The 71,628-nt window shown below is 41.2% G+C and overlaps 2 protein-coding genes across 2 annotated transcripts; one reads left to right on the forward strand and one right to left on the reverse strand.

Annotated features, from left to right (window-relative positions):
• Positions 1-10,655: 10,655 nt before the first annotated feature.
• On the reverse strand, positions 10,656-15,224 carry SIX6 (SIX homeobox 6). The gene is made up of 2 exons (XM_062630865.1): positions 12,644-15,224; positions 10,656-10,886 (listed from the first exon to the last, which is right to left on the reverse strand). Exons 1-2 carry the CDS (start codon positions 13,627-13,629, stop codon positions 10,718-10,720), a joined length of 1,155 nt encoding a protein of 384 aa, XP_062486849.1. The 5' UTR covers positions 13,630-15,224; the 3' UTR covers positions 10,656-10,717.
• Positions 15,225-23,980: 8,756 nt separating this feature from the next.
• CUNH14orf39 (chromosome unknown C14orf39 homolog) lies at positions 23,981-57,213 on the forward strand. Its single transcript, XM_062630772.1, has 17 exons — positions 23,981-24,404; positions 24,752-24,808; positions 27,804-27,930; positions 35,018-35,107; positions 39,567-39,754; positions 40,231-40,273; positions 40,660-40,780; positions 41,959-42,044; positions 47,184-47,323; positions 47,812-47,891; positions 49,928-50,013; positions 50,100-50,164; positions 51,256-51,323; positions 52,989-53,146; positions 53,680-53,815; positions 55,287-55,344; positions 56,542-57,213. The coding sequence occupies exons 1-17, from the start codon at positions 24,356-24,358 to the stop codon at positions 56,742-56,744; spliced, it is 1,755 nt and encodes a 584-aa protein (XP_062486756.1). The 5' UTR covers positions 23,981-24,355; the 3' UTR covers positions 56,745-57,213.
• The last annotated feature ends 14,415 nt before the right edge of the window (positions 57,214-71,628 follow it).

Raw genomic sequence — 71,628 nt, forward strand, 5'->3', positions numbered from 1 at the left:
GGAGATGCCAGCTGGCTATAATTGGTCCTGACTTGTATGAACAGCACCCATTGAAGGGGTCTCCTTGTGAGCAAACGTTTGCAAGACAAAAAAATTCAGGTAGCAATTTTTTTCTAAGATCAGTTACTGAATCTTCTTTGAGGCAGAAATGAAAGACAAGAATATGGCCACAGACCACCCTCAGGTGTGTACTTTTTCCATCATTCAAGAAGACGTTGGCAGTTGAAAATGTTCTGTGCTGGTTTTGGCTGAGGTTGAGTTGATTTTCTTCATAGTAGCTAGTACAGGGCTATAGTCTGGATTTGCACTGGAAACAGTGTTGATAATTCAGGGCTGCTTTTGTTATTGCTGAGCAGCACTTACGCAGAGCCAAGGCCTTTTCTACTTCTCACACCACCCCACCAGTGAGCAGGCTGGGGGTGCACAAGAAGTTAGGAGGGGACACAGACAGGACCACTGACCCCAAAGGGATATTCCATACCATATGGCATTATGCTCACCATATGAACCTGGGAGGAGAAATAGGAATGGGGGACATCCATGTGATGAAGCCCTGCTTTCCCAGAGACAGCTGAACACCTGCATTCTGATGGGAAGTAGTGAATTCCTTGTCTTGCTTTGCTTGGTGTGCTTTTTTGCTTTACCTTTTAAATTGTCTTTATCTCAACCAACGGGTTTTCTCACTTTTACTCTTCAGAATTTCTTTCCCGTCCCGCTCAGGAGGAGTAAGTGAATGGCTCCATGGTGCTTAGTTACTGGGTGAAGCTAAATCACAACATATTCCCAAACTTCTGCTTGACAGCTAACTATCTTTTGACTTACATGCCACTCAGACTGAGAAATATGAGTCAACATCTTTCCTTTTGACGTGGCTAAAGTCCTATCTGTTTTGATACCCATCACGAGACAGTTTCCTTCTACCACCGGTAGGAAAGCTGTAGCCTGTTTCACCAAGCTTGAAGGCAGTGAGGTACTCTCAGGATTTTCTTAATGTCTGGCAGCACAGCCTCTTGTGAAGTCAGAATGCAGAGCTGCAAGGGTGGAAAGATTTCACTTAGCCTCCATAGTGCGGCTTTTCACAAAAGTTTTAATGTCCTTCTGAAAAATGCAGTTTTGTGTCATTGTAGCAGGACCCAATCTAATGGCCACTGAAGTCAACAGGAACCTGTCTGCTAATTTTAAGATGTGTTTGAATCTGGCATGAATTAACAGTGACAGGCAATGTAGAACTAGGCATTAGTTCTGAAAAAAAGAGTGTTTATTTATGCAGCAAATAATTAGTACCGTTCTACTGAAGAAATTAAAGGTGCATTTCATTAATTACACACACTTCACAATGTAATGGAGGAGTCTGTCTGCTTCGATGCCCTTTGTGCCTCCTGGTATCTTCCTGGTGCTCCCAGGCATTTCACATCTTCTCTGAGCCTTGCCTCCCTTGTGTAAATAAATATATGCAATAAGTGCAAACAAGATGAGCAATACCACGTGAGTGGCTGGGCCAAGGCACAGTGCTCTCACCCCTGTGTACTTGGAAGGTGAAACTTAGAAACTTCGTAATGACTGAGTCATCTGGTAACGCAAACAAACCTGAACAGCCAAAATGCATACCTACATATGTACAGTGACATGTAGAGGAGACATGTGAACAGCAAGTTCTAATGCCTGGAAGGCCATGAGATCCTCGGCAAGGTGACTTATTCCTTACAAAGCACTGGAAACTGTTAAAAGTAATAGAGATAACGAATGAAAATCATGCTGCAACACTGCTAAGAACAGCTTTTCTTCTCTCACCTTGTCTTGTACAATGCGGATGTGACCCCATAGCCCCTCGATGCTTCTTGGCTCAAATACCCCATTGACTTTAGTGGGAGCTGGGGAAGGCTGAGGACTGCTACTCATGAAGGTACCAGTTTGCAGGGTCAGGGTAGCACATGGTGACAGCTCAGTCCTACTTCTGTGGTGCAGGAGAGGAGGAAAAAAAAGGGCATTTTTGATTAAATCATTGAAGCAGTGGGGATTTACTGAACCAGTGTTACACTGCCCATGCAGCTTGCTCAGTTTGCTGTTGCCAGCAGTTCAGATATTGTCCAGGCTGTCCTGCTCATCAGTGCATGAACTCTGAAAACACTTAGCCACTACCAGCTCTGTGCATTATTTCAGCTGAAAGAACCATGTAGGTAAAGTAACGATGATGGATCTAAACGATAATAAAGTCTCCCTGTTGAAAATTTAAAGTGCTATACAACTATTTTTAGTGACCTCTCCAGCTGAGATAATGCAGAAAGCTAACTAGATGTGAACATCCATCTTAGGTGAATTGATTCTTACAGTTTGCAAACCAAGGTGAATTGTAGGATGTTAATGTTCATGCTTCAGTACAAGGATATCAGCTATATAAAAAGATGTATACTGCACCTGTAAAGAAATAACCTATTAAATGCCTAACCTGGATGCAATGTTGTGGTTCTTTTTTTTTTTTTTTTATTTGAGCACATTTATTTCCTTAATGGACATTTAGTTCACATAGAACACTAAGGGCTCTGTCCCTCATATCCTCCTCCCTCTCCTCCCTTTATGCGTGTATGTGTGTGACGTGTGGGGGCATGAGAAAGGGAGAAGACTTTTGTCTTTGATTCAGGAAACATTGAGACAAAGTGCTCAAATTTGATCTTCCAAAATCAAAGACATTCAGAAAATGTTTTTAAATGGATTTTTTTCCTCCCTTCAAGCATGCCACAAACTTGAGTTCATGGGCCAGCATTTTCAAACTGAGGACTTTAAAATGAAGCAGCTATTTTTTGCGGCTTTCTAAATAGAATAACTGAGCACCTCTCTGCAAGGAGATGCAGAGCACTTCATGCTTTTATAAAATGCAGCACATATTTCAGGGCTGCCCCAGCAAATTCTTTACTTCTCAGAGCTCGTTTATCTTGGAAGGGCTCCATATCCAGCAATGCAGCATGCTCCCATTCCTGTTCAAACCCTCAGATGGCAATTAGCAACATCAATAAGTAATAGAACAAATACTTGTCTCTAAAAAACACAAGCCACAGACAGAGCAGCTCATTCAGTTTACTCTGAGGCTGCGTTCTAAAACTTATTTTTTTATATTTTGTCTGTTTTAAGCCCCAGTCCTACAAACACTTAGTTTTGAGATGGGGTACTTGAAAGTCAGTGGTTGATGAAGGGTGAGTGAAAGGCAAGGCCTAACGCTGCAGGGGTCCAGGGTGAAGAATCATATCCATCAAGTCCCACGCACACCAAGAATGCCCCCATAAAGAAGTTTTTTTAGTTTAGTTGCTGCAGCTCAGCTCTGTAGCAAAGAGTTTTTGGAACAGAGAAATGAGTCTGTTGACCACTCAGCTCCTGGAAACAGTGAGTTTCCAGCAGAAGCAAAGCCAAAAGAAGTGACAGAGACCAACTAAAATACTGTAATAGGAATGTTTATTGACATTGCATAGGAATAAAATGAAATATTGCTGGGAAAAACAGCTTTCAAGAATTGAAAATGGGTGAGCAGGTCCACCAAGGGGTCATGAACTATGTGCTCATAAGTACCAATAGGATTCTAGTATTGCCTCAAGAACTATTTCCTACAGGAGACATCCCACCACTGAAACTGAAGTACTTCTGACCCACCAGTGACCTGCCAAGCAAGTCTGCTGGGAAACACTCCGGCAGTTTAAACTTAACGAACAAATTGGTTAGCATTGCTCCTTCAGCGCTTGCGGATGTCAGGGGATAAAAAGGATCACTGACTGAGTGGGAACAATACTCACAGAAACTCAGCTTCGGCCTTGGGACTCTCATCTACCCCTGTGGTCAAGAGGCAGAGACAAGCTTTCACAGACGGTGGACTTGATTAGAGAGCTGATCTTGGTTAAAACTGCCTGGATCTTCTCCCTGCTAATAATGGAAAGGAAGGAGGGTGGGACTGTCTCTCTGGGCAACAGAGACAGATTGACTGTGCTGGATTACTGCTAGAGTGGGATTAGGTGCTCTGAGTCACCAGCCTGAGAACTCCTCTCTCCCACTGACCCTGCCGGCAACCTGCAGAGATCAATCTCCTTCACACCAGTTCTGGGGACTTCCATCCCCACAACAGCTCCAGGGACCAGCTGCCAGCCTGCATGGGAGCAGGCACATGAGAAAGTGATTGCAAGCCAAGGTAATTTTGAAGAACAACCCACAAAACCTTCAGATTGACTTAAGAAACAACCTGGCCTGAAGAGCAGTATCCGATATAAGTGTCCTGATAGAGACATTTATGAGAAGATGCTTTTCCCAGCAAGGCACAGCAGTTTTCTCCCTGAAGAGAATTTGTGGTTTTTTGAAATGCCTGAAAAACACTGGACCTGTGTATCCCTATTTGTGTCTTCTTCGCTGCACATTTAATGGGGAATGATGTTCCAGAAAAGATGTCATTCCATCTATGGCTACCTTGTATTACAGCTATGCAGTATGAAATCATTTCAAGAATTGCTTCTGAAGAAGCACATATATTTCAGTAAGTGAAATTAGGAGGAATAGGTTGTTATTTGTTCAAAATGGAGCCACTAATAGTTATTGAAAGAACATTCAATACAGCATAAGTCTTCCAGCTGAAAAAAATCATGTCCTGCTCTCCCACTGTAGAGCTCTCTGTTGAAATCAACTTATCTTGAAAAAGAGAATGTAGTGCTAGAATAAAACTTCCCACTTGTTCTAGTGAAGCCTCAGACGGTGTGTCATTGTGGGTTACTATGGAGTTATTGAATAAAGATTGAGGAGCTTGTTCTGCTGATCAATACCTGTGTGTGTGGATGCAGATGCAGATCTCCTGGAGGCTGCCCTCCAAAACCTGCTTTCAGCTTGTGTGAAGTTTTCTAAGGGATTTAACTTCTGAGAGTAGTGCAAATAAGGCATGGGTGCTCAGGATGAATAGATATTCCTGTTCTGCTCCTACCACTAGATTATGACAACCTCTCTTTTCATATATTCACTTTGTATCAGACTGCTAACAACACACCTCCCCCAAAAAATAAACTTACAAAAAATAAAAATCAAGAGGAGCAGCTTTAAATGGAAATTAAGAGATGTGTCTAAATCTTTTAGGCCGTTTGGGGTGTCTCGTGTGATTTAGTCTGGCTGCATTTGTACATTAAAACATATGAGGGCACTAAGGTTCATCACATGGCCTATTAAAACATTAGAAGTGTCCCTGTCACAGGGCTGCCTCAGACTAGGCAGAGCTGCCTGCATGGTCCTGGGAACAGCTCAATAGTCAGCACGGGATGCAGAGCCTTTCCCATCAGCAGTATGGACACAACCATCCTATGTGGAGGGTGCGGGAGCTGCAAAGCAGCAGGAAGCAGAGCCAGGACATGGCATTTAATAGTGCAAGTATAGCCAAGTAGCTGCCTGCTCAATGACAGATCTCTACTGTGACAATGAAGAGCTAAAATCTTGCCAGCAGTTTTCCAGTCAGGAATCTGTGCTGGAACCTCGTCTCCATTTGGACACACTGCCAGCAAGGCTGTCCTGGTTACCTGAAGGTGAGCTGCAAATCCAGATCTTGGGGATAGCAAGCTCCCAGTTTTGTCTGACACCATCTCCATCTTGGCTTGGGATAGGCACAGTAGGGAAAAAGCCCTGGAGGTTCCATAAAACCCCTCCTTGGGCATTGCTGTAGAGGGGACACTTTTTCCTGTGGAGGGAGCAGATCCCACCCCACATGTGCCATGTGTTTGGGTCAGAGTGGGGAAGGCCACAGAGGTGGGTTTAGCTCAGCACTATGGGTCAATTCCAAGATGAAAGAAAAGCCCGTTGGGTTATGTAGTTTGAGAAGAGCCTGGGAGGGGAGAGCACTGAGTGATTGGCACCATTTTTAGGCTTTCCGGGACCAAAACAGTGGAAGTGGTGGTGAGGGCTGGTGCCCCAGGGATGCCACTCCTAGGATGGAGTAGCACCAGCTCTGCTACATGTAAGGAGACAACCAAGTGTGGAGGGTTTTGGGGCAGCAGTGCTTCTCCCCAGCCTCTGTGAGGAGCAGAAGGAACAAATATGTGAACCTACTCTGTATTTATAAGGTTTGAAGCTGTAAACTTCCCTCCAAGCCACATTTCTTGAAGGGGAAGATGTGTGCTATAGAGGCCAATGTCACGGACCAGAAGACAACAGGGCTACAATGGGCTTTTTAGGGAATTCTGCATTTTGGGAGGGCTTAGACTGAGCATAGCAAGTGATGAAGGAAGAGAAGCCATTTCCTGGCCTTTTGCTGAAGGTCTTGCAGCCTGTCCTGAAACAGAAGGGAACAGAAATCCAAGGGCTTTATCTATCACTCCAGTGCAGAGAATAAATGCTGAGAGAGTGAGAAGTGCTGTATCCCTCAGGGCATTGAAGATGACATACTCCTTCCCTTGATTCCCAGCTAGATCTCACCTTCCAGGCCCCCTCGGTGTGGGAGCACACCAAGGTCAGCCCAGGGTTTGGGCCCCATTGCAGGTGCTGGGGCTGCGGGGTGGCCTTGGGGAGGGCACAACTCAAAATCTGGCAATTTCTGCACCACACTGCACCCTTTCCCTTTGGCCTCCCACACCTCCAACCTCCCCTCCAGCAAACACATTTGTATCTTCTGGAAAAGAAAGAAATAACACAAATACAATAAAGTCAGTGCCAGGCAGGTACAGACATTGTTGGGGAGTATTATGCACTCTCTCAGGGTATTACCCCTGCATTGGCCAGGGGTAACTGGATCTGCAATAGAATTTGATCCTCCCAAGCCTTTAATTGGATGCATGAAAGGTCTAAAATGCAGCCTGCTTTCATGCTTCCCCAGCTATGAAATACACGGTCTTCTTGTCACACAAGAGTACTTCCCAATGAACCCACACCTCCTGGTGAACACAGTCTCCTTTCTAACCTCTGATACCACCCAGCTCCCAGGCCAGCAAGTCAAAGCAGACCCAAGCCCTACCAGCCAAAGAGGGTGCTGGTGGCGGCAAAATACTCAAGAGCTTTCACACAGCCACTACTTTTTCTGTCTGCAAAGAAAATGCTGTAGTTGGACAAGGGGCAGAGGTGGTGGCAGAACAATTAGGACACAGTTGCTCCCTTCTGTGGGATCGGGGTGTGGGATGGGGCTGCGGGATGGGGCTGCGATGAGTGCTCTGCAAGGCTTGTGCAAACTGGAGCGCAAAGACTGGGGTGGGAGCACCCATGTGCGCTAAGCAGCAGCTGGGGCAGAGCTCCCAGCCTGGAAAGGCCGGTGTGGCTTTTCCAAGGCTCCTGCATCCCCTAGCCCTCCTTCCACACCGGTTTGTACCGCAAACAGCAGCAGCCCTCCTCTGCAGTGCCGGGGTTGGGACAATGTGTGCCGGATAAGTGGGTCTACTGTCCCCAGCTGCACCGGGGCCCGGCTTTGCCCAACCTGCAAGCCTTTTGCTTTCCTTTCTTTTTTTTTTTTTTTTCTTTTTTTTTTTTTCTTTTTCTCTTGCAAAATCAATTTGAGGACAGCGCACTCATTTTTTCCCCTTGCAAACTTATTAGCTATTCAGCCCCGGCAAGCACTCGTAAGCATCCTTTGTCCCAGGGAGGCCTGGAGACCCCTTCATTAGCAGTGATTACTCTGAGCAGTTTGACAGCCTCCCAGCCCGCTTACAAGACTTTCCCATTCAGCCCTGCCCGGGGCTGCCCCACTTCTCAAAAGAAACGGAAATATTCAAACATTTCTCCTCCTCCCCCCCTTCCCCCCCCCCCCCCCCACAAGCTGAAGAGAGGAAAAGCTGTTTCTCTTATCCACCCTCTCCATTCACTTCACTTTTGATAGAGAGAGAAGGGTCAAGGCAGACTTTTTAGAGACCCTTTTTCTGAGCGTTTTGTTTAATGTAAATACAAGGTCCCCACCCCTTTCTCGATTATAATTGTTATTATTTTTAAAACAGCCGAAGACTGGGCAGAGCGATGGCTTGGGCCGATCTTCGGGAAAAAATACAACTGCTGAAAATGCCAGGGAAAAGGCATTCCCTTTCAATGCGAGAAGGGAAAAGGCAGAAGGGAAAAAATAAAAAGGAGGGGGAGAAGGAGGGGAGAGAAGAGGGGTTCTTCCGTGGGTTTTACCGTTACAACTGAAGGCGGCCGGCGCGGCCTCTGGGGGTGAGCGGGGCTGGGAGATGCTCAGTCCTCTTCATCCTCCCACAGCAGCAAGAAGGGGGCCCGGGACTGCTCCTCTCGGCGTGTCTCCGCGCTCCACTCCTCTCTGTCCCAAACGGTTGATTTGTGCTGTGTCCCTCCCTAGCCCACTCCGGAGGTCCAACACCCGTTATACTCCTCAAAAACTTTGTCGAAATACATAATACTAATAATATATGTTGCCTAAATTCCAGGGTTTTTTTTGTTTGTGTTTTTGTTGCTGTTATGGCGGGGGGTGGGGTGGGGTGGTGCTGTTTTGTTTCTTGTCTGTGGTTTCTTTTTGGGTTTTGTTTGTTTGTTTGTTTGTTTGTTTTTAGTTAAAAAGAAATTCCACGTTATGAGAGGCTGAGCGAACATATTAACATAATTCTCCACCTCTTTTTACGTCTTTTCGAGAGCTTTAATCCCCAGCAGTAAACGCTGCTATGCCCGCAGGAGCCAGCGCAGAAATGGCAATCCGCTCCACCGATTCCCGGGGAAGAAAAGAAAGAACACAGTTTATTTCCGGAGATTCCGTTTTGAGGACGTAAATCGCTTTTATTTCCCAACCCCAGCTCGAAAGTGAAAAGCGCTACCCCCAAACCAAGGCAAACCCCGACCTCGCTTGAGGGGTGAGCAGCAAAGCCTGGCTGCCCTTGCTTAGCTCTGTGGGGAAAAAAACTGCTGGGGTTTAAGCAGCAACAAACCTGGAGCAGGGCTCGGGTGCAGGGTTGGGGTGCAAGGTGCGCTCCGGACCCTTCCGCAGGTGGGTTCCTCCCAAAATAGAGTTGGAACCCCCCGCTCTACCCCCACTTCCCGCACTCGCAAAATGCGGCTTATTTGCCTCTTCCGACACCCTGAATTACACCCCGCCGGGGAAGAGAGTTGCCTGTAAACGGACTTAAAAGACAGGTACTAAATAGCTGCTACCTGTCCCATCCCTGTCAGTGGGGAAAATCAAGGCACATGCATCGGGGATGAAATGCAGATTTAGACACCGGCGGTGCCAACGCCTGTCAGGCTTTAAATGCAAACGGGGAAAAGCCACTGCTGAGACGGGAATGCACCTCCCGAGAAAAGGCAGCACGACCGAATCAGTCCATCACGGAGCTGAAATGGCCCCTGTGCCATTGCAGGGGATCTGGTTCATCGCTCTGCCCTGCTTCACCTCCCGAGAAAAACTAGCTGAGCAATCAGCTTACCGAGGGGGCATCTCTCGGAGGCCAGAGAAGTAAACGCGATGAGACCGAGCAGACAAAAAAAGCACAGCTCAGGCGATTTAAAGATCAATGTCAAATTGTATAATATAAAATCCTTCTGCTTGGGGAGGGGGGGGGAGCTTAGCATGCTCCTCAGACCTGGCTTTTGGTGCCCTCCAGGAAAATCGCCGCCAAACAAAGCGACACAGGGGAGTGGTGGGCACAGCCCCGGGCACATGGCAGGAGCTCGATTTTGGGGTTATTTCGCCCCCGATCTGCCCTTGGCGGACATGGAGGGCTGTTAATTCCGCATCTTCTCCATGCATTTGCCAGGTGAGGGAGGAAGCTTGTTTTTTCCGGATGGGTTGTCCCAAGCCATTCGCCCCCTCCTCCCCCCCCCCCCTTTTTTTCTTTTTTTTATGCCTTCTTTTTCTCTCGTCCCTGTCCAAAAATTCGCCGACGATACACCCCAAAGCCTCGGCCTCTGGGAGAGGAGAAGCTGTGGCGATGCCTTCTCCTTCCCTTCCCCGGTCTCCCCGATCCTCCGCCAGCCCTGGCCCCTCTCGCCGCATCCCGCCACCCCTGGTTCCCTGCCCTGCAAAGACATTACGCCGGTACGGGGACCCGGCTCTTTCGGTTGCTGCCGAGCTGATGCTGAAATCTCCGTGGCCTCGGAGATGGGCTCTGCATAACCTGGCGGGCTTGAGACTGACACAGTCATTTCAAAGCAGATGCGAGGGTCGTTCATCAAATATTTTATTATGGGTTTAGGCTGCTTCATACAGTTTCGTCCTGCACATGCTCTACAAGTCACCTGTGCACACAGAGTACAAGCAAAAAATAATAATAATTATTAATAATAATAGAAAAAATCTACCATAACAATCCCTTAAATAAGTAAATAAACATATTATATATTTATATAAAAACCCCTGCAAATTTAATGTAATTTAAAGTAAAGCGAAACCCAACCAAAAGAACAGCGTCTTTTCAACATGAAACACCCCCGCGGAATAAGGGCAGCGCTCAGACATTTTACAACTTGGCATTCGGGGATTTTTGTTGGTTTTTTTTTGTTGTGTGGGTTTTTTTTCTGGGCTCTTTATTTGTTTTTTCTCTTTTATTATTTTGGGGTTTTTTAGGCATCAACTTTGCAAACGCTTAGAAATAAAGGCGACAACGATTTTTTCCACGTTTTTTTATGCAGTCTGTTGCCGGCCAGGAATAGAGCGCGGGCGGGCGGCCTGTGCCCGGGGAGCACCCCGTAACCCGGCTTTGGCCATCGCGGCCGGGTGATGGTAAGCCGTGTCGGAAGGCACCGCTTAGCTGCTCCCCCATCCCCGCAGCCCGCGGTTTGCCGTGGCGGTGGGTCAGATGTCACATTCACTGTCGCTGGATGTGATGGAGATGGCGGAGGTGGCCGCTTTGCTGGAGAGGCTGGCTGCAGGGCTGGAGGCTGCCCCCCCTGCTTCCCCGCCGCTCTCCTCCTCCGCTTGCAGCGAGCGCACCGAGCCCTGCGTTAGGACCTGCTGCTGCAGCCTGCAAGGAAGCGGCACACACAGCATCATCGCAAGGCCCCCTGCCCTGGGATGGGCTGCAGCCCCCCGTCTCCCCGCCGGGGCAATCTTGAACACTCCCCCCCGCCCCCGCGCCTCTGTCCCCACCTCCAGTTCACACCAGTTAGCCCTGTTAGTCTGGAGGCTCTGCCCGAGGAACTGGATGCCCACCCCAGGGCCTGCCCTGCTCCTAGGCCTACACACCCGGGAGTCAGGTGTCTCTGTGTGTGTCCCCTTTCGGATCTTGTCCCACAAAACTGGGCCTCATCCGAGGGCCCTGTAATTCCCTGCAGCATCTCCCGGGAGGCGGGGCCCCTCCAGCAGGCCTGACATCTGCCCTCTCAGCCGACGGAAACGGGCTGCGGGTGACAGCACCCGCTTCCCCGATGTATGGCCGCCCGTCTGCGCTCGGCGGGGCTGCGGGCTGACAAGTAGGGACAACCCCCCTCAGGCTGCTGGAGGGGGGATAACGGGAGATCGGACTCCCTTCCCCATTTCCCGGGGCATCTGCTTGTGTAGGGGTAACACTGCGATTTTTTTTTAAGATGAAGGAAAAGAAGGAAAAGAAAGAAAAGGAAGAAAAAGGGAGAGAGAAAGAGAGAGAGGAAGAGAGAGAGAAAGAAAGAGAGAAAGAAAGGGAGAAATAAATAAAGAAGGAAAGAAAGAGAGAAAGAGAGAAAGAAAGAAAGAAAGACAGAGAAAGAAAGAGAAGAAAGAAAAGAAAGAGAGAAAGAGAGAAAGAAAGAAAGAGAGAAGGAGAGAAAGAAAGAAAGAAAGAGAAAGAAAGAAAGAAAGGGAAAGAAAGAAAGAAAGAGAAAGAAAGAAAGAGAAAGAAAGAAAGAGAGAAAGAGAAAGAAAGAGAGAAAGAAAAAGAAAGAAAGAAAGAAAGAAAGAAAGAAAGAAAGAAAGAAAGAAAGAGAAAGAAAGAAAGGAAAGAAAAAAGAAAGAAAGAAAGAAAGAAAGAAAGAAAGAAAGAAAGAAAGAAAGAAAGAAAGAAAGAAAGAAAGAAAGAAAGAAAGAAAGAAAGAAAGAAAGAAAGAAAGAAAGAAAGAAAGAAAAAGAAAAGAGAAAGAAAGAAAGAAAGAAGGAAGGAAGGAAGGAAGGAAGGAAGGAAGGAAGGAAGGAAGGAAGGAAGGAAGGAAGGAAGGAAGGAAGGAAGGAAGGAAGGAAGGAAGGAAGGAAGGAAGGAAGGAAGGAAGGAAGGAAGGAAGGAAGGAAGGAAGAAGAGAAAGAAGAAAAATATTCCAAGAAGTAGATCCCGGCTGGCTCCAGAGGGATTTAGGTCAAGGCGGCTCTCTGCAAACGAGCAGGGCCTGAAAGGAGCATTGCCGGCCCTGCTCCGGCTGGACATATATGAAATAGGTTCCTGTATGTCCAAGAAAAACTCAGAAGGGGGGCTTCTCCCCGCTCGGCAGCTAAACGCGGCCCTTCTGCCGGCGGGTCCTGCGGGCTCATTGCAGCTCCTCCAGCCGGGAGGGCCCTTGTCCCTCGCCCCGCGAGCGGCCAAGGGGAGCCCCATATTAGAAATAAATAAATAGATAAAAAGCCATCGGGTTTTCCCGTTGCTCCTACGTTATCTCGCTGCATTTCCCTGGGAGAAACTTCCCGGGGTCGTTTTTACGTCCCCACAGAGGGGCTGTCCGGGGCCGGGCTGCATCGCACCGGACCCCCGGCCCCGGGGAAAGAAGTCTCCCTGGGTGGAGGGTGGCCTGTGCCTCCGCGGGACTGGCAGCACCTTACCTGTTCTTAGCGGCTGCCGCCCTGTCCCTTTGCCTGCGGTTTTTGAACCAGTTGCCCACTTGCGTGGGGGTAAGTCCCGTAGCCTGAGCCAGTTCCCGCTTTTTGCTGGGGTTGGGATAAGGGTCCTGCAGGTACCACTCCCGCAGCAAATGCCTCGTCCGCTCCTTGAAGCAATGTGTCTTCTGCTCGCCGTCCCAGATGGTGCGGGGCAGAGGGAACTTCTTTCTCACCCGGTACTTGTCCACCGGCCCCAGGGGTCGGCCCCGCAGCTTCTCCGCCTCCTGGTAATGCGCTTCCAGCCAGAGCGCTTGCAGTTTGGCGTGAGACTCCTTGGTGAACTTGTGGTTCTCCAGGATGTGGTAGAGCTCCCGGTAGTTCCCCGTGTGAAAGGCCACTATGGCCCGGGCTCTCAGCACCGACTCGTTCTTGTTGAGGGCCTCGCAAGCCGCAGGGGCCACGGGCAGGGACCAGAGGAAGCGCCCCAGGCGCTCGATGTCCCCGCTCTCCTCCAGGGTCTCGCAGACCCCAGCCACTTGCTGCGGGCTGAAATTGAGGATGGGCAGCTGGAACATGGAGGCGGCGCCGGGCTCCGCTCCGCGCTCCGCGCTCCCCCGGCGATGCCCGCACCGGGAAGCGGGCAGCGGCCCCGGCGCCCGCCCCTCGCTCCGCTTCTGCCTCCTCCGGCGCTGGCGGAGTTGCGGCGGGAAGGACGGAAGAGGACGGAGAGACGATGGGGAGCGCTCGGCGGCTCCGGCGACTGGGGGAGGTGGGCAGGGGCGAGGCGGAGGAGGATGGAGCGGGGGGAGGGCGGGCGGGCGGGGAGGGAGGGAAGGGAGAAAAAGGAAGAGAGAAAAAAAAAAAAGGAAAGAATAATAATAAAAAAAGGGAACCAGAAAAAGCACAAGCCGGCTCCGCGCCGCCGCCGCGCTGCTGCGGGAGCGCCTGATTTGCTGCCGGGCTCGGCAGATTGGCTCCCGGGTTTCCATGGCGGGGCTGCCACTCACTGTCAGCCGCTGCCAATCACGGCGGAAGTCCCCGCGCCGCCGTCACCGGCATCTCCCCGCCCGCTTCCCGGGGCGCCCGTCCTGTCCCGTTCCGCTCCCCCGGGGCCACCGCCAGAGCAGGGGCAGAGCAGGGAAAGGGGGATACCGGCTGCGGTTTGCTGCCCGGAAGTTGGAGGGAGCGGTCCCCGCGATGGAGTGGCCGGTACCCCCTGCATCCTCCAAAAAAAAGCTGTGGGCTTTGGCCCGGGGCTGTACGCACACAGCTCTGAGCACCGCGGGTTGGAGAGGGGCATAAGGCAGAGATGAGAAACCAGATAAAAACCCGCCTGCACAACAGTGACAGTGTCGGTGCTGAGGCTGTCGGTTACAATCAGTGCAGCGGTAGGACAGCAGCAAGAGCCAAGATTTAGGAAAAACTCTCCCCCTTCCCCTTGTTGGTGACTGTCCGTCTCTGTTAAGACGAGAAATTATCTGCAAAGAGCCCAGTGCCCTTCTCCGTTCAACTAAAGCTTTATATAACTATACATATATCTTAACATTTAAAACCTTATTGTTTTCGGCTGAATGGTCCTGAATAGACGTCGAGAATAGTCGCGGGGAGTGAGAAGTCATTTGTAGGTCAGGACAGCAACGTAAAGCAGATTTCATGAATCTTTTGAAATATTGATCATCTTGTAGTAATCATTCCCAGCGGATTTTTCCCTATCCGCCCCTTCGGAGGAGAGGGGCAAGCCGCGGCCGTCGCGGCGGGGATGAAATCGCTTTCTGAGCGGTGAGGGTATGAGCTGTTTTCTGGCGAGAAGGGGGGAAATCAAGAAGGCAATCACTTTTTATTCTAAATCTAGCTGCTCGGTGGCAGTTTATTCCCGGCAACATTAGGGACCGTACTCCGAAAGGCAGCATATATGGCAGCATATATTTTGAATTAAGCTCAATACGTTCTCCCTTCTGCTCTTTGCAATGCATTTTTTTCTAGAACGCTTGTCAAAGAAATCCCTTCTTAATTTGATATCTTGTTATTGTCTTTCTTCTTTTTTTTTTTTCCTTATTTTTTCTAATTTTATTTTTGTTTTCTTTTTTTCCCTTCTTCAAGAAAGCTCCTTTGCTAGTTGCCCACAGACCGAAATTAAACAGATTTACATTTTCTCCAATCATTTCTCCGCAGAAATGGAGCTGGACTGGGGCTCGGCGTCTTTTCTTTAGTATCAAGTACAATTTGTCTTTTGCTTGTGAAGATTTGGTAAATCAGAAGGCAGATAGATAGCGCAGATGGTCGGAGGTGTCGGGTCAGATTATGGTATGCCTCAGTACAGTGCTAAGCTCATTCTGACGGAAAACCCTGATATTATTTTCACAGATCTACACAGTTCACTTGAAAAAAACCCTTCGAGCCATTTACATCATTTATGTGAGGCTCACAGCTAGCGGGATGGAAAAGCTTTCAATACTGCTCATTTTCATAAAATCCGACAGAGCTGAGGAGACATAAAAGCACACACAAAACTCACGAGCTCAGAGACACTCCAAAAAAGTTAAAATATAGAAGGGGAGACTCTTCGGCTTCACTTTGCAGACCCAGGTTTGATTTACCGATCTGCTTAGGGAAAAAAGAGGGGAGGAAAAAATATCAAAGGAAAATAGCAAGTACAAATATTGCAGTCAGCTTCCTCCGCATCCCTGTCCTCTCTGCCAGAGCAAAGCTCAACGAAATATCCCAAATAGCATTTTCGAAAAGAAATTACCTCCCCAAACCTCCTCGGTCTGAGCCAGCGGGAATAAAGACGGAGATCCCCGGGCAGGCAAGGTGCTAGCCCCCCGAAACTCGCAAAGCATTCAGAACTGGGACTGGTGGAGAAAAACCTCTGCTTCTAGAGAGGTGGAAGGGTGGAATGTTTGTGTTAATGGGTAGCTAATTTAGGCCAGATGATGACGATGGAGATTATGACTAATATCACTAAAGACATTTTTTATTATTCTTATTTTAATTAATTTTTTTTTTTTTAGCATGCACATGATCTGGCGGGGGAGTTACTGGGCTGCAGCCTAATGACCATTAACGGACCGAGACAGGCTCCATAATGAAAGCCGGGACTGTAGGCTAAAGAAATGATCCTCATTAGGAGCAGCAAGAGCACCTCGCAGGGGTGAGGGGCTGGCTTTCCCCCAGATCCCCAGGCTTTGTTCCCCAGAAACCGGCCTGGATGGGGAGATGCTGGAATCTCTGCTGGGAGGGGAGAGGAACAAAAAGAAAAGGCAACACCACAATGGACCCTGGAACCCTGTGTTAAGCACTTAAATGGTGACCCGTGAGGGAATATCAGCCCAGCCCCAGCAGCTCTGCGCCCTCTCCAGCTGTGAACGCCGGGCTCTGTGTCTGGGAAGTGGCACAGCCCAGCGGGGACGTGCTTTTCCCTCGGTGGGGAAGGACCTGGAGGTTCTATGCTAGCAATGCCGAGAGACATCAGCTCCAAGCCCCCTCCCCCGCTCCATCCCTTTTCCACCTCTTAGGGGGTTTCATCAGTGGCGGGGTCCGGGACAGGTTTTCCTCCGCTTTACCGTCGGGCCGGGCTTTGCCCCCAGCTGCGATCGGAGCGAAACCCTCACCCCCGCGGGACTCGGTACCGCCGTCGGGAGGGCTCCCGGGGAAGGCCGGGGTCCTGAGGCGTCCCGGCTCAGCCCTGTGTCCCATTAGAGCTGACTGCGAGCCTGAGCGCCATCGGTCGTGTCCGCTTCGCCTCTGTCTTTTCCCACCTTTTTCTTCTCCCCCACGCCCCATATAATAGCGACACTACTCGTGACATTAACAGCCGGCAGTGGTAACTACCTTAATTCAGGTCACGACTCTGACCCTTGCTACACGTAGCGTGAGGAGCAGAGATGCAGAACCCTGCAGAGGTGAACCCACAGGAGAGCAAGGAATAAAACTGTACATTAAAAAAAAAAAAAAAAAAAAAAGAAAAAGATCAAAAATACTGCCAGCGACCCACACTATCCCGACGGCTTGCATCGAAATAGTGTAACAGTGTGCGCCCTGGCCTACGGACAGAGCCTTAAAGCAAAAATATGCTGATCTATACATCTTTATATCAGCAGTTAGCAGCTGTCCTGGGACCGAGAATCTCAGTCCCTGGGGATTATTCATCCAGCTGGAGTTTCCAAACGCAGCAGAGGTGAGAATACATTTTTTAAACCTTTGAGGTGGTTAAGTATTGCGTTTAAAAAAATACCTCTGTGAAGAAGCCCCACATTAGAGGTCTGGGCAAGATTGCCAGAGAGGTGAGAGCTCATGGAGTGTTGCTAGCCGAGCCGGCAGCGCTGCTGGCAAGGCCGGGGTGCAGGTAGCTCCTCGGCAGGTACCTGGGGAATCACCCGCTATATTTTGGTCCGGGCTTTTGGGGAGCGTTCTCCACCCAGCCACCCGGGAGCTTTGGCGGCGGGAGGTACCTCGAGCTCCGGGTGATGCTTAGTAGCATGTTTCAATGTGCTTCACGTCCTTGCTCTTTTATTTTTAAGAGTGCCATAATTATTGGAATAGCAGCTATCAATCACTCCATTCCTTCCTAGAAAGACTTACGTTTAAAGCTGTAATCTTCTTAATTTAGGGAAAGGGTGCAAGTTGGATCCTCACTTGAAAGGATCGAAGAGTCCTTGGAACGCTGCTGGACCAACAGAGATGTTCACCGAATGTCCACTATCAGACCAGATATTCATTAAATCTTTGTCCTTCTGCGTACTATTTAGATTACCTATGAGACGACGTGTCAGGCCATGGCTGGCATATTTGATGACAGAATAACGAAGTTTATGAAAACTCATAAAAAATTAATTACTTTCAGACTGGTAAGGAAAGACCTTCATTGTACATCGCCCTGGTCAAGGCCAGGGCTGTGGGTAGCCAGGCTCTACCGCCCAAGCTTTACCTTTAATTTTCTTTAGGGTGGAGCTATAGGCCTGATTTTAAAGTCCCCGATCCATCGGGATTTATTTGGCTGCTGGCTTTACTTGCAGGTAAATAACACACAGCACCAAATCGTTTAAACTGAGGTGTGTTAACATAATATCTTCGTTCTGCTTAAAATCCCTGGTTTCCATGAGGCCTTTCACCGAAAATTCCAACAAATTCAAATCTTTTCCCTTCCCTTCCCTTCCCTTCCCTTCCCTTCCCTTCCCTTCCCTTCCCTCCCCTCCCTGCCCCTCCCCTCCCCTCCTCTCCTCTCTCCTCTCTTTTCTTTTCTCTTTTCTTTTCTTTTCTTTTCTTTTCTTTTCTTTTCTTTTCTTTTCTTTTCTTTTCTTTTCTTTTCTTTTCTTTTCTTTTCTTTTCTTTTCTTTTCTTTTCTTTTTTTTCTTTTCTTTTCTTTTCTTTTCTTTTCTTTTCTTTTCTTTTCTTTTCTTTTCTTTTCTTTTCTTTTCTTTTCTTTTCTTTCTTTTCTTTTCTTTTCTTTTCTTTTCTCTTCTTTTCTCTTCTCTTCTTTTCTCTTCTTTTCTTCTTTTTTTCTTTCTCTTTTCTCTTCCTCTTCTCTCTTCTCTTCTCTTCTCTTCTCTTCTCTTCTCTTCTCTTCTCTTCTCTTCTCTTCTCTTCTCTTCTCTTCTCTTCTCTTCTCTTTTTTTCTTTCCCTCCTCTTATTTTCCTCTTCTTTATTACCTTTCTTTTTCTTTCACTCTCCATGGGAAGTGGTCCTTTGGGAAAAGAAGGCATTCTTGGGGGTCATTTCCTTTGGGAGGCAGGCAACTGAGGGCAGAAGTTGTATGGGAAACTATTTTATGTCTACGAAAATGAAAAAAAAAAAAGCCCTTAAAATATTACATCTTCCCCCAGGATGGGGACGAGGGTTCTCACGAAAGCACTTTTTCGGCAGAAAGCACAAATGGGGACAATTCGTGTGTTTGAGAGAAGGTTAAGAAACAGAATTAGATACCCCGAGGCAGTGTAGTGTCTAAACGCTTCTGAGGCTGATGTGTGGGGCTGAGTTAGAAACATGGTGTTAGGGCTGGTCTGGCCCCTGGCACTGAACTGGACTCCAGGCCTTGCTGAAGGTTGCTCCCTGTAGGTGAAGACTACTGGGGAACTGGGGTCCCTCTTTTCTTGTGAGGGAGCTCCTCTGCTGTTTGGGTGCCCTGTGGAAATCCACAGCATCACAGCCAGGCCAGTGCAGCTCCTGGTCCAGCTCCCTGTCACAGCTTGGGCTTGGAAACAGGATTGGAGCCATGACTGAGGGTGGGTATCTGCCTCGTCTCCAGCAGCCACGGTGCTGTTCCAGGGAGCCGGGTTATACCAGGGCAGCCGCATGAGGATGGGGAATCATCCACCACCTTACACTGAGAAACTGCGATGCAGTCGGGGCTGCCAGTAGTGACCTGGTGCTCTGCCAGCTGCGAGGAGCCGGTTCAGGAGCCCCTTCTGAGTCCTGAACCAACAGTATCTCTTCAGAGGTACACAACCCATTCATCACTGATGAATTACCAGAGATGATACTAGAAAGAGTCCTTTCCGCTTGCCGGGAAGTAGTTGCTTATGGCTTAGGTTTTTTTTGGTTTTGGATTTTTCATTTACATTTTTTTAGGGATCCTATTCAGAAGCAAGGCAAAACAATGTGGAACCAACGGGACACAAAGTCCTCCTTTCTGCAGCTTCAGAAACCGCTTTTTGGTGGGTGCTGAACGACAACCTCAAGTCGGGAGGCCTTGTAATAAATAGATGGGCTAAATGAGCTCCTAGGCCCTGAAAGGCCCCACTGGGGAGCACTTCCTGACAGTCCTTAGGGGGAATTAACCGGGAAGTCCCCGCCGGCTTTATTCAAAGCCTGTTGAAATGACTGACAGCCTTCCGGATGAGCTCGGGTCCCTCGGTCTGTGGGAACCTCAGCCTCCCTTGGCATCTCTGCTTAAATTACAGGGACGCCGGCTATGCAAATCATTGTTACCTGCTACTCGGCTATTAAGTTCATATTTCTAGAAGTCTGTATGTCTGTTTGTTTGGGGGGGAGGGCGGTGTTTTGAAGAGAATTGCTTAAGGCAGGACAACGCTTTGAAGCGATTTCTCCTTGGGTTTTATTTAATGATTTGGGGATTGCAAAGCAGAAATTGCCCAGGGGCACTTAGGAATAACAGTGTCCCTGTGGAGCTGGGCAGGGAAATGCTCCTGCCCGGAGATGTTCTCGGGAAGGACGGAGCCTCACCGGTGTGCCAGGAGCAGAGGCCTCCGGTGGGTGGCTTCCAAAAGAACATGCCGCTTTCCACTTGTCTTTCTCTCTTTTCTTTCCCCACCTTCATCTCTGATCTGAAGCTACGTAGGTCATCTCTTTCTCTTTGAAGCTGCATTTCTTGATGGTTCAATTGGCTCTTCTGAAAGCAACATCGCATCTGACCAGTACCCGTGCTGCGGGGGGCCAGAAATATTGTTTGTCTCTTCCATCCTGCTTCTATTTTCCCCATCTTTCATTCTTCCATCAGCCAAGCTGGTGTCTTTTTTCCCCTCCACACTCTGACCCACCCCATATGTTTTTCTTTGCTTATTGACGTAAATCCATTCTCTGCCTTAGTAATCTCAATTGGAAGGGAAAAACAACCCTGGTGCTACCACAGTTCGTATAGAAATATCATGTTCTAGTTTCTTCTGTGCCCGGGCTGTGATTTTTGCCTTGTAATACTGGACCTCAATAAATAAAGGCACACAGTTTTGTTAGTGCAAGTCGGTCTGAGGCGAGTGGCAAGGCTGCCGTGCTCACTGGAGCTGGTAACATACACCAGCATTTTCTTCAGTGGGAAGCACATTTCAGGACATGAGACGTGGTAACTTTAATGCGTTTTTAAACTGTTGGAGGGCTGGGCCGCACCTTCAGACATGAGGTATGGAGGGAAGGATGCTTTCTGCAATCCTACACCTGCCCCCTAGCTGGGTCAGGAATACGCGTGGGACCCGGGGGGTGGATAAAGGAGGTTACACGCTGCAGCCTCTTTTAGTGCTACACCCGGTGCGTGTGTGCATGTGTCTTCAGGAGGAGCCCCCCCCCCCCAACCTGCGCGCTCTCCCCGGCAGATGGAGCATCCTCATCGCTTTTCACCCACCGCCGAGGCCGCGGGCAGCCCCGACTCCCTCGGAAGCGTTGATCTTCCCCCCTTTACGCCTCGCAGTGATAAGGCAAACGGGTGTTTCCTGGGGATACACGCACCCCCCGCGTGTGCCCCCGAGGGGGAGCCTGGGCCCCGCCGGGCGCTGCGCGTTGACCCGCTCGCAATATGGCCTCAGCCCCTTCTCCCCGCAGGTGAAAGGGCTCCAGGGCTCGCAGCGGAGAGCCCGACAGCCGTCAGCTGCCACCGCCGGCACCTGCCGCACCCAGCCCTGGCAAGGATCGCGGCGGGGCGGCGGCGGGGAGGTGACAGCACGACTGAGGGGCTGAGCTGCCCGCTCCGCACGCTCCGGCCGGGCTCGCACCCTCCAGCCGCCTCCCCGCCGCCTCCCCGCTCCGCTGCCCAGGGCCGCGAGAGCAGCACGGACGTTTCCCGCCTCTCTGCGGCGCGAGGTGCAGCTGGCCGTGAGGGAGAGCGGCGAAGCGGTGCCCGGCCCCGCTGGGCCTGAAGCAAGCCCTTCACCCTAAGTGCGGGGCTCCTCCCGGGGTAGGTTGGCGGCGACCCTGCGCAGCCCCTGTTCCACTGCGGGACCGCGGGGACGAAGCTGAGCGAGCGGGGCTGTAGCCATGCTCCGGCCCCCTCCGCCTGACGACCCTGGGTGACGGCCTGGACGGCTGTCTTGCCTTTCCTCTCCCTTCCCCTTCCGGGAGCGCCTCAGTCCGTACAGGGACACCACGCCCTGGTCGCTTTCACAGTGCTGATGGCACCCGGGATGCAGAGGGGTCACCTCACAGCCCCAGACCGTGACACCCCTCCGCCAGGGGGACTCGCTCTCCTGCCTTAACACCGCCATTTTGTGGCGCTGCCCCACTGGTATTCCAAAGGATGAGTTTTTCCCCCTACCATTTTGACAAAAATTGGTTTGTTTTTACATTCCAAGAATTTAGGGAATAATTTGCAGCAATAGCCATTTGTTTGATATGTGCCTGAGTGAGTAAAATATGGCAATCCAGAAGATTTTTGATATTCTGAGGGCTTGACATACATGTCAGTAAACACGTTGGTAGCTAGTAATGAAGGCACAGTACATAAGGGAGCTAGTAATGAAGGCACATTGGCAATGCACTTCAAAACGTGTCAGGAGCAGCGACTTCATAAATGGAGTGTCCTACGATTACTTTAATTTGGATATAATAAATGGAATTTCTGCCAGTCAGGAAAGGGCTCCAGTGATGTTAGAAACAGTGAAAAAGGCAGCAGGTTTTGAGAAAGAATGGCACGTCTTCCCCTTGAAGGCAGGCTCAAGTCTTGCCACAGGGTTCAGATCTCCTCACTGGGTTCCTAAAAGCAGTGTTGGAAAGAGGGGCAGAAAAACATAAACAACACGATGAGAGGCATTTTTTTAAAAAAGAGAAGTTAGTACAGAAATGTGAACTCTTCTAAAATTCAAGAAGAACCAACCAGTCACTTCAGAGGGTCTTTAAAAGTAGTGAATAGCACACACAAAACACGGCTTGCTCTTGAAAGAGCCCTGCTGGACTTATTTATATAAAGCCAACAGAAATTAATACTGTTGCAAGCTGACAGTGGGTAGAATTGCATGTTTGGTTTTAAGGAAGAAATTTACGTAGTAGATTGTGGGTATTTTTCACTGCTGTGTTCCCATTGCTGTACATTACTTATTTCTCTTTAACAAAAATAACAGTTGCATATAGGAACATCCTCTGAATTTGTCATCCAGGGTTGGGCAATGATTTGATGATGCTTTTTCTCCAGTAGCACCAAGAATCAGTCTTTACTACAGTCATAATCTGGAAGTCATCAACTGTCCAATATTTAGATGTCTTCTGTTTTAGGCTGGTGTTAACTGCTGTTTTAAAAATCTGCAGGCATCCTATGAATCACTAGTGCAATTGAATCTCTCAGCCCTTTCTACTAGTGATGTATGTATCATCATAATTCAAAATACAGAATGACGTTTGTCATTTGCTGTTATGTTACTTCATTTTAACAATATCCAATATAGCAGGTATTTTACATATGTGTACTTTTAGAAGCACTGTCATTTTCTGCAACTTTAGCCTTTATATAAATTGTATTGTAAAGATACAGAAAAAAATGAAACACTCTAGTTCTGTTTTTTTCTATCAAAAAGCATTCAAAACCTAAAATTAACTGTAACTGTCTTAGTGGCTAGATGATAGAATGATATGTATCTTAATAATATGTGGCTGTATAGTCTGCTCTATTGGTCAGCTTTGTGCTGTGATTTATAAACCAATGAGTAGAAATTCTTTGCTGTTTAATGTTTTGTGCTTTTTATTTTGCTTTCATCTGTGTAGCTTCTGTATATGCCACAATATTTTGCAGTTTTAATGGGAACTGTCAGGGAAACAACTAACGAACATCGTTAAACAGTTTCTAGAGACAGATGTTTATGTATGCTCCGAGCTAATTTTGCATCCAAAGGAATTAGAATTTTCTTTTGCATTGTGTAAAAGCAAAAATATTCTGCATTCACCTGTGGCTCGAGGTAGTATTTCTTCATCTTTTTCTTAGTATTTTCAGAAATGAGTGTTTCCAGGCACTAGGAATCCAAGGTTTTAAATACATTTGGTAAAACTATTATCTCTTTCTCAGAGTTTTTATTGCAGCCTATACTAATCCAGTCACTTGGATTGGATGCTCTGATCCTCACTTAACTGGTAGGCAAATTAATTTCTGCCAAACATCCAGCATTTTAAATGCTCCCCCATCTGCTTCTGTTTTCACAGTCTCAGTGTTACAGCATGTAGCCTTAATGCCACTTTAGTTAAATTCTGCAGTTGTTTTCTGTTTCACTTTATCCCAGATTAGGATCTCATCCTTATGACCAATTTGTTGTGGCTTTACTTCTTACACAGTGCTAAGGGTATGGGGAAGCCATTGTGGCACAATTAAGTACCAGGTAACTTTGCTTAATATTGAGTATATCTGAGCTAGCAAGCTGTATTCAGCATGTTCTGATAAAATGTTGATTGGATCTGTTTTAGAAGACTACCTGAATCCCAAACTCTTTAAAAACCCCGTAACTGAGTTTTTGCACATAGCAATGCTCTACAAACAGAAGAATGAATTTGTAATAATCTGCTTTCTATTGTATATGAGTTCTGCCTTTAATCACTTATGCATATACCTTCTTATTTAAATGTATTTTGCAATTGCTACAGGAGGAGTGTACAAAATGGATGAGTAGCTTTTCCATTACCAGCATTGCTGTCTGTATGCTTAGAAAAACTGATGGATCAGAGGCTGTACATTTTGTACTCAAGCATCTTTTCTTGCATTCTAAATTTTCTAGGAACATTAAGCCTCTCAAAGATAGAACTGCTGCAGGATAAAAGGTTTATCTTTTATGATATACCTCCTTTTTTCTGTAACTGTGCTTTAAACTTTCTATGAGTGCATTGCCATTGTTAGTGAGAAATTTGGTTCCACTGAAGTGGTTTAGATAGTAACTCAAATGCATTTAAAACTTTTTTTCCTCCCTTTTATCTTAAAATGTATGGTATTGTCTTGCAATTTTGACTTTTTCATTGTATCAGTAAAGCTTCTGACTGTTTAAATACTCGAATTGCATTTTTCTTTTGTAGCTTGCACAATGAGTGACAGGGTTCTGAGCAACTTAGACAAACTTCTGCTTGAGTTTGGTATGTAATTTTGTCATATATTTTAGATTAATAATTACGAATGCAGTACAAATTATGATGTTTTCTACTTTAAACAGTAATACTAAGTTCAAATACTTTTACAGTATTAAGGTCTTGATATTTGCCTATGTAATATTCTCTTAATTGTGAGGTCATGGAAAAGGGTACTAACTGCTATTTAATAGTAAAATTGCTATTTAGGTATTTTGTTCAAATCTTTTCTAATCGGTGTTTGTGCAATTAATTCTGTACAACATACATTTGTTTCGCAGATCAACTTGTATATATGTGTGTATATATATATATATGTATATACACAAAAAAAAAAGCATTTATTTTCTTCTTAGTTTTCCAGCTAGAACAAACTTCTTATGCTAAGGAACATGTGAATCAACAGATAAATTGTGAGTAGTGATAAATTATCATTTTACTAGACACTGAACACGCTGCTTTTGTTTTATTAGTCCCGGTATACATATACTGTGTTTCAGGGGCGGAAGCAAGCCTAGTAATGAAAGCTGTCCCGTGTCCTGCTCTCACCCTACCTCATCTTTTGCCATCAATGCTTGCTCATTCTCCCTATCAGACTTTGCTTTTGCTTGCAACTTTTAGCTGATGCTGTTCAGCTGTCTCATGGACAGCCAGTTTCGTGCTGCACCATTTCCTGCTCTTACTCTAGCTCCTCGCAGTCACTGGCAGTTCTTTGATTCAGCTGTGCTTACTCAATACATCTGCCACTTGCCTTCCTTTCTTCCTTCATGGTTTTTGTTCTTTCCAGATTTGGACCTCTGCCTCACTGCTTCTTCTCTCTGTTCTCTTAAAATAGTGAAACTTCTCTCAGTTGCTACTACCTACTCAAGCCTGGTTCTTCTTTTTTGCCATCAAGCAGCTAGTAATTTTATTTGAAATTCAAAATAATAAACCCAATGAAAAAGTCTTACTCCACATCAGATTTTTTTCTCCCAGGACTTACAGACCGCTTAATACAATTGACTCATTTCTGGACTGATTTTTTTTTTTTTTTACCATGCAACTGTGTGGAATCACAAGTATTATTGGGGTAGAGAAGCTATTCTTTATGCGATCTGAGGATATCTGTGTTCATCACTGGTACTTCATAGGTAGATATTGAAGCTCATAACCTTCAGGTAAAAGAACAGAGAGAATTCTGGTCTAATTGGTGTTCCTCTTGATGGCAACATCTCTAATAATCTTGAATGGTATGTGCAAGAAAGTACTTACTGTTTAAGAAGATTATCAATACTGATTTGAAGCATCTTAAACACTAAACCATCTGTAACACTAAATCTGGAACACCTAGAATTGTTTTTTAACTTTCCAGTCAAATAATTGAACCTTAGAGTTATTTTTTTTCTTAACATTTATGCAATCTTATGGTAGATGAGCATGCTTCTAGGAAAAATCCAAAGGCTGTGTAATAACATGGCACAGCTATTTCAATGTTCAAGATATCTAAATATGTATGAACCAGCACTCAGACTTCTAAAAGTTTGGGTTAAATCTTTCAAAAATCTACCCAGAAATAGTTCCACTGATTGAATTTCATCTCTGTGTGAGTATTACTTGGCAGAGAAACAGCTGTAGCATTCAGCCTCAGGCTTTTAGTGTGAGATTTGGCAGGCTTTTTGGCTAGAGTCCCTTTACGACCAGTGGAGGGAAATGGGCACTTTCAGGGTGTGATTTGTCTTATCCAGAAGAGAGTGTTTAAAGTAGGTTAGAGAAAGTAAGCTTTAAAAAATGTCCACTTCACTCTGCTGAGTGTACTGGTAGCTGGGGATGTCTAGTTTTGAAGTAGGTGCCTGCATTGTAAAGTTGGGTGAGATGGATCTCATCCACAAGGTCTTTGCAAGAGCAAAGGCCAAGTAGAACAACCCATACTGGTCACAAAAGTGCTCATCAATCAAAAATGCTAAATTAAGTGTTAAGTGCATTGCTTTACTTATGGAATAGATATTTTCTTAATACAGTTATATCTTGGTAAATCTCAAAATGTCGTCTGCAGGCTACTTCCAAATATGCCTGTTTTGTTTTTTTTAACAAAAATGAAGTTTACATCAGTTGTCCAAAAGCTGCACTTTGTGCTAAGTAACAGCAATTTACTGACTTCAGATATTGAAAATATTAAGATATTGAAGATCTTCAGGATATCTCAAAAATATAACTCTTGCTTTTCATTGACTGATGTTTCGCTGAGAAGTGCATTTGGGGTTGTTTTTTTTTTCAGTATAAATGCAACTGGCATTGAAAGCAAATATATAGCAAGTAGCGCAGAACCAGACCCAAACTTCAGGATGACCTGAAGTTCTAGAGCAGTAGGTCAGGTAACTCAAGTTATATCTCTCATAACTATGATGCCCTTCCTGGTTAAGTAGATGAAAAGGGCAGAATGTCTGTGATTGACCTCAGTTTAGGGCCACCAGCTTTGGCATACAATACTTCAGGGCAGCAGTGGTGGCAAAGGATGTTTTGGTACTAATAAATCTGAAACCTTGTATGAAAAAATAATAAACAGTGCAGAGACAAAAAAAAAGTGCACGCAGTTGCACTCATTGCATTTCAGTGTGAGCATGTATGATAGCTCTCAGCTTTTACTTGTGAAAGAGAACACTGATCGTGTTGCACAATACGGAGTCTCTACTGACCACTCATTCAGAAAATGTTAACTGCCTGCTTTTAGAAAAGACAGAATTAAGAATCTGTGTTAAGAATCTCCACAAACACCCTAATGCTTGAAGATTTGTTGTTACAATGCAATTTCTCATTAATTAACCTGTCTCCTATATTAATTTCTTATACACGACACATTCCCACCTTGAATAAATTCTCCTTTTCAGTTTCTCTGTTTATAATAATATAATAGTTTTCTTATACTCCTTTAGTGATGTTTTTATTTTCCCATTTTTGTGGTCAGCTTTTCCATTCAAAACATTTGTGCTTCTGGACTTCAAGAAAACCAGTGTTTCAAAGAGACCTTTATCTCAAAGCAACTGTTTTACACCAGTCAGTCTCCCCAGTTGCAAGCACTGCTGAGAGCAAAGTGGCTTACATTCTGGTTTCCCTGCATGCTACTTCTAGTATCTGCAAACATTGTGGATTCCAAAAAATTACAGACTGGGATGTGGAAACAGCACAAATACTTCTTCCAAAGTCAGTCTCATAATATTAAATGATAATTAAGGTACCACACAGCTGAAAACTCCATAAATTTTTTTCTCACTTTGTTGTTGCTTTTCTTAATTGCAGACTGTCCACTCATCTGGTGATATTGAGATCAAGTATTTTTGAAGAAATTTTTAATCATTATGAAAGTAGACTTTTTATTTCACGGATATATTAAAAATACATATGCTTAAAATGTTGTTTTTTTTTTACTTTCAGTGTATACTGCAAAAATCACAGAAAAAAAGAATGAAATCACTAGGCTGCAGGAAGATATAAACAACAGCAATGATGCAATTGCTGATTTGCACCAGCAAAATGAGAGTAGTAAGGAGAGCTGTAAAGCGTAAGTTTAACAGCTTAAAGTTTGGGTTATGCATTGTATTGAGAAAGTCAGTGAGGAAGTAGTGTAAAAATATGTATGTGTGTGTTCTGACAGGAATGATACTAAGGTAAACTTTAGTATTCTCTTATTTTTTTTCAAGCTGCATATCACTAGGTACAAAAATTGCAGTATTGCCCATCCTCTGAAAAAGTAAATTATAGAAAACCAGACTAGTTAAGTTTGGTGTAGATTTTTATAATCAGACTCAACAGTTTTCAGAGATCACACAGGTACTGTCTTTGGAGCATGCTAAAGTATTCAAGTAGTAAGGTAAGAAACTAGAATAGAATAGACTAGACTAGACTAGACTAGACTAGACTAGACTAGAATAGAATAGAATGCTTAGGGTTGAAAAGGACTTTAAGATCATCTAGCTCCAACCCCCCTGCCATGGGCAGGGACAACTTACACTAAACCATATCACCCAAGGCCTTGTCCAGCCTGGTCTTGAACACTGCCAGGGATAGAGCATTCACAACCTCCCTGGGAAACCTATTCCAGTGCCTCACCACCCTAACAGGAAAGAATTTCCTTCTTATATCCAATCTAAACTTCCCCTGTTTAAGTTTTAACCCGTTACCCCTTGTCCTGTCACTACAGTCTCTAATAAAGAGTCCCTCTCCAACATCCCTATAGCCCCCCTTCAGATATTGGAAGGCTGCTCTGAGGTCTCCACACAGCCTTCTCTTGTCCAGGCTGAACAGCCCCAACTTGCTCAGCCTGTCTTCATACGGGAGGTGCTCCAGTCCCCTGATCATCCTAGTGGCCCTCCTCTGGACTTGTTCCAACAGTTCCATGTCCTTTTTATGTTGAGGACACCAGAACTGCACACAATACTCCAGGTGAGGTCTCACAAGAGCAGAGTAGAGGGGCAGGATCACCTCCTTCGACCTGCTGGTCACGCTCCTTTGGATGCAGCCCAGGATACGGTTGGCTTTCTGGGCTGCAAGTGCACACTGCCGGCCCATGTTCATTTTCTCATCAGCCAACACCCCCAAGTCCTTCTCTGCAGGGCTGCTCTGAATCTCTTCTCTGCCCAACCTGTAGCTGTGCCTGGGGTTGCTCCCACCCAGGTGTAGGACCTTGCACTTGGCATGGTTAAACTTCATGAGGTTGGCATCAGCCCACCTCACAAGTGTGTCAAGGTCCCTCTGGATGGCATTCCTTCCCTCCAGGGTATCAATCGAACCACACAGCTTGGTGTCATTGGCAAACTTGCTGAGGGCGCACTCAATCCCACTGTCCATGTCAGTGACAAAGATGTTAGACAAGACCAGCCCCAACACCGATCCCTGAGGGATGCCACTCGTTACTGGTCTCCAGCCAGACATTGAGCCATTGACCACAACTCTTTGTGTGCAGCCATCCAGCCAGTTCCTTATCCACCAAGTGGTCCATCCATCAAATTGATGTCTCTCCAATTTAGAGACAAGGATGTCATGTGGGACAGTGTTGAACACTTTGCACAAGTCCAGGTAGATGACATCAACTGCTCTACCCCTGTCCATCAGTTCTGTAGCCCCATCATAGAAGGCCACCAAATTGGTCAGGCAGGATTTCCCCTTAGTGAAGCCATGCTGGCTGTCACCAAGCACCTTGTTGTTTTTCCTGTGCCTTAGAACACCTTCCAGGAGAATCTGCTCCAGGATTTTGCCAGGCACAGCGGTGAGACTGACTGGTCTGTAATTCCCTGGGTCATCCATTTTCCCCTTCTTGAAAATGGGGGTTATATTTCCCTTTTTCCAGTCGTCGGGAACTTCACCTGACTGCCATGATTTCTCAAATATGATGGCCAGTGGCTTCGCAACTTCATTTGCCAGCTCCTTCAGGACCCGTGGATGGATCTCATCAGGACCCATGGACTTGTGCACGTTCAGATTTTTAAGATGGTCTCGAACCAGATCCTCTCCTACAGTGGGCCCAACGTCTTCATTCTCACAGTCCCTGCATCTGCCTTCCAAGACTTGGGTGGTTTGGTCAGAGCCTTTGCCAGTGAAGTCCGAGGCAAAGAAGTCATTCAGAACCTCAGCCTCCTCCAAATCCTGTGTAGCCAGTTCTCCCAAGAGCTTCCTGAGGGGGCCTATGTTCTCCCTAGTCTGTTTTTTATTTCCTACATACCTGTAGAATCCCTTCCTGTTATCTTTAATACCTCTAGCTAAGTTTAATTCTAACTGGGCCTTAGCTTTCCTAACCTGGTCCCTAGATTCCCGGACAACATCCCTGTACTCTTCCCAGGCCGCCTGTCCTTGCTTCCACTTTTCATAAACCTCTTTTTTCATTTGAATTTTCCTCAGGAGCTCCTTATCCATCCAAGCAGGTCTCCTGGCCCTCCTGCTGCACTTCCTTCTGGTTGGGATGCAACACTCCTGAGCTTGCAGCAGGTGATCCTTGAATATCAACCAATAGTCTTGGCCCCCCCTGCCCTCTAGGGCTATATCCCATGGAACCTTACTAAGCAGGTTCCTGAAGAGGCCAAAGTCTGCTCTTTTGAAGTCCAGGGCAGTGAGCTTGCTGCACGCTCTTCTCACTGTCCTGAGGATCTCAAATTCGAGCATCTCATGATTGCTGCAACCAAAGCTGCCCTGGAGAGTCACATTTCCAACGAGCCCTTCCCTGTTGGTGAGCACGAGGTCAAGCATGGCACCTCTCCTTGTCAGCTCCTCTATTACTTGCAGAAGGAAGTTGTCTTCCACACAATCGAGGAACCTCCTGGATTGCTTGTGCCGGGCCGTACCGTCCCTCCAACAGATGTCAGGGTGGTTGAAGTCCCCCATGAGAACAAGGGCCTGCGAGTGTGAGGCTTTTCATATCTGTCTCCAGAGTGCTTCATCCGCAGGTTCTCCTTGATCAGGTGGTCTGTAACAGATCCTCACAGTAATGTCTCCCATAGCTATATTCCCTTTAACCCTGACCCACAAACTCTCTGTGGACTGCTCACCTGTCCCCAGACAGAGTACCATACTCTCCAGCCTATAAACTAATTTTTGTATATTTGGATGCATCTGACTTCTGTCAAATCTGAACATTATTAAGAATACTGTGGATAGCTCTTTGAATCAATTGCCATAACATACTGATTTATAGCTTTATCATAAAAAGTTAGGAAAAAAATTGACCTTGACAAGAAAATTCCTTTTTTCTTTTATGTTAAATTTTTGCCTCCAGTGCGGTATAAAATGAACACTTTTGTAAGTTTCTGAAACCATTCATACTATTTCCTTAGATACCTTTTGAAGTTGTAGATCTGTTGGTGAATCATAAAGTGTTGAGTGATGCAAATAAAGAAATAAAAAATAAGGGTAGAACTAAGGATTTGATCTAAATTTTAATCATTGAATTCAGTGGGGTTTGGCTCAGGTCCTACAAAGGATAATTAATGAATTAGTTTAAAGAGACAGAAAATGAGACCTAACTAATGAATACATTTATTCACAAAAGGACAGTGATTGCAGAAGAGTAGAGACTTTGTCAGAAATTGTTGAAAATGTCATCTAATGGCATACTGAAAACTGTGATAAACAAGCCCTCGTTGTAAAATCAGACAGAGCACTTACGCAGTAGAATCATCTTAAGCTTCTAAAATTTATTCTAGTTGATATGCCTTATGTATTGGATGTGATTCTACTGTTGATTTTGTAAATTCAAATATTGTTTTGGAGCCATGATTAGCTTCATAGTTGACTAATTGCCAGTAGTGGTCAATAGAGTTCTCAAAGAACCAACTTTTTATTGGGATTACTAGACATCATAAGTATAGTGAAGCATGTTTGCAGACTTTGAGGAAAAGATGTGATTTTTATATTCAACTGGTCTGCAGGAAATATGATATTTGAGACAAGAGTATTGGGATACTGGTGTGTTTTCTAGAGAAATCGATATCGTCTGTGTAGCAAAGAACTGAACGCACAAAATGACCAAAATGAAATAGATATTTTTAGGCAAGTAATGACATTTTTCTAATTGGTTTCTTGAATGATTCAAACTAGAACTCTTGGTCCCAGAACAATAAGAAGTGGTGAAATACTGCTGATGGAATTCCAGTTTTACTGTTTATCTTCTATTTTCTAAATTTGGGTTCAACGGTGGTGAGAAAAGAAAAAGGAAGAAAAAAAAAGGCAGACAAGCTCAGAATGTTGCTAATTTGTAAAAGAAATTATTGTCTTTTTCCACTAGCTAAGCTACAGGATATTTTTATTGCTTTCATATTAATGTGGATAAGCTAGGAAGGGTAAATAAATGTGATAGCTACCAAGAACCTCTGTGAAACAGTGATTCATTTATCTAGCTAATAGATGAGCTACTGCAATCCTGTACACCTTGTGTTTACAAACAGTATTCTTGTTCCACATGTTTTTAGCATGTCTTCAGAATCGATGTGAACACAAAATGTAATGCACAACATGGTTTGTACTTTGATTAATAAAAGTTCTATGACTTTTCCATTGCTTTATTTTTTTTTCCTTTGAAGAAAGCCATGGAGTTTTCTGAGTAAAATATCACTATGATGTTTGTGTGCCAGTACATTTTTATATAAGTATGTTGGTTTCTACTTTTTAAAAAATATGTGCCTTTTAAAATCCAGCTTTCTCCTGAATTTGCAGTAGATACGGTGAAATAGCGTTTTGTAATAACATTTTTAATTAACAGTGGTGTCAAGCAATTTGTGCCAATAGTGCTAAATTTCCTGAATGGATGCTGCGATATCTTATTCAGCTTTTTTTTGTTGACAAACTTTACTGTTGTTACAAATGTTGATTATATGTTGTGTTATCCCACCACTTGAACTTTGAAGTTATTTGACTTCAGTTCAACAAATCAGTTGCCAGGTCTTTGTTCTTTTTTTCATTTATGGAAATTGCATTAAGTTAGCCTCTGTTTTATTCCAGCTTTCAAGTGATTGTCCAAATGCTCTCACCTGTCCAGTAATGAATTACTTGGTTTGTTCAGTTGCAGCCTTGTTCTCTATTGCCATTTCTGTCCTTCTCCTTGTCAAGGAAACTCTTTAAATGTAACTTTAACTGCTGTCCCTTATTCACTTAGTCTCTTCAGTCCTGATGGATTTTTCCTTCTTCTACTTCTTCAGTGTTTAGCTTTGATAGTATCTATGTATGTGTTACTAAAGTTGGGTTTTGTCTGTTGTTTTCCTAGGACAGATAGTGCCAGTTAGACAAACTTCATTGTAGGTGTGTGTGTTGCCTTAAGAGTAGCTTGTACTCCATATAGAAGTTGAATTTATGGATCACTTTAAGCCCTGACTGGAGAGAGGATGTGTTATTTTTTTTTTTCTACAAAGTCTCTCTTGGAGGGAGCATGTAATTTATTTTTTTTTTCTCATGAGAAATTGGATATCTGTCCTACCCAAGCCCAGACTGCTCTGATGATTGGGCCATCATCTGAATCTCAGTTCCCAGCATCTCAGAATTTGCCTGTTGACAAGTTGTCATTACAGGGGTTTTCCTCTCTGAACAAGCGGAGTGTTTGTCAGTAACACCTAAACCTATAGCTCAATAGACCTCAGTCATTTTTCTGTTCTTTCCCTCATCATCTCGCAACAGCTTTGGGTCTGTTAAGTCTTATTAAGGTATTGCTTTATGTTTAGAAACTTCATGCACACAAATTAAGAGGTTTCTGGATTTGTTTCTTACCGTCTTTAACTGAGCAACACTTGGCCATTTGTTCAGTTACAGCTTTCTGTGAAAATGTCATTTCTGATAGCTGTTAAAATCAGATGGGAGTGTAGGAGACATCCAGGCCTGGGTGGCTCATGCTTCTTATACCATCTTTTTTTCAGGAAGGATTCTTTCTTTTAAAAGATCCATTATATGCTTTCCCTAAAGGGCACATCTGAATTTCATTTGAATCAGGAATTTATCTGCCTGTTTTTCCTAGCATTCCCGCATCCAAGGAAGAGGCATATTTGCTACCTGGATGTCAAGAATGTACTGTTTATTAGTCCTAAATCCTTCATGTATTCCCTGAAGTTGCTATGCTTCCAGTGCAGTCTACAGCATCCCGCTGTAGGAAAAGCACTTCGGTGGGCTGCGTTGTAGCTCTTATATTATAGAAGGCTACTGAAGCCAGAGGAAGAACAAAAAATGGATTTATTGTGTTTCAGGGCTGTAGGGGAGCCACATAAGAGGAGATCCAGGCTAAGCATTACAGAATGTGGACCCATCAGTTTTCTCTAGAAGAATCTAATTACGAGCTGGGTAAAAGCCACTCAGCACCTTTTGTCTGGAGGCAGGTTTCTGGAATGGGTGCATTTAACAGTGTAGACATACTGTATAGCCAGGTGCCAACTGCATCAAATATGAAAATACGTGTAGATGGTGACTTGGAGGTGGAAAAGAATGTTACCTGGCAGCAACTGAAGTTCAGTTCTCATCTGACATTAATTTATCATTAACTATCACCCGGAGTGTTTTCCTGTAGGGGCAGAATTTGAGTTCAGATCTAGTCAGTAAGAGGTGGTATGTGCACCTGTGACTCCAAAATGACACACCAGTGCTCCCAGTGTCTGAGCTATTGTACTGACAGACAGCATCTCTTTCTGGCTGGTTTCTGAGTAGGACTAGCAAATGGAGAAAATTCTGAGTTTGTGACTGCTGTTTGCATTTAGGTATGAGATAGGTGCTGGTGGTATTGACGAGAACGAAGCTGCGTGCATCTCCAACAAGATCAACACATCTAAAGGATTTACTGATGGTGCTGTTCTGAGTACTTAATGTGTGGATTTAGATGCCTAGCTGCTTATCAGTAGGTTCCAGAAATTTGTGAAGCTCACTCTATTTGTTCCTTAAAAATTACTTTATAATCTTTGTTCATTCTGTATGTATATATTCTTGAATTTTCAGCTTGAAAATCTGAAGAAAATAAATGTGTGAATGTAAAAACTGTCTAACTAAACCTGTTTATGTTTGACTTTCAAAACATTAAGTAAATTGTTTATTCTAGTAAGCTAGATGAAGTAACTTGATGTCTTCACTTCTGAATGGCTTTTTATTAGGAAGAACCACTTACATGCTTGCTTTCTTACTTTTTTTCACAGCTGGAAGCCCACCTATGCAATTCTTAGCCAGCATGAAGAATATTTGAAAAATGAACTTGAAGCTTTACAAGAAGCGACAGAAAATGAGAGGTATCTCTGATCACGTGAGATGAGGTTTCTATCCATAATACTTACTAACCAGTCCAAACTGATCAGCGAAGATAGTGCAGTCTGCATCAAACAGTTGTTGTAAACTTTTCAGAATAAGGGAAATAACTAAGTAATTAAAGAAATTTTTGGTTTACATTATTATAAGGTCATATGATATATCGGAGTTACCAGTGGAATAGGATAAAGTTATGGGTTCAAAGTATGGGTTCTTCAAATTCGATTGCTTCCCAAATGTGCATTATATTTTTTCAGAATGTTGTTCTGTTGCCCACAATCTCAAGAAAAGCCAAAGAAATAAGACAAGGAATGTTTCAGCTTTGCCAGAAATATGAAATAGAGCATATTTACAAGAGCATATATAAATTTTATCTATGAATGATTTGTTTTGGCCATTATTATGACTTATCTTCATGTATACTGTGATTTCAGTAGTTTCAGATATTCAGGTTTGGGAAGACTTTTTTGAAAATACACAGGGTGTATGTTTTTTTCAGAAGCATCATTTAATTAAACCTAAGCCTTTAAATCATATATAGACTAAGTAAGCTAACAATTAGAAGCATCCAGATAATTTTATGATTTTCTTTGTGAGTATGAATTGCATGTAATTATTAGAATATACTTCACTTGTGTATTTGTATTTTGGTGTATATTCTTCAAAATAACTACAAAGCATGCAAATTCAGTAATAGGTTCTAAAAACTAGGTGAGTAGCTTGGGAAAGCCACCAGGTCTAAAACCATTTAAAGACCAGTAGTGGGTGAGATTCTAGTCAGTATTAATTGTAAATTCAATCTTGTTCAGTAAGTGGCATTTCAGGTGTTTCATCTGCATTAATTACATTCTGCATTTGAATGAACTGATTATTTGTGCAGTGTAGCTGCCTACATTCAATGGATTAAAGAGCAATCCCTAAAGATTTTCCCTGCAGTATTCAAAATGCGTTGTGCCAAGTTAACCCACTGAAGTTCTATTTAGCACTCAGGTAAAATTCATCTTCATTGTACGGAGATTGCTCACCTTCACTGATGTACTTCTGAAGGGGAAGAGGTTGGCTAGCCCTATGGTGAAAAAATCATGGCAGATCCACTTAGATATCTAAATACCAAGAAAGAGGTGTAACTCTAGGTCATTAAAAAGTTGGCTTTGGTTCTTTTAGAAGTGTTCTTTTTGTCAGTTGTCCAATACAGCAGAAATAGCGTGCCTGATAGCCTTTAATTAACTAATTTATCTGTCATCTTCCTGTTCAGAGCTCTGTATTTGGTAAAAAAGAAGGCTAAATTGGCTTTCTACGAGTATAGGAATAAGCCATTTTGGCTTTCACTAATTTGAGCTGACAAGCCAAAGAAGCATTACTTTTAAATTGCTTCTTTAGATTATTAATTTCAACTCCATCATGAAAGTGTTTTCCTGAGCTTAATTATAAGACATCATGACTATAAATCATAAAGTAAATTTAATTCACATAGTTTGCAGAAGTGGTCTGTCAAACATAGTTGCTCTGTACTGAAGTGGTCAATAATATATTCAAATCAGCAAGATGTGCAGTCTACAAATTCTGAATAATATTTAAATTAGGAAGAAAAATAAGTACATTTAGAACTTTATGCACTGAATATGCTTTTTAGCCTGGCATTTGAGGTTCTCAGGACATACTGCTTTAGATGGGAAGATGTTTTAAAAAGATGAGCAAATCAGCTTGCATTTAATTAAGCGCTTTTTTTTTCCTCATTATTATTTGTTTCAAGAACACATAAGAATGCTTATATGGACTGGAAATTCATCCTGAAAATAAATGATATGAGAAAGGAAAGAGGAATGAATCGCTGTCCACATAATGTTCTGGGGTTTTGTGGGTGCTTCCCTTTTCCAATTGTCATTAGACTAAGACTATTTCTAATTAATTTAATGTGAACAAGGCTGAATTCTGAATAGACTTCATTTAACTCTGAGAACTGGAGGATGTGAATTAGCTAGGAAAAATATTAAAAATAGTGACAATTTCTCAAGACTGCTATGCTATGCTATACTGTACTGTACCCTACTGTACTGTACTATGTATGGCCATAAATACCAATATGTGGAAAATACTGTCAAGTCTGAGGATTGTTTTCAGAAGCTTGAAGTGTACCTGCTAGAACAAATTATTTTGCTTACTTTTATTTTAAAATATTATTTGTAACATATTCTTAATTGTATATCAGCAGATTTATTTGTTCCTTAGTTATTATTTATAGAATCTACTAAATTAAGTAGAAATGAATGTTTCCATCTTTCATACCTGGGAAATTTTGTACACTGTACACAAATATTCAGTAAATCAATAAACTCAGATTCCCAAGACCATCTGTGTAGAAAACCAAACAGATCAAGGTAATTTTCTGCATGAAGTTTGGGGAGTGTCAGTTCCTTGGTTTCACAGTGTTGATCTACAACTTCTTTCCCCTAAGGAAGTGTATTGAACTCAGTCAGCTTAACAGCAACTGGTGCCTGGAGTATAGTTTTATTTGAAAATTAAGATCTTACTATTTTTTCCTGTGACTTTTTTTTTCCTTTATAAGAGTAGAAGCTTTTACAATTGAATGTGGACACAAATTTTTTTGTCTTCTGTTGCCAGCAGGCAGCCAGGAGTGTTTGCCTTTCAGTCATGCTGCATTTAAATGATTAGTAGCAGTTTGAGGTAAAATGGGTTCTTTAAAGAGGAATACCATATGCTTCACAAGCCGTGAGAACTGTTCCTTAATGTAGGCTTTATTCATGGTATAGTTAAAGAGGTGGGTCTCTGACTTTAGTTGCTATTCATAAAGGAAGTTCTGGCTAACCTACAGGTATACTAATAACTTCATATTTTAAAATTTGCCTCTCTATTGTTCACATAACTTTTTTTCTAGAGGATGACATTTTCTTCACTTCCATGATTTTATATTGTTATATTCTAACATCAAACAACTTTGTGTGATATTTCTTTCTCAGTTAAATGACTAGTCTGTGTAAATGGTGCATGCTGGATTTATGTATCTGTGATATCTCCTTATAAATATGTGCCATCTGCATAAATGCTCACCATCAAATTCTTATTATATATTTTGCATATGCCTAAAGTTATCTTTTTTTTTCATGAGTAAGGAGCATAGAGTACCAGCATTCTAAAACTTGTCATCTTTTAATTTATTTTTAAGCAGATATTCAATTTCAAAGAGGAATATTGCTATTGGACATTGGTTGTTACTGTTCATAATTTTAAAACTATTAATCGTTAACTCTTGGGAAATACAGACTTCCTGCAGGTCTATACTTAGATTACCTGTGTATGACATTAAGAACAAGAACCAGTCTCTTGATTATATTGTTAATTGTTCAACTTTCCCTAAAGATGCGTTTTTTTACTCAAAATTACCTGTAATAGAAGTTACACCTAACAGCATTATTGATGTAGTAAGAAACTCATCCCAGTGCGACAGCTGAATATTTTATCTGCTGTTAGCAGATCTATCCTGTAAATTCCTTGCCTGAGTGAGAAAACCTGGGGGGGGGGGGAAGTCTTTTCCAATATAGTTACTGTAATTGATTTAACACAAGAAGGTGGCTGTTCTGTGAAGTAGCACTTTTCTTTCCAAATATAATATTGATCAGTTTTCATCTTGATGAGTTACATCCTATTACTTGTTATAGTATTTGTTTTTATAGTACAATTATTTCAAAAGCCAGTTTGAAGTTTTAAGAAATGTCATGAACATCAATTGGTGCTACCTACTTCTATAATTTGTAGCTATGTACTCACATGATGTCAGTGAAATTATGTTAGTGTAACAGTAATTTAGAGGGCAGTCCTGCAAGAAGCTGAGTATTCTGGCTTTTTGCCAGTTGCACATTGAAGTGTTTTCCTAACCTTAAGCATGAGTTGTCCTATTGTTCTAGTGTGACTAATGTGTGTGTTTAAGGCTTCCCTGGTCACACACTCAGCATCTCCTTGGAGGCAGCTCTTAGTTCAGTGATGCTTCAGACTGCTCTAAATATGAGTGCTAGGCCAAATTCTCTTTTACTGTAAATCTGATGTAGCTCCACCAGAACCAGTGGAATTGTGCCAATATACACAAACAGAACTTTACTTGCAATGGGTTTCATGATAATTACAGAAGGAAAAAACATTTTCATCTGCTAGGCTGCCTTTGGATATGGTATGGTCTACATTCCTTTCAGAACAATGAGGTTTGACTGTTTTTTACATCATGAGTGTATACTTTGTTACATACAGTACAGTCTTCCTTGGAAAAAAGCTGGGAGAGGAAAAATAGAACCAAATAGTGGTATATTAAATATAATACAACTTTTTTTCCAGAACAGGAGCAAGCCTAGTTGAGCTGATGCCATTAATATTTTTTTCTTACAAAGAATATCTTCATATAAAAAAATAATTAAATGACATGTATTTTTATAGAAAAATGTATGAGGATTACATAACCCAGTATAAAGAGATGTTAAAACAACAGCGTGAAAAATATGCAGAAACTGCTCTTGCACAGAAATATTACCAAACAAAGAAAGAACTTGAAGAAATCCAAAACAGAGTATTGAAACAGTCTGCGAAATATAAATTGAAAGAAGACACTTGCTTGGATATTCTAGGTACTACTATTATAAATTCTTTTACTGTAGAGCCTATTGGTAGTGCACTGCATATTAAAAGTGCTGTATGGAAATCCTCTGATTAATTTTCCACAGTTAATAAAAAGACTTTCCTTTTGTTATGCCATTTTTAGGAAAAAAAATATAAAAAACTGTAACAAACAGACTTTGAACAAGAGTTTAGAATATACATACTAATATTCCTTCCTCCAACCCTGAATGTAATGGGGAGAGGTTTGCCATTGAGCTTCTTGGGGTAAACAAGTACTAAAATTACTTTAGAACTCACCTCTCAAAATTTTAAATTTATTTTTTATGGTTTTATTTTTTTAGGGTGTTTTTAGTGGCATTACTCTCTGTATACTGCTATTTCTGTTATGTATATTAAGTTCTCCTGATCTATTCATTTATCTTGTATCTGTAAAGAAAATTAGGTCAGTATATTAATCATCTGAAATGAAATTTTATTTCTGCAGAACCTGTTCCTTTTAAATCCGTAAATGACTGGGCTTTACAGATGTATCCTTGATTTGTAGTGTATATACAGTTTACAGGGAAAAAAGTTTGTATTTACATTTCACAGTTTCATCTTAGGAAGTAATTATATATTTATGTTTAGAGTGGCAGCATTAGCATTTCTCTGTGAGAAAATGGAAGGTGTAATAGTATGCTTCACTGTAAGTTTATGAGATCATTTTGAGGGAAGAAAATAAGATTTCATTTAACAATATACCTGTCAAAATGCTTCATTAAGGAGGAGAAGTCTAATTAACATTAGATTTGTAGATTTTTCAGAGCTTTCTCCATCTCCAGCATTCATGCTTAAGGCATCAAGGGGTCAAGGATCTGATAGTATTGTTTGCTTAAAAAAGTATTGCGGCAATTTATATTCTGTAACATGGAAGTGCTTCTTTGAGGCGAAAGACACAGGAAATGTTAAAGCTTGCTGCAGTTGCTACACAAGAATCCATTGAGCTACAAAAAGAAGCTGAGGAATTAGAAAAGAAAATCAATTATTTAAAAAAGGTAACTGTATTTTAATTTTATTTTAGATAAGCCCATGTTATACATGTAGTTATATATTGCACAGTTATATTTTCTGAAACATAAAGAAGTAGTGTATTTTTAAGCACACATACCAACATGATGATTCCAGTCTTAGTTACTATGTTTCTATAGGGTTTCTTAACACATGTTTTCTTAAACAAGAGGGGTTCATGAAAGTAATGGCTCTTCAAGCTTGTTTTTTGTTGACCTCAGTTTACATCATAATTTCCGTCAAGGCACTGTGTCATGGTGACTCGTGCTAGCTCAAGAGCCAGGGAATACACTTCAAAATACAGCAGTGCCAATCCCTAGTGAGCCCCAGAACTCAAGCTTTCCCAGGTCCTACTGGTTTTTAATTTTTTTTAATATGAATATGTTTAACTAAATATGTTTTACAGTAAGGATCATGTAAGTTTCTTCCCCTTTTCCCTCAAATAAATGTGTGGGTAAAAAACACCCCAAGGTAAAACTGGCTGATTTTAGACAGGAGATCACTACAGTTCCACTGACTAGGAAAAGCACTGATTCCAAGAGGGATGGTGTTCCAAAAAAAAAGACTTTGTCAGGACAGCATTTTGACCCACTCCTCTACTAGGAGGTGAAAGGTCTCTCCTAAGCCTGAGTAGCCCAGTAGGCCAATCTGGTGAAGAGTTTGGTAAGTTTTACAGTATTGTATATGGACGCTTTCACCTTTCTGGACTAGATGATAAAGGACTTCGTTTAGTGTTGTCTCAGCTGTGACTATTTCAGCCAGCCTTGGGGTGATAGAAGCAGATCATGCACAGATGTTATTTTCTATTTCTATTTTGTGATACTTTTTGACACTCATAGTTACAGACCAAAGTTCCTAATGTGGTATGTGCATACAATAAGAAGGGGTATGGTTAATTGGTTTATAACTAAGGAGACCATGTAAGGAGCTGCTTGTTCTGAATAGATACATAGAGTCTGTGCTCAAAAACTTCTGTGTTTGTTCCAGCTGTTCCAACAAAAAATATTGCCTCTCTTTAACCTCAATCTGCTTATTTCTTCAGACCATCTTGGCTACAAAATCTCTACTTCTGTGCACTGATTCATCAGGTTTAGAAAACATTTGAAGCATGTAGCTGTAACTTTTCAAGATTATTTTTATTTTTATTTGTTCTTTATCTTTTAAGACATTTGTAAAGACTACAGAAGATCAAAAAAATTCCAAAATGATTGAAGGAAAAAATCAGAAAAGTCTGGAGAAGCTTAAAGAAAGGTACATTTACAATTTTTTTTTTCTCTTGTTTTCATGCTTGTTTCTCAGCATTTACACAAAGACAGCCACACAACACAAATTGCTGCTAAATAATGACTGTCAAGCTTCTCTAACCCTGGTCATGTGATTTGATTATGTAATTTTACAAGTTTTCTGTATTTTGGGGTTAAGGTGGTGATGAATTTGAAGTCTTGGAAGCTAAACATATTTGGAAACATCCAAAAGTATTTTGTAGAAACCTTTGCTCCTCAAAGCTACTGCTGATAGATCTATGTGGATAGTTTTACAGGTTTTGAATACAACTGCAGTGACTGTGCAGTCAGAGATAAAACACATTAATAAAAGCATATTTGGAGAAAAAAGTCAGGCTTGCACGTATCATTTATCTTCAGCTCTGAAATATGTCTTAAGAAATGTAACTCTTAGTTCTTAAAAGAACTACAAGAAGTAAAATAACTTGTGTTTTTTTGTTTAAAAAACCAAGCATGAGTGAAAGTTTCATAGACAGGATTAATGGTGTAGTAAATTAGTCAGTGGTCATTTACAGCTGGGACTCTAATTTGAGGTCTGTTACAATGACTGAAAATCACCATCAGAACTATCTTGCGTTTATCTGTTGTCCTTGTGAATGTTGAAAAACATCATGGTTAGAAATGATGCTTTTAGACCAAAATCCATTTTAAACTGAAAATATATCCAAAAGACTTTGTCCAAGTGATTTTGCATTTTGGTGTGTTTGAAAAAGAAACTTTTTAGGGCTGTAAAAAGAGATTTAGTGGTGTATAGCCAAAGAAATGTGTAATTTTAATAATTCCTAAGATCCTTTCCACAAAGGCATTTTAGGCCTGTAATATCTTTTTATAGACTTATGAATTTTTTTTTCTTTATGTTTTTTTTTGTTTATTTTTTTTTAAACCTTTACACTTGTTCTAATGCCTCACCTAAAAAATCCACTGCGCAGGCTGGAAGGGCTTACTCTCACTTGTCTGTATGGACAGGTGAGGGTCGAAACGGTAGGTGACAAGGTGCATGGGAAGCTGCAGACCCAACCTTGAATGCTGTCAGACCAGCGCATGGGTACCTTGAGATCGCTCAAGAGATGACAGTCCTGGTTGGACACTTCCTGATTGCATAAGCACCCTTTTTTTTCCCAACCAGATTTGCATATCCCACATGCCCTTGGTCATGGTACTTGTAGTAAGCGTGGAGTAAGCCCTTCCCAAATCTTTGCTTGCGAAGCCAAGCCATCAATCTTCTTATGTATGCTTTTTGTCATGGGCAAGACCTCAGAAATACAGGGAAGCAAGAAATCTGCTTAGTTTAAAGACTAGGTGAAAGAAGAGATGGGAATCACTCCGAATTTTCAAAGAAACTCACTTATGTTTAGTCTTGTGAAAACAAAATACCAATTAAAGACCCATTATAAAAGGCAGAGATCCGTGTTCTGCACATGGAGGCATAAGAAACAGTCAGGCACCTCATGCACTTCATAGGGTGCATTGCTAGACCTAGCATTGTACATTTAATTCCATGTCATGGAGCCTTCATATGCTGATACCTTCCCCTGAAGTTGTGTCTTGATTGCATACAAGTAGATCTTTCTGGTGCTCTTACTGAAGCAATAATTCCATGGCTTGAATCATGGATATAAGATATTGTAAACATTTTACACTATTCTCACTCACATTGCCTTTTAACCTCCATGTATGCATTTATGTGATATAGCATATGGTATTAGAACATAACCTGATTATTAATTAATGTTTTTTCCTAGAGTAAATTTTAAAGCTTATTTATGCCAAATATATCCACAATGTCAAGGCTTGTAGAAAATTACATTAAAATTGTCATTAAAATTACTATTTGCCATTAGTGTATTCTAAAAAAGCATTTTCACTAGAAAGCACAGAAGTGTCTGATTAAGTAGCTGTGTTAAAAATAGGTGTACTATAAATCTGTGATTATAAACACTGAAAAAGAACACAAACAGAAAATGATAAGATAATGAGTCATATGAATGAGAACATTTGCAGACTCAAGGCAATGTATAAAATTATAACAGCAGAATATGGGTACCAAAGGCAGTAGTCTCTTGTGGGCTGTTCTGCAGTAAACACAAGGTTATTTCTGAGCAAAGAGAGCTTTCTGAAGAAAAAAGAGATATCTTCATCCTTTGCAACAAAAGAAGGAAAAAAGAGTTGTACTGTGAATCTCCATGAACTGATGCAGACCAGTGTGAAGAGAAACCAGCAGTATCAAGGGAAAGAACAAAGCAGAGCAATGAAAGCACTGAGCAGAACAATGTACAAATGAATACCCATGAAATGCTTTAGAGGGCTGCAAGACAAGAAACCAGCTTGCAAGTTAATTAATAACTGCTGGTATAGATGTTCTCCTTTGGACCTGAGGATGGCAGTGGTAACTGATCTTTTAAAAGGCTTGTAACGTTTTAGTTTGAATCATTGCTGTCCAGCTAGTCATTGATTGGGCTGACTACAAAACGCAGATTCCTCTTCTCATGCCAGTTGTTTCCTCTGATTAGTGGGCTTTCATAATTCACCAGTTAAGTATCATTATTAAAATCTCCAAATAGAGAGTTCTCATCAATCAACATATAGGAGTCAACTTTTATGAAGCACGGGTCCTGATTTCTCAATTAGAGGTTGTATTTATTACATAGAAAGGCTGACATAATGAAGTGTGCTTTGGCATATATTGTGCTTATTTTCTCTGCTTTTGTAAAATGTTTGAGAGACCTTTAATGCCATTATTCTGTAATTTTGTTAGGCTTTTTTCTTCCATGCTTCCCCCCCCCCCCCCCCCCCCGTATGATTATGTGTTAATTCCACCTCTGAATACCTAAAATACCTTGTATTCCAAGTGAGAGATTTTTGCTAAAACTTGTAAGGATATTCCATGTCAGATTGTTGCACTTCTTTCAGGATCTTTGCATTACAAGTGATTAGCTTTTGCTGATCAAAGAAAAAACTTTGTAATATAATCTTGGAAAAATACTTACAAAGATCTTTCTTGACCTCTACATGTAAACTTATGTGAAGAGTGAACCCTGTGCTGACCACAGCCTCATAGGCAATTATTAGTTACTAGTTATGGCAGCTAGTTATTAAAATAAGTCTTGCTTCCCAGAGGACTTGCTGCCATGTGCCTGATGAGAATACTGAACATGGCTTCAGTAGGGAGTCCTGGTAAATACCACAGGAACCACTGTGATTCTTCAGATGTATAATTAAATACACTTGATTCCTATAGTGAATATGAAGATGTAAATCTTTGGGCTTCGTTATGCTGTGAAGAAGAAACTGCTGTTAAGAAAATGGGATTTTATTTTGATTTAGGAATATATTTTTTTTTCATTGCACTTTAGTAAAAAAGATGTTATCTATTTTGCAGTAGGTTCCAAGATAAAGATTTCTTATCTACTCAGATATCTACTAACAATGAAGTAACAAAAGAAGACGAATTATCTGTCTTGTTACTGCAATTTGGACTATTTTGAGCTTCAGTATGCAGTTTGATTTTTCTTTCAGTGTCAGAGAAGTTGCATATGGGGTTTTCTTGATAGAGTTTTTGGGGAAGAAAGGGAGCAGGTATACTGGATATGCATAAAGTTTGACTGCAGGCTTTTTTGGAAGGTTTTGTTACTTAAAAATTACATGTCTTAAAAGCTTCTAAGTCCTGTTTGTAACTCTGCCATTGATATATTCTTCTGAATAGATGTGCATTGCAAAGGAAAGCTTTGTTTCTGGGAGACTTGCCTGCTAGAATCTGCAGAAGCACATGGAAACTGACTTTGGGCACTTTTATAAACCCTATTTGGCATCCTGAGCTGAGTAAAAAAATTAGTTTTATGGCAGTCTTAACTCTGCAGCAGCAGACTTCTTCAATTCACTAGTGAATGGAGATTGTGTTAAAGTGGCCAAACAAGCTGTTTTGAAAACAATAAAGTTGTTTTAGTGGGGTTCTGTGTTTAGCTCTGTTTTCATTTCTCTGTTTTTGCGCTCTCTGCATCTGAATTTAAAGATACATCAGCCATGTATTCATCTTAATTTCCTCTAGTACTCAATCTTGACGTAGGTAGTGTCTATGATTACTGTAACTGAAGAAAGTACAGACTTAAAAAACCCGCTTTTATTATTTGTTTTGTTTTATTGATGTATTAGTGGCACATGGTTTATATAGTTTGTTAGGTCTCAGTCCAGTCTCAGGTGTATATATAACAACTTTACAGATGAAGATAGTCCTTTTCAGAGTTATTTGACTGAGATGTATTCATGGTTTTATATGCTTACAGTTGTGCATGTATATTAGTTTAATATGTTTTTAGGTCCATGTATCTTAACCAGTGTTTCTAGTTTTGGTATTTTTATAGTACTGTTGCTTATTTGGCTCCACACTACCTTATAAAGTGCATCATATGTTTTATCTTATTTATATTTATGGAAAATCTCAATAAGAACAAAAAGACATGACTCAATTCTTCATTTGTTCTAAATAGCATTGTTTAGTCAGCTATAAACCAGATGTTGTATCTAGAAGCATAGAGGCACAAAGCAGGAATGCCAGAGAGAAAATAAAGTAGAATTCATTATTTTTAGAAATGGCAAATGTTCCTGTACCAAATAGCCACTTTACCCCTCATTGTTCTGCTAACCTTTGTTTTTCTACATTGCAAAAGGCTATTTACCCCACACAGATAATTACCCCACAAGGGAAAACACTTGCTACATTTTTTTTTTTGTGTAATGTGAGTATTCCGGACAATCTCAGAGAGAGTAAAATTGGTTTAAAATGCAAAAATGTGATTTTAGAACTACAATAAAGAAGTACTTGATGAAAGCGTAAAATCCCAAACTACTAATACTTTTCTTTGATAGTGACAAAATCTAAGTCAGCAGTGTTTTTACGATTGGTTTATTACTACTTTTCTTTTTCTTTCAGTGATATTCTCTATCTGATAGTATTTAAAGAAAACTTCATCTTTTTATCAGCTGTTGGAGCTGCAAGAAGTATAACCTCCCTGGCAGCATGCATCTCCCTTGAAAACTCCACTTATTTGAAGCAGTTATATTTTATGATTTCTTTTGCAACTATTAACTTTTTTTTTTTTAATTAATTTAGGATATTTGAAGACGGGGAACATCCATCTTTGCAAAATGAGAAACATCAACTGTATAAACCATTACATGTCCCATGCATTCCTCGGAAACTAGTGCAGTCTGTACAGAGCATTAGATTCCCAATGCAGCGAACAGAAAGAGGTGCAGTGTGTTTAATGATTTTTCTATGAATGATTTGGTATTATTTTTGTATAAATGAATGGAAACCATGATAACATACTTGATGAATGGCTCCTACTGTGACAGCTGAAGCCAGACTTTCAATGGAAGCTGGGTATTTACCAGCCTTTTTGTTCTGAAAATCCTGTGTCTGAGTCCTCTCTTCCTGTGCAAAGAGTAAAATAACATTACAGGTATGCCTGATGCATAGTGTCAGAAAAATCTGAAACATGCCTTTAGCATTGTTTGCATAAATACAGTAAATATTAACCAAGAATTATTTGCAGTAAATTGATACTTTCGTATTGTCCTGGGTTCAGCAGTAGCAGGACACATATTTTGTGATAATTTTCTTTTGGCTCTCTATTAACAGGAAAATGTGTAAGCTTTGTTCCCAAATTCAGTTTATCAATCTCATGCTTTGGAAACTTAATCCTATTGACAATATTAAGTAATAGTTGTTAATTTAGGGAGAGAAGAAAAAGAAAAACCAATGGAACTTCCAGTGGCTACTAGCGGTTCCTCCAGTTTTGCAGAAAATTCATCACAGGTATGCTGCTTTTCCACTGGTAATAACAGATTATGTAATCTGTTATAGCGCTGTTATATCTTACATTAAATTTATTAACACTGCAACCACGATGATAATCTTGGCAATCTGCTATTACCTGGTTTTGTAATAAAAGTATTTCTTTTGTGTCTTTTCAGTCTGAAAATACGTATGTTCTTACAAAGTGCAACTGGTAGTCATAGTAAGCATTCTCATGTCAACCTTGAGGTGACCCCTCTATCCAATTAATTTTGTATGATAGTTTTTAAAGTTTAAATAGCCTTTGTAGATTCACTTTGTTGTATGTAGCAAATTTTTGGAATTCTAAAGGAGGAACATAATCTTCTATTAATGATTAATCATCAGCCATCTACTCTATGATGAAGATTTCATAAAGGATTAAATGTGCAGGATGCTATATGCAGGAATGCCTACAGTTAACAACTCAGTTCTGAGGTTTAAGCAGAAACAAAAGTCTGGACCAAGAGAAATGAAACCATGAGCAGCATTGCTTTATACACTTGAGGACTCTACAACTACATTTTCCATCTTTCACCCATAAACAAATAGTTCCTATAGTACTTTTTTGAACAGGTGCAGTGTATTGCAGCTTAATATTTTAAATATACAAACACAGTAAAGCAATCTGCAAACAAGTTGGAGGAACAACTTGCATAGTTATGAAAACCAATAATAATATCCATTTAAGGGCAAGAACATTCATAGGATTGTTATAATACAAAGGAGTACGCAGGTAAGGTAAGGCCATAGAAGATAAAAGAAATAGTTTGCAACTGTGTTTGCTGTGCAGAAGCTTGGGGAAGTTTCTACATCAAAACCTTTCTTTTTAAGGCACATCTCACTGGATTGATTTAAAACCAAATTTTAATGAACAACAAAAATAATCAAGTAAAAAATTAACAGAACCAGTTGTGATTTTCTTAAGATTTTCAGGATAACTGAAAGATGAAGTGAATAAATCACTAAATAGTTTAAAGTGGAGCCTGTGGTAGAAGAAGCAGCCATCTTAAGATAAAACAACATGAAGGACAATGGCTAGACTGAGCGGAACAAGACAGAAGAAATTTTAAGCAATTCTGATTTGTGACTGGCTGAGGGAATTGGACATGATGAGGATGATGGAAGGGCTGTTGCCAGGGTAATCCAGAGATGAGGATGGGAATCTGGGGACTAGAGTTGCACTTAGAGAATAGTGGGAAGCGGTAAGTCAAGGTTAAGGGAACTTCAAGAAAGGGTGATGGCAACAAGGAAAAGAAGATGGAGTCTGAGGAAAAATAAAAAGATTAGAAGGAGGAGGGTTGCAATGCTTCAGAAAAAGTGTGCTGTAAATTACAGGAGTTGAGTAGCAGACAGATTCTTCATAACCAGCCCTTTTGTCCTCCACCCTGTATTGAATTAAATTTGATACATTTTACAAATTAAAATAAACCAGAACTAGCAGCTCCCTGTGAAATAATGTGTTATCTTATGCTGAGGCGTAGATTCCTAGTGCCACTCTGTCCTCAAGGCACAAATGCATGCCTCACATAAGAGTTAGGGCTTCTGATCTGATGAAAATCTATGAGGCAGGAGTATTTCCTTGTTTTTTGCAGTTTTTTGATCCGCACAGGACACACAGTCACTGATGTGCACACTCACTTTGGCCTTCAGAGGTGGAGCCAGGCTTTGCTTCAGCCCTTTCTGTATTGTCATGCAGGAGCAAACTACCTGCAGTAGTACAAAACCTGGATAAAGTGTGTGAATTATGTAATGTTATTTGTGTGACAGAACAGTTAATTATGCACATCTAGTTATCAGTGCTGTGAATGAGACTTGATGAAAATCAGAGAAGTGGGTTTGGGTATCATGCTGTTAAAATGAAGGTAAAGCAAAGATAGGCAAAAAGTTTTTATATTGAATGACCTCGAAACTGTGGTTAAAAGAAGGGATTTCCATAGTTTAAAGAGAAATCAGAGTGATGTTGTTGAAGCGACAATTTCATATGCTGCCTCATTTGAATTTTTCCTATGTTTTAGATGGTTACTGACACTGCAGGCACTAATAACCCACAAATTGCCCAAGTTCCAGCGATAGCGAGCTCACAAAACCAAACGCAATTCAGGTAACTTTTCTTCAATAAAGTAGTTTTCATTCTTGAGTTTATGGAAATAATTCATATTTAGTCAAACATTAATTTTTGTGTTTTAGACTGGCAATTCCCCCAAAGCAGATGACTTCCAGTCAACAGTTTGAGAGTGAAAATGCAGTAATAGGTAAAGTATCATTTTTTTGATAGGTTGTGCTGTTACTGTATGCTGGATCACGTGATTATAAAAGAGAAAAATCTAGGGGCCAAATTTTCATTCTGGTATTAAGTGGGCCACCATTTCTGTTCCTCTTCCACCTTGCTTATTTAGTTCAAACTTGGAGTATAGCAGATAGTCAGTGCCCTAAAACTAGAGACTTAACTGCTCAGTAATGTGCGATTCATTCTTCATTGACCATTCCTAATGAAAGGAACTTTCCAGCATCTCTTGTAAATCCACCTCTAGTCTCAAATTACTTGCGTAAAATGAAATCTGGTCTGAAAATCTGTCCATAAGGCATGAGAAAATGCAAAAAAAAGGGATATAATAAACTCAGTAATGTAGGAATCTTAAAGCATCAGATTTGAGAAATACATACAGAATGCTTACAGGAACAAAGCAGGGAACCAGGGTAGTTACAAATACACCTACAGTTTCTGAAATCACAAGGCACTGAGCTTCATTTTAAATTTTTTTTTTTTTCTGATTATAATGCCAATTCAGATGCCTGTCAAAGGTTAGTCTTTTTTTTTGTATTTTAGTAATAGGGTCTTAATTGTATGTCCTGAAACACAGGATCTTAACCCACAGTGCCTGAAATGTTGCACAGTCTCAAGCTTAGAGCAGAAAGTCTGATAACATTCTTTTCTTATCCTGGTTTTGCCCAGTTCTTTAGAATACACTTCATCAGTGTCATGTGGATGTGCTTTTTATATTGTTTTCACCTGGTTTCCATTGTCTGGTTTTAACACAAAGGGCAATAGCTGGATTACACAAACATAGTACTCTAAGGGAACAACAGCTAGGTTTGAAGAACATATCAAACCATATGAAGCAGCTAAGCATGCTTTAATGATAGCGTGTAAGTTGCAGAACAAGAGGTAACTGTTAAGAACATAGCTGTAAGGTGGGTTATTATGAAAACTACAGTCATAACACTTCCTTACAAGTAGCAATGCCAAGTTAGAGAACCTTTCTCAAGGATTCTTTCCTAAAACATAATTTTTATTTATCCATTTAAAATGCTGTTATTACAAGCAGTGCTGATTTTTGTATAGCAAGCCAAGAGGCCAAATGTAATGAAGAAGCAGAAGATGAACCAAAGGATTATTCTTTTAGACCTCAAGTAAGCAAAGCATTTCTTATGTCATAAGTAATTATTTTATGTAGAACAGTCAAAGTATCTTGACATATTTGAACCTATTGGCAAGAGGTAAGTCTCAGAAATTGGCAAGGTGACTTATTATAAAGCACCCAGCAGGTGAGAAGTCAATTAGTGCCTTCTGATTGCTAATATAGGAATCATTGCTCTTGATCATGTAGGTGTTCTGTGGAGTTTTATGCTACCTCAACAACAGACTATTTAGGATGACTATCCTATGCACATCGAAATTTTTGTATAAATTGGTGAACGTATTTTTTTTCTCAGTGTGAGCTGATGAAAGATTTAAAAAAGAAAATTTTTGCATTTGAAACTCATTTCTCTCATGAAACTATACTAAAAAGGCTCTGTGCTGGCTACAGAACCTGTATGGCTCCATTGGCACTGCTTTTACAAGCTGTGCCTGAATGTGAGATCAAGCTCACCATACCATATTAATTAAAGCCTGTTGTCTGTACAGCTTGCGCATGTAGGTGATATCAAGATGTGGTTTAACACGTGCCAGCAGTTAAGCACCACACAGCCACTTGCTCATTCCCCCCACAGTGGGATGGGGAAGAGAATCAGAAGTGTAAATGTGCAAAATGTTTTCTGTTGAGATAGTCTAATAGGTATAGCAAAAGCTGTGCATGCTAGCAAAACAAAATAAGGAATTAATTCACTACCTCTCATCTACAGGAGGTTATTTAGCCATTTTCAGGAATGTAGGACTTCATCAGACGTAATGGGCAAAGAATGCTATAACTCCAAGCATCCCCCATTTCCTCCTTCTTCCCTGTAGCTTTTATTGCTGAACACAACATCATATGGTATGCAATACGCCTTTGGTCAGTTGGGCTCAGCTGTCCCAGTTGTGTCCCCTCCCAATTTCTTTAGCGCCCTCAGCCTAATCACTGGTGGAGCAGCATGAGAAGCAGAAAAGGCCTTGACATTGTGTGAGCACTGTTCAGCAACAACTAAAACATCCCTGTATTATCCATGCTGGTTTCACCACAAATCCAATATAGCATCATACAAACTATGAACTCCCCGCCAAAACCTGTACACAAGATCAAGTTTGAGGTACTCCTCCTCTTCTGGTTGACTCAGTAAGGGCTGATGCCTGCAGGCAGCTGAATGGAGTGTCTTTAAAACAATATTGAGTCTGAGGGAAATTGTTCCACAGAATCTAAGTGCATATTTTCGTTTAACGTTTTCTGAGGAAGAGGAAATACCTCAGTCAACTGAAATATATTTTGATGGTGATGAGCCTTTGTTTCACGAGGGAGTCTTAAGAGAGTTCCAGTATGACTTTTAAACAATATGCTAAGACATACTTTAAAGTTAAATAGTTCTTTTATTCAAAATTAGTGTTTTTAGTCAGTTCACAAGTTTATTTTTTTGAATGAAAATTTTCATATATAGTTTCATTCACAAGCAGTCAATTTTAAATTAGATAAATTCACGTTACAGTTTAAAGTTTGATGAATATGTAATTGTTAGCATTTTATTAACATCCTTTTATTTTTCCTGAGAATAAAAATAACTAACCCTAAAATACGTAATGGATATATTTATAGGTAAATGAACTAATGATATTTTGGGAAATTTCATCTGCCGTAAACATTATTGTATATTTCTTTTTAATAGGGCATAAACACAAATTTGAAGTCAAATGAAGATAATCTTGACACAGCAGAAGAAAGTTCACGACATTTTTTAAGAGCACCTGAAACACCTGAGTTTGTCGGAACACCTGACTCAAAGGGGAAGAAAACCCAGTTCTCTAAGCTACCTTCATTTGACTTGTATGAGTTCAGCTTTTATTTTGATTTTGAGCAAAGTGATATTTATTGTATAAGCATGTCTGCCTTTGAAAGATTCTCTAGAAAGACTTTTCTAGAAAGCTCTTCTGAAAACACTCCTTTTTTTTTTTAATTTCCCTGAGTTATGCTAGGTAATTTATTACTTTTTCTACTGACTACCATTTCCACTTGAAGCTGTTTTGAAAGAGTGAGACTCTGCTTAGAAATACAGAGACACAAGTTTTTTTGTAGCTCCTTTGTTAAAATTGTTGTCTTTTCCTGCAGTAGTATTTGTTACACCAATTTCTATCTTTAAACAGGGTTTTTTGTTAAAAGGGTAGGGAATTGGTGAGACCACCACCTCACTTTGCTTTAAAGAGTTTCATTAACAATTTTGTGTTGCAAAAGCAATTATCAATGGAAGCTATAGGAATCTAAAAACGTGACAAAACAGAAAAAGAAAAAATAAACTAAAAAAGCCATCTATGCTACTTTTAAAAACTATTACTGTAGTTTCTTCCTTTCTCTCTTCACAGCATTCACAATTTAGGTTCTGAAGAAGGAACATCTAAATCTCCTGCCTTCTTTTCTCTCATGAACTTTACTCAGAAGTCACCTGGTTTTAATTTGTTTGATTCTTCTATGTTTGGGGCAGAAAATTCATCTGATGAGGTAAAAATGAGTACTTGAGAATATTAAATTTTCACAAAGCAAAATCTGCTAAGTAAACAACATTGACAGTGAATGAGGTTTTTCATACTGGTTATCTTTATAGCAAATATTTTTACTAGCTTGCTTAATTTTTACATTTGATATAATTTGAAAATGCTTATCTACTTTCCTGGGGATCCCCCTATGATGACTTCTGATCAAATGTAAATCTTTCCCATATGGGCAAGATTGGATCTTATGCAAATATACTTGTGACTAGATTTACAAAATGCTTCTGGTTCAGTGTTGCAACGCAAAACTTTAGGTACCCTAGCAGAAATCACAACAAACATGCCTATCCTGTGTGGTTTTGTCTTGCTGAAATGTGGAATCAGGCATTTACAATTTTATTCCCTCCTCTCCCCCTATTTTTCACAAAATGTAGGATACTGAGAAAAAGAAGAAAGGACAATTTATTAGGGGTACTGAAAAGCAAATATGGATTAGCTATAAAATGGAGGAGATAAGTAGACAGTGAGCTGGAACAGGCAGTGGAATCCAGGTCTTTTTCTTTGCAGGTTCCCTAACTACAGTGCTCTAGAGTAATTTTTACCATCCTGAGCTAAAAGATTATCGGGTATTCAGGATAGGTATGTGCCAGTGCATAGTATGGTTGTTAAGCAGCACTGCTGGCAGTGTAGATTCAAGCCTCATTATGCAAATAAAGCATTTGAAACCAAGTGTCTCCTATTTCAGTGGGTGTGCTCAGTCTTGAGGTTACTAGATAAAAGCTAGAGGAAGGAAGAATGAAAGTACTGTTTTGTATTTGGCAAGATACATGTTGTTGATGTCTTCTATCATCAGCTCTATGTAGGAGAGAAAACACTGATGAGCAGCTTGTGAATTGTTTAGGAATGAGGTTAGGTATTAAGTCACCTCGTGATGTAAGAACCCATGTTTCTGCTCAGTGGCAGAAACCAAGAATTTACCAACCTGTAGGAGTTATGTGGGATTCTTTGAAGTTAGGTGGGAGTTTTGAAGGAATTAAGTATCTATTATAAATCTAGTTTAAGAACTCAAGAGGGATGAGTGGTTATTTTGCTACTCTTTCTGGCAATATCAGGTTCTACTCACTAGGCATTAATTAGGTTGTTGCTTAGAAGGTTTCTAAAAGGTTACATTATTAAATAATTTTGAATCTTTTTGGTTTAAAAACAGCAGTAAGCCAGATCAGATATTGGTCTGTTCTCAATCTGATGATTTCCAGAAGAATGGAGGGAGTGTGTTTGCAGATGTAAGCAAACATCATGAAAATTATCTCTTCAAAATTTAGGGTTGGATATATACCTTTAAATGCAGATTTTGTGAAGGCTGCTAGCATTCACTGGGACAGTGTCTTTCCCATGGAAGTCAAATTAACTTGCTATATATGTATTAGGGTTTATCTTTTTTCTTTCATATTTGTTAAATACAATGGCTGTTTATATTTCAGACAGAAGAAGGTTATTCTGTGGGAAACTTGAACCCTCTGTCCCCACAAAAAGATATTGGTAAGTCTGAAACTCGGATGTGAAGCTGTCTTCTGCTTATGTGACTGACAAGCTTGTGATCCTGCTTAATAGGGCACCTTTGGCTGTCTAACAGGCTGTTCAGTTGTGATACTATATTTCAGTGGTTTACTGGGTTCATTAGTATTTTGACTAGCTTAAATCTTTCCCTGACTCTTGGGTTTCAAATGTATGAGATGTCATGAACAAAAGAGGTATGAGAAAGAAAGAAATAGGGATAGTGTTAGGTGTGTTTGAAGCAAGCTGAGAGCTCCTGCAATGGAGAAGATATATTTAAATGTCAAAGCTTTTTCTCTGATTAGAACTCTTCTACTGTACTTGGTAAATACAATTTTTTAACTTAAGGCTAACAGCTTAGTGTTGGAAGGAGTTCATATGTTGGATTTTTTTTCCTCCCTCAAATACAATAATTTCCATTCAAGTAGAGAAATTCTGATAATAAACTGGCTTGGATCAATTTCAACTGTTGGAGGTACACAGTGTAAAAATAGCAGAAGTTAAGAGAGAGGAGAATCATACTTAATGAACAGTACCTTCCACTCATACTAAAGGAGCCCCACACATTTACACATTCTGGGTGAAATCCTGGCTCTACTGAAATGAAAAGCCAATTTTTTTTTTGTGTTATCACTGGGAGCAAACCTTACTCTTGATGAAACTTCTTTTCTGAAGGGAATTGTAATCTACTATCTTTGACGTACTGCAAGTTCAAAGCTACTTTTTTTTTGAAGTGGGTGGATATAAGGTTTTATGCATATATAACTCTTGTAGAGAAAAGGGTATCTTGTGTTGCTAAATGTAGAAGTTAGGTGGTTTTGAGTCAGTAGCTTTGTCTCTCCAAGTATTTCAGAGGTTGATGGCATTGCTCTCTAGAGAATAAAGAATCTACAAAAGTGTATTTGTTTACAAAGACCTTTCTTGCTTAGTATTCAAAATATTTCACCCACTTTTTCATCTAGGAGTGTTTTGTTGTTCTAAATCATTCAAGTAATTCACAGATAATTCTAATAATGCTCTCCAGGAAGTATCATTTCTAGTGCAGAAATAAACATACAACTGCAAGCTGATACTCAGTGAGATGCTTAGAGTACAATATCGTTAAAGGAACATACTATGCTGAATGCAGGATTCTTTCAGTAAGATTTAATCTGCTAATAAATATAACATGTATTCCTATAGGAAGCTTGTTTGGGAAATCAGAAAGTGAGGAGGCATTTGCCTTCCCCTTCCCTTCAGAATCAACTTCTCATGCATTTGGAGATGGAAAAGATGACTTCAGTTTTCCATTTGCATTTGGACAGGATCAGAGATCATCACAGTCTCCTCCTATGAAAGGTTTTCATTCTTCCTTACAAAATACAAAGCCATTTACATTCTTCTGAATACCTTTGACTTCCTTTTAAATTCTTTTCCTACTTAGCCTTGACAAATGTTTTCAGTTTCTTAAGTACAAAGCATTTAATCTTCCCCTTTCATTTCATGCACGACTACATTATTCCAATTGCTGCAAAAGCATGCGTATATTCATTAAGCACACATGCTTTGAGATGCAGCCTTTATTTTTCTTATTTCCTAAATACGTTGTTTTCATAAAACATTATGATACACTTCTGTTAAATTGGCACTTACAGGTAGCAGAAATATCATTTTACAGTGGTGTGTTAATTCAATATCAGAGAGCGCATCTAAACTTCTAGATGAGTACATTCAGCCTCTGATATAAACTAACTTGTGTTAGAGTAACTGTTTATTGTGGTAAAATCTGAATTTGAGTTAAAGACAATGTTCTCAAATTAGCTGTTACACACAAAGTATTTCTAAAATTTTTGAAATAAACATTTCTGTTAATTTTGTGAAAATGTTGTTGGTATTTCTTGTTATCTGAACTGAAATAATATTGCAGTTATAACGCCATTTCAACTCCTTCTGACTTGGAACACTGAAAGCAAGTTCCTTCCCCTCTACCTAGTATCTTTCAAAACAAAACAAAAGGTAGTTTTTACCAAGCTCCTAGATGCCATAGGACTATTTTTATGCAGCCCAACTGTCTGCTGAGACATGTGAAAGTTGGATTTTATTTTTTTTTTTTTTTACTGGAAAGGGATTCTGTGAGTTTCCATGAAGTGCTGCTGAGATCCAGCTAATAATAAGTGGGATGCATAGATCTGGTGGACTTCATGCTCTCCAAATGTGGGTTTCCACATTAATCTATTTTAAACAGCTTTTCTAATCTACTGTACACCTCACAATCTGAAAAAACATTAGCTAGAGGCAAGTTTGAGAGCCTGTCTACATTATTTGTGGTACACCACTGGCAAATACTCTGGCAGCATTTAGAAAGCTGAAAAGGGTAAGTTTGCTCAGTTACTCTGTAACTGAAGCTTCCTTTCCTTCTCCTGATGAATTTTGTCATCCATGTCTCTGACATTACAGTCCAATAGTCAAGGCTTCTGGCTGAAGTGAGAGAAACCATAGAATCACAGAGTGGCTTGTTTGGGAGGGACCTTAAAGATCCTCTAATTCCAACCCTCTGCCATGGGGGCCTGTCCAACTTGGCCTTGAACCCTTTCAGGGATGGGGCATCCACAGCTTCTCTGGGTAATTTGTGCCAGTGCCTCAGCATAGGGTCCTCTCTCTGCAGGATCACAAATCCTGCTGGGAGCTTGCCCCATGGGCTTCCCATGGGGTCACAGCCTCCTTTGGGCATCCTCCTGCCCACGCATCCTGTGTGGGGTCCTCTTCAGGCTGTAGGTGGGTATCTGTGGTCCTCCATGTGCTGCAGGGATATGTCCTATCTCACCATGATCTCCATGGGCTGCAGGAGAATCTCTGCTCTGGCGCCTGGAGCACCTCTTGCCCCTCCTTCTGTACTGACCTGGGTGTCTGCAGGGGTCTTTTTCCCACATATTCTTACTTAGCTCTCCAGGCTGTTGTTGCTCCTGTGCAGTAACATTTCCCCCTTCTTAACTTATGCCAGAGGTGCTACTGCTGTCACTGATGGGCTCAGCCTTGGCCAACGGCGGGTGTGTCTTGGAGCTGGTTGATGTTGACTCCAGATGAAGCGGAAGCTTCTGACAGCTTTGCACAGAAGCCACTCCTATAAACCTTTTCCTTCCACCCAAACCTTGCCACGCAAACCTAATACCCCTGCCCAGTCTGGTCCCTATTAAAAAAAAAAAAAAAAACAAAAAAACAAACCAACAAAAAGTAACGAACAATTACTTAATTTTTAATTTCAAGCCTGTGAACATAATTAAAACAAAATGTTGGAAGTTAAGGGGCATCACTGCATGTATGCAGCTAAATGCAAGCTTTGGGAGCAGGGGTAGAAGAATCATTGCATCATAAGAAAACAGTCTTACACTATAGCATTAATATGCTTAAGCATTTCAAGGAAATAAGCTTTAACTGCTACATATTGTAACAGATTGGAATGTGTAGACTTACAGTATTAGATTGTAGTAATCTCAGTGCAAGACTGATTGCATGGGCAGCAAGAGTTGGCTAATCCTTTTTAGCCAATGGCATAAAACAAGGATTAGTTTTTCATTTACTGCAACTGAGTGGGTCATTAGGATTCAAAGACACTAATGAGCCTGAACAGGCAATTGGATTCTGGTTTCAAAGTTACAGGCTAGTTTGAAAGGAGATGATGGTGTTTTTAATGATGTAAAACATGACCTTTTTCCTGAAAAAAAGAAGGACATAACCATGGAACACAAACCTGGAAGGTTGACTTTTTCTCTTGGAACTTGAGTTGTTGCCAGATTTGTTGCCTTAGAGGCTGAATGGCTCATTTAGAAATCTCTCTGTTGCCTTGCTTTTATGTTCTGCTCTTGATGTCTCCAGAGTTGACACAAGTCACATGCAATCAAGTCTATGTTTCTGGTGGACAGGAACTGTCCTAATATTCTCTGACTCACACCCAGGTTGTTTGCAGCTCAGCAGTTCTCCTTCCAGACACATCACTTTGTGTTCTGATGCTAACATCTTGCTGAGAAATTGCCTCTTGGCATGTTGTTTCTTGAATCTTGTACCTTGCTTGATTTAATGTGAAGATGATGCTCTTTTTAGCACTTGCAACACATTACCTTTGGAAAGGTAAAATTCCACCATCACTTGCTACATCCCAGGTTTTCTTCTTTTTAGTAATCCCTTGAATTCAGCAGTAATAGGTAACTTGTGTTTGGTTTCATTCAAATCAAAAGATGCTGCCAAAAGAGTATAAAAGAAAATATCATAAAATGGACATTTCCATGTTAATAGGATGTTTAAACATATGCAAAAAGCAAATACTGTGATTGTTATCATTCCCCAGGAGAAAAATATCAAATGTTAATATGATCTTAATTTTCTTTATTGTACGCCAATCCAGAAAGCAACCACAAAATTATTTCCCACACCACAGGACTTACTTCATAATATGTTGGGACTTGGCTTGGGTAAAATCAGGGAAAGAAGTACAGGGCTAAGTGAAAAAAAAAAAAAGGACATTCTTGCTAGTGGGGAACCACTTGTTATGGCTGGTGGGAAGCTTGGTAGCTGACAGTCCAGGAAGCTTGGTCGCTGACAGTCCTTACTGAAACTCAGTTTGGAGCTTGCAGCTCTTAATCTGCTCCTTTCTGCTGGAGCAGGACTGCCTTGAGCTAAGTGTGGGCTCTTGCTGCTTTTTGCGTTTTCTTGAAGCACATGTTTGGCTGGTTTTACTATTTCCACAAAATGCATGATGCTGTGATCAGTGATGTTGCTCACTGCCACAGCTGCAAAGGGCTCATGTCCAGAAGCTATGGGTACCACAAGTGGTTAAAAATGTTTCTTAACAATTATCCGCAAAACCCTTTGTAGCAATGTTTCCATTGCTTTTCAGGGAGTTAACAAGCTTTTGAAGCACTCTAGCTGTTACGCAAGCAGGGCTGGTATGCACCAGTTTCAATTCATACCTGGGTTGACAAATGTCATCAGATACAATACCTACTTCAAGGTGACTTTTTTGCCTTGGGAATCTTGCCCCAACACTTGACCAGTCGTGATTCTCACTGCTACATATATTGAAGGAGTTATTATATGTAGCTACCTTTCTCTTTTCTCCCTCGTAGTTGGAGGAGGCTCTCAGAAGTATGCCAGTTACTACCAATGCAATCTTAGGTTTGAGGTGTTAAACTAAGGTGCTCACCACCTGTGCTCATTGAGACCCATTCCTTCTACTGCTGTTGTTCGGTTGTATAAGTTTGATGCAGAACATGGCTGCTTAGACCTTCTTTTCCCCATCTTGAACTAATACTTGTGACTGTCTCCTCATCAGAGGCCAAAGAGCACCAGAGTTATGATAAAAGAGGTAAATCACAGATTATGGGGAAATCAACACTGAACTTCAGAGGTGCTTTTAAACACATGCTGCCCATCCATCCAGAGCTCTTAAAAGAAGCTGGTTCTTTCAAGTAGACCATGACTTCATGTAAACTTCCACTTTACCTTGGATTGTGCTCTTACCAGGTTTGAAGAGAACTGACAGGTTTTTTGCTAACACAGGAGAAGAATTCTGATCACAGAATAGGTTCAGTAACTGTTGAATGGATTTTTCTGCTTTAGGCTAAATTCACAGACCTGAGGGCTATGAGAGTGGCTGTACACTCTGGGGTTTGAAGGGGTTGATGTTGCTGCTTAAGCTTGTAGTCCATGTTGGCTGATTACAAATTAATACAATATTGCAGTGACTAAAATTACAACCTCCTGAGTGTGTGGTGCCACATATAATAAGAAGGTAGTGTTATTATCACTTGTAGACAGAATTGTATTGAAATCACCAATTGTAGTGACAATTATTTGAAGAATTGTTGAAAAAAGTCAGTACTTTGATGGATAGAAGAGATTAATTGTCCAGATTACTCTTTCAAATAGTTCTGAGATATACTTGGCACTTATCAATAGAACACTTGTATTATTTATGTTGTGTTGAAACCATACATCAGCCTTAGATTATTCCATTGCCACACTGTCACTGTCAACATCTCACAATTCCTGGTAAGGTAATGAGGAACTGGGGTCAGATTGTTGAAGGGCATTAGATTATTGTAGGCTTCCCACAGGTCTACAAGCAGCATCACAAGCAAGAATATTTTCTCTTCTGAAAATGATGCTACTGCCTGAGCTGCTGGACAATCTATGGCTATGTAAAAGGATGTATCTCTCAGAGGCTGTCAATAGTAATATTTCCAATGGCTACACATTCACATAAACAAATTAAAAATATTAATGGTAGGCAAGAAATTTTTATGCTAGCATCAAGGGACTGTAGGAATCATAGGATCATAGTATACCAGGTTGGATGGGACTTCAAGAATCATCTGGTCCAACCTTTCTGGGCGAAGCATGTCCTAGACTAGATGTCACAGCACTCTGTCCAGCTGAATATTAAAATGTACAGTGTTGAGGAATCCACCACTTCCCTGGGGAGGTGATTCCAATGGATGATTATTCTGATCATGAAAAATACTTTTGTGTCCAACCAGAATCTCCCTGGGAGTAACTTGTGCCTATTACCCTTTATCTTTTCCATGGGACTCTTTGTAAAAAGGGAGTCTGCACCTTCTTTGTAGCCACTCTTGAAATACTGAAGCATGGTGAAAAGGTCTCCCCTGAGCCTTCTTTTATCTAAGCTGAACAAACCCAGTTCTCTTAGCCTTTCCTCACACAGCTTCGCAGTTCTCTGATCATCCTCATGGATCTTCTTTGGACCCTCTCCAGTCTGTCCACATCTTTTTCGTATAGGGGGGACCAAAACTGAACCCTGCTCCAGGTATGGCCTGACAAGAGTTTCTTTTCTGAAGAATCAGAAATATTGCGTCAGATTGGTGAGATACAGATCAATGCCCCTAATATGTAAAGCATCAGTGGGTTTGTCCTGAAGTGTACCCACTGCCTGTGTCACTATGACAATCGGAATATGTATGGAAGATACACACATATCATCTGCTCATGTCCCTGTGCTGATTTTGGAGAAGGAGAAAGGAGGGATGATCTGAAAGAGAATTCTAGTGTTGCCAAAATTGCTTTAGCGTTTCCTTGGGCATCTCTGTGATACACAGCAAAAGCAAAGGGTTGAGGCATAAGTCTTTCTTAGCATGTAAATTAGAGGTTCACAGCAGCATACGGCTGGCAGCAGCAAGAGCCACGTTGCATCTTTATCACAGCTAGCTCACATATTGCAGTGTCAATATTTTAACAGAGAACATTTTACATCACGAAAAGGTGCTTCAGTGGATACTGTGTGTATTTCAGTTCCCTGTGCTGAGTTTTATCTGAGTTGACACTACTGGAATGAAGTAGGTTGTCAAAGGCTGGGCAGAGCACTTTTATCATTTGCAAGTATTGGCATAAAGTAAAATAATGATTTGAATTTCTGTTTTCTGTCTTTTGTGGCTTACACTGGCAGTTATGGTGAAGCTTTTGACAAGGGAGTGCTGCTGGGTTACGGATTTCCTCCAGAGCTTCAGAAATAGTTAAGTTATCTGTTATTATCATCATATCAAGACTGACAGTTGATGGTCAGTGCTTATATATTGTCTTTGTAGATTACAAAATGAAGTTAGGAGCAGCAAATGCATCTCTCTGCTTTTATAAGGTTAATTCCATGGTATTATTTGTCGTGTACTTATATTCTGTCATGGTAAAATTCTTGTTACTTGTTAAGTTGTGCAAAACAACTTCAGAAACTAGTTGTTTGGGTTTCTTTTTCTGTAACAAGGTGGGGAAGATAAAAATGCTATTCTGAGTATGTCACTTGAAAACTTGTAGTGCTTCGGAGATATTTAGATCTCTGCAAGTTCCTGAGTGGAAGTTATTAGGACAAATGTGTGCTTCTATTTTAGTCATGTACAGTACAGTGACTGGAATGCTATTGTAGTTTATAACATAATCATTGTCACAGGTAATATTTGACTATATGTTAAATTTTCCTAGAAGAAGCATTAGTCCCTATGATTAGAAACCTCTGTCACTGAGGGTTGTAATATTAACTAATTAATAGACCAGGATATTAAAAAAAAAAAAAAAATCAGAGCAAGGAACAGCAGAATTTAAATACTGAAGTCAAAACTAACTCTTCACTCATATGACTAAATGATAATTAAATATCAAGACATGTAACTGCATTGTGCTGTAATTGTGAGGTAGTTATGCAGAGTTATAAAGTGTAACTGGTGTGACCATGGTACTGGCAAAAGAAAACAGTAGTCACTGCTAAATCATTTTGAGAAATACAGCTGAGGTTTCAGGAACTTATTCACCATGTGTGAAAGCTGGTTAAAATTTGTGTAAATATTATCCTAGTTGGGAAAACATTGCTGCTGTAATGACTCTAAGATTGATTTGGGAACAATCCTGCCTATTCTGCCTTCATCAGTGAAGGCAAACGTGTCTGAATTACTTTGTAGTTAGAGCTGGGAGACCTAGGTAGCAATTATCATTTATATTACAGGAGTGCGCACAGCAGACAGCCTCACTTAAGGCTGCATTGTGTTATGCACAAAAAGAGAGTCCAAGCCTTAAACATTTTATAATTTAAAAAGACTGGGCAGACAATGATGGACTGGATCATAAAATGCCAAGCACTTCCCACAAGTGCTGAGCATATTTGGCTTCCAGTGAGTTAAGGTTGCTTAGTACCACTCAGGGCCAGTCAGTCTGCTACATCAAGCCTGTAAGACTCATTAAAAAGAAAGTATCAACTAAAATAATAGAGAATAAACAAGTCCCACTAATTTCATAGCATCTGCAGAGAGGAAAAGCCTTAAAATAAACTTTAAGCATTTGAAAAATGTGATATTTGAAAATAAAATAGAATTCCTCTTGCTGGCCAGGTTTTTTAAAGATGTTTCAGTAAGTCATCATGCACCAAATTCAAACTGGGCCATTTCCACTAGATCAATGTTACTGACAAGGTATGCTCTGAGGAGAGTAGTCATCAAGAACTTAAACTGGGAGAAATTTATAAAATCTGAAAAAAAGCAGCTTTCAAAGTGTTGAACACCCTTTTCAATGCATGTCATTCTAAAAAGATGATGAAAGAGCAAATCTGATGAAGGAAAGGGAAGCAAGAAGCAAAAAGTCATGGAAAAAAAGAGACCAAGAGACTGACAATTAGTGCCAGAGATATAACATATTTATTCCTTTTTAGCCTCAGATTGTAATAAGACTATAGGTGTGATTAATCAATGTCTGTGTGCTCCGATGCTTTCAGAGCTGGATTCAAGCAGAGTAAGGTAGATCTGTGGCGTAGGTGTACATAGCCGAGCATTTAGCACGTTTCATTATGTCACAGCAGTGCAGCCGTTGTCCATGCGCAGGCTGGTGTCAGTCAGTCATAGCAACTGACAGCAACATGGCAGGTAAGTGGCTTAGGAGGCTGGCCTTATTTTTCCTATAATGCCATCTCTGTTGGGGTTATTTTTATTGTCATTACTACAGTCAGCATTACAGTTTGTGACAGCTGTTGTGAGAGGCAGAAAGAAGGCCATCTGTATGGCTCTGCGTATCATATCAAAGGTGTCTTGTATTTGGCAAGTTTCTCACAAATGTCAGTGGTGGGTCATTTAAGGCCTGATTTTATTTCAGTGAAATCAACGGGCATTTATTAGTAGGAGCAGAAACAAAGCTGTAATCCCTGGCAATTCTATTTGTATTATGTTAGACACAGAGTGTCACAGATGTACACAGTGTGTTGTGAAAAACACACTGTTGTGTGCTGTTGTCACCAGAAGCTAGGGTGGACCTGCAGAGAGGCAGGTGTGGGCCTGTTTCAGGCCACCAAGTTCTTTTTCTTCCATCTCCTGTGAGAGAAGATAAATGTCGGGGACATAGATGTAATTCACTAACCTTACTTGTGCTGCCTCTATTCTCACTGCTGGTGAAGTCTCAAGATGCTGAGAGTATCACTTGGCCAGATGCAATGTTACTGCATGTGTTATGGGATCTGGAGCAGAATGACAGATACTAACAAGCAAAGTAAAAGAGAGGGCATTGAGGGGCTGAAGCAGGGGAGGACAAGCAGGAAAACAAAAGAGAAGCAAGAAGCAAGATATCAGAAAAAGAACAGGATCATGAAGTGTGAAGAAGAAGCACTGGATGGGAAAATAGATCCCCAAATGGGCCCTGTTAATTCCAGTCGAGTCACTTTTCTTTGACCCAAATGCTTTATCTTGTCAGTGTCTCCTCCATGCTGTGCATTGGCTCCAGCAAATGCTGGGCCCTACTCTGAGGAAGTGGCTAACTGCTGCTAGGCAGGGACCTCTTCTTTGTTACCAGTTTAATAGATTATTGTTAGGACCTAAATGGCTGATACATCAACTTAGATGAGCAGTGATCTGAGAAGATGCTAAAGTAAAGACACAGCCAGTAAAACCATTGCTGAGATGGACAATTACAAGGAAATGTTGGAAATCCCAGTGCAGAAATGCCTAAGCCATACTGTGCTTCCACTTACATAACTCCCCTGTTGTAAAAGTGCCAGCTCTGGCAGTTGGTGCTGTCACACTGGCCTGGTTTGACCATGGCATAAAGTATCTCTGCAATTGGTGTTTGCTTACAACATGCCTCCTTGGTCTGCAGAGTTGACCTGAACATGTCAAAGCATTCATTTTGCTGTGCTTAATCTAGGCACTTCTCCAGCCCGATAGCCTCTGCTAAAACAGATTTCTGCATCTGAGCTGCTTGTGCACTGCTAGAACGGGACTCATGTCTGGCCAGCTTGTTGGATATGCTGTCAGTAATGCAAGGACACTTAAAGCATCCCAGGATGCCTGCATCGCTGGCGTAGGGCTTTTCTGATGGATGGAGCCAATCCCCTGAACTCAGAGCTCATTTCCTTCTCCATCTCCTTCTGACAGCTAGAGGTACCAGACCATTTCAACAAATGAGATAACAGTTATCCAAAAGTGGCAATTTTTATCAAATGGTAAACTGTTTACTGAGAAGCTGAGTATTAACTGAATCTGGTTACACCTGATATTTTCTCAGAGCCTTGGAAAGCAGAGTGAGGACAAAGCATGTGCTGCTTTGCAGCTTTGTTCTTCTTGCCAATGCTTATAGCATGGTTTAAGTACTGCTCACACAATTCTATGGCTGGCAGATGTGGCTGTTCACGTTTGTGACCAGCAAAAACATTATCTCCATAAACTGAATATGTGCAAGCAGAGGCACATGCACACAGACAAACAGCAGCACCGTGTCTTTTGCACACACACTTCCTTTTTCAGCCTCTTGCTTCATGAAGCACATATAGATATAGAAAGGTGTGGTACTAGTCTGAAGTCTAGATAAATTGCTGAATGAATGTAAAGCCACTAATATCCTTGTGTATTAGTGCTATTAAGTTACTAATTGGAAAACTAAAGTGCCATGATGATATTTCTGGGGTCAGTCTCATTTTATTAAGGTCAATGGCCAAGTTCCAAATTTATTTGTTTTATTCAGCCTCTGAAAAGCTGGCTCTGTTGCTGAGAGAGTTAATAGTCTTCCTGTATCTCTGTTCTCAGTAGGTAAAAATGAACATGTTAATAATGGCTTTGCCATCATTGTTATTTTTATGTGCTACAAGATCTGTAAGAAGAAATAATGTCATTTATTAGACTGAACAAGTGGGGGAAAAGCTAACTTAATTTGACTTACTTTCAGTGTGGTAGTGCACTTTTTGGTTGTTTAGATTGCAAATTGAACAGGGTGTGATTAATCTCTTTGTGGGAGTGAGCTGAGTGCCTCTTACATAAAGGTTTTAGTCTCTGAACATGCAGTCATGACTCTGATGAAGCTGAATTGTGATCTTAGTGATAAGATAAGCAAAACTCATCTAGGGTTTCCCAGTGAAGACAGACCCATATTTTAGTGCCCTGCTACTTCGTGATGTGTCCAACCTGTCTCACTGACCTTGCCCCTTTCTATTCCTGTTTCCTCTTTCTATGCATTGGCAGCTTCTCCCACTCCTTCATAAAGGCTGAACCTGTAATTTGCGAAATTGATTTCTGTGTCTAGCATCAGGGATAGATTTTGTAAATGCCTCTGCATGTTTCTTTTCAAGCTCTCATCTGAAAACATGGTCTCTACCCATGACTAATATCTGCTGTGCAGCAGTGCTGTCTGCAAGGATTGTTTGAAGTGACTCGAAGGTGAGAACATCTGGGGCTGTAGCACTGGAGGGGAGCACCCAGGGCACTGACTCTGCTGCTGCCACCAAAGCCTGTGATTAAAGCTGTGTGGGAGATGGAAGGTTTTATGATAGGTTTTGACATTATGAAATATTACCTTCCTTCTGTGTTGCAGGAGAGGAGGAGTTTTCCTTGAGGAAAATGGTTTATGGGTGTTTGGGGTCTGTTGAAACATTTTTATTTCAAGTACTTAAATCCTAGTTTTCTTTACAGTGTACAATATAAAAGCTGAAATTTCAACCTGAAAACTAAGTTCAGTGACTCTGGCCAGATCTGGTAAACCTTTCAGTGCTGATGGAAAACAAAATATTCCAGCTGATGTTGACTCTCTTCTTTTCTTGCTGATCAACTTTTCTTGCAAAGCATTTGAAAGATATTTAAATTTCTTACCAGAAGTTTGAGATTTGTTGGCAGTATATGCACCCTTAGGTCAGCATAAAGCTTGCTCTGAGCTGTCTGCTCTGGGTGCTGCTCCCATTTGCTCTCCAGGAGACGAATGATGTCTTCTGACCATGGCTGAGTATTTGTTGCAGAGTTATCGGAGAAACAGCTACTCTTGGCTGGGGAAATGAGGATCCCTGTCAGTGTGGGACACTTAACTCATTTATGACAGCAAGTACTTATTGCCAATATTGGGTTGCTATGTGTCGGATGTGTAACTGTCTTGTTGCAGCAGTGAAAAGATACATTTTTCCATACCTGAAATGTCACAAACATTCACAGGACATTTACTGAGAATAAATACAGCAAAGCTGTGCTGAGCTTTTAGCTCCAAGAACTTCAGGTAGAAATGTAGTGAAAGCAATTCTAGGCTTTGGTGGAGAAAATATTTGGGTACTTTTTTATCACCAGGGACAGTCTTTCTTTCCCAGGAAAAGACATGGGCTTTCTAAAGCTATTGGCAGGAAAAGCCAGTGCCATTCAGTTGGATGTTTAACCAAAGCTGCATGTTTATGCTGGGTCCTAACCTTCCTGAGCACAGCTGTTACCTCTCCCATGCATTTGGAGCTGCTGTGGGTACCAAGGGCATGGTCCCAGTTACATTAGGAAAAAAACCCAGTTGCCATTATTTCCACCACTTAAGATAGAAGATTTATTGATTATTTCCTCCTCCATCACAATAATCTTCCCTTCTGCCAGAACCTCTCTGAGACTGATCTTTTCTTAGACTGTGTACATCAATCCAGTGATGTTGTTTCCAAGGTCAGCTCACCTCGTACATGTGCAAAGTAAACCAGGTTTTGATCTGCTTTCAATATGTTTTCTGAGTGTGCACGTGACATAATTTAAATGAGCTTATCCTACTCAGAAAGGAAAAAAAACCCTTCCTACTGCAGTTTAGGTAAACCAAGCAATTATTCTGTTACTAAGTGTAATTAATGCCTAATGATTTGCTTTGATTAATGGGACAATCAGCATCTGCCCCTAGAAAGAGGGATTAGTAACCCAAGCTGTCTCTAATATTAGAAGGTAGGGGGCTCTTTTGTACTAAAATCTATTTTTCCATATTCATCTCAAAGCAGAAAAGCCCTGTGCTATGTTCTAAGAGCAGAATAAGAGGAAGGGAGTTTACTTTTTAAATAATATAGAAAAAACTTTATAATGTCTTCATGAATTTGTGGTTTTGAGTGAAATCTCTGCATCTCCATCCTTTAAGAAAGAAATTAATTATCTGACAATTTTTACAGGCAAAGTTACAGCCAAAGCATTTAAAATTTTACGTCTTCTAGGCAGTATAAGCATCTCCTGGAACACAAGCTGAACTAAGTAAGAATCTACATTTGATTTTTTTGTGTTGCTGATAAACTGCTAAATACTCCCTCAGTTTAGGAAACAACGGAAGGGCATTTTTTAGGGATTATAGTAATTTTTCTGAATCCCCTGATTAGTTTCTGAGATTTTTTTCTGTATGGCTGAAGAATTATAGCATACAATGAAGCTGCAAAGCTAATAATTCTTTACAATCTATTGATCCTAAAGATAAAGATGAAGTGCAGTTAGATGCAAACACTAATCCAATCATATAACAGACATCCCCATATGGTTAGTCACCATATTTGCCTTAAGCCAATCAATAATCACTTTGTCAAAAAAAAAAAAAAAAAAATCTGGATTTTTGTTTTGATAGGTTGGGCTCTGAAGGCTGCATCTACCAAGTGGTACCCAGATTTTATGGACTTCTCAGTCATTTCAGCATCCACTCTAGAATAGAGCCTGTAATGTCTGGTGGATAACCAAGGAAATGGTTCTCATTGCTGGGATTACTGCAAAACTAAGGACAGAATTAACTTGAGCCATAAACATCTTGCTTCTAAAAGCCTTTAAGAGAGACTAAACACCTTGTAAATGAGTTGGGCTTTCATTGCCCTGAAGAAGTGATGTCAGTACCAGCCAGTTCAGTCAGTACTGAACACAGGAGATGTGTGGCTCACTTGGAGGTTTTTATGCTCCAGTCTGTGGTTGAGCATTATAAGAAAGGAGAGCGATTCCCTAGTAGGCACTTGATAAGCACTCTGAATACAGTGAAGAGGGACCATAAATCCTGGCACTTCACGTGGCTCTACTTCAGCCCTTCTCTGAATTTGTTTGGTTGGGGGTTGACTCCTGTGGTTGGTGTCAGGCTGCACATAATGTCCTTTGCACCAGCTTCTCTGTGTCCAGAAACTGCATTTCAGATTCTCTTGCATAAGAATTCATGCTGCAATTGCAGAGGGACTCCAGCACGTCAGGACTGATGGTGAAGGATGCTGGCTGATGGTTAAACAGTCACTGTGTGTTTGATCCGGTGAATAATTCTGATACCAAATGCTCAGTGTCCACAATGAACTGCCTTTGACCAGATGGAGCTAAAATAAAAACACTGCAATAAACTTAAAAAGGTAATGTCAATTACCCATAAAGGAAGTAAGACATGCTGTGAGATGCCACGCTTACGGCGTATTGATTAAATACACTGTATACTGAAAATTATCTCTTTCCTTAGCTTGATTTCCTCTGGGCTTGTATCTTTATTCAGATGGACTGATGTGTTTCATAAACCTGCAGGAGTTACAAGCTTAAGATTTCCAATTACCTTCATAGCCCTTACCTTTTTTCTCCTATCTAATATGGCTTTATCATGCCTTTCAGATGTACATTTCCTCCCATTGCTGATTGTGGTGCTGAGATTCAGGGGTTCGTTTCATCTTCTGAAATCAAAGCTCGCTCATCTTCTTTTGTCCTAATGGAGGCCTAGAGACACAATGACTGAAGCAGGATGTTTACTCCATTAGGACTGAGTTCTGTCTTCTTCTGTAGTGTTTTAAAACTAATGGGTAAGCAGCCAGATCCTCTTTGTTGTTGGGCAAATCCCAGCTTGAGTGCTACTTCTTATAAATGTGCATTGTGGACACATGTAGGAACCTCCAGCAGAATGATGCAGGAGCTGCGCAAGCACCGTCCATACAGGAGGGAGTGTGGCCAGATCTGCTCACTATTAACCTACTTACTGTGAGTTGCATTACAATATACAGTCAGGTCTGAACTGGATGGTGTGAAGACACTCAAGCTGATTCAGAAATAATAGAGAGGCATTTTTGTGTTTCTTCGCTAGACCCTCTTTATCCGTATTACTTCCACAGCACCCATATGCACAAGTGATTTATCTGCAAACTGGATAATCTGCCAAGGGATAATGCCAAGGAAACAAAGAATGCTCAGAGTATGTAATAACACATTGACATTTATAGGTATTTTCCCTCAGCAGGTCTTTAAAATAGAGAATCTAAACACTAGTGGGTACTAAGCACTTGAGATGCCACAATTTATTAGTGAAAGTTATTTGTAAGCCAGTATCAGGGGCTGGAGCACCTCCCATATGAAGACAGGCTGAGAAAGTTGGGGCTGTTCAGCCCGGAGAAGAGAAGGCTGCGTGGAGACCTCATAGCAGCCTTCCAGCACCTGAAGGGGAGCTATAGGGATGCTGGGGATGGACTCTTCGTTAGGGACTGTAGTGATAGGACAAGGGGTAATGGGTTAAAACTTAAACAGGGGAAGTTTAGATTGGATATAAGGAAGAAGTTCTTTACTG

Source organism: Pezoporus occidentalis, unplaced genomic scaffold (genome assembly GCF_034315485.1).
Source record: "Pezoporus occidentalis ecotype Australia unplaced genomic scaffold, CSIRO_AGI_Poc_V1 ctg36, whole genome shotgun sequence".
Classification (NCBI taxonomy): domain Eukaryota; kingdom Metazoa; phylum Chordata; class Aves; order Psittaciformes; family Psittacidae; genus Pezoporus; species Pezoporus occidentalis.

Coding starts and splice junctions, on each gene's coding strand:
- SIX6 (XM_062630865.1), bottom strand. CDS start 13,629: ATGGAAACCCGGGAGCCAATCTGCCGAGCCCGGCAGCAAATCAGGCGC. Junction 10,887..12,643: donor GCGGCAGCCGCTAAGAACAG/GTAAGGTGCTGC, acceptor GCTTCCTTGCAG/GCTGCAGCAGCAGGTCCTAA.
- CUNH14orf39 (XM_062630772.1), top strand. CDS start 24,356: ATGAGTGACAGGGTTCTGAGCAACTTAGACAAACTTCTGCTTGAGTTT. Junction 50,165..51,255: donor GAGTGAAAATGCAGTAATAG/GTAAAGTATCAT, acceptor ATTTTTGTATAG/CAAGCCAAGAGGCCAAATGT. Junction 51,324..52,988: donor ATTATTCTTTTAGACCTCAA/GTAAGCAAAGCA, acceptor TCTTTTTAATAG/GGCATAAACACAAATTTGAA.